The 71,592-nt window shown below is 43.0% G+C and overlaps 4 protein-coding genes across 4 annotated transcripts; 2 read left to right on the forward strand and 2 right to left on the reverse strand.

The window, feature by feature from the left end:
• Window positions 1-2,171: 2,171 nt before the first annotated feature.
• znf217 (zinc finger protein 217) lies at window positions 2,172-7,884 on the reverse strand. Its single transcript, XM_070968890.1, has 6 exons — window positions 7,851-7,884; window positions 4,691-6,043; window positions 4,111-4,218; window positions 2,646-4,034; window positions 2,429-2,553; window positions 2,172-2,327 (listed from the first exon to the last, which is right to left on the reverse strand). The coding sequence occupies exons 2-5, from the start codon at window positions 6,003-6,005 to the stop codon at window positions 2,441-2,443; spliced, it is 2,925 nt and encodes a 974-aa protein (XP_070824991.1). The 5' UTR covers window positions 6,006-6,043; window positions 7,851-7,884; the 3' UTR covers window positions 2,172-2,327; window positions 2,429-2,440.
• Window positions 7,885-13,525: 5,641 nt separating this feature from the next.
• On the reverse strand, window positions 13,526-27,574 carry bcas1 (brain enriched myelin associated protein 1). Its single transcript, XM_070968900.1, has 16 exons — window positions 27,521-27,574; window positions 27,315-27,400; window positions 26,980-27,064; window positions 25,855-26,165; window positions 21,788-21,967; window positions 20,863-20,922; window positions 19,843-19,878; window positions 19,349-19,564; window positions 19,134-19,214; window positions 17,738-17,800; window positions 17,536-17,571; window positions 17,324-17,389; window positions 16,985-17,020; window positions 15,789-15,911; window positions 15,040-15,258; window positions 13,526-14,629 (listed from the first exon to the last, which is right to left on the reverse strand). The coding sequence occupies exons 2-16, from the start codon at window positions 27,351-27,353 to the stop codon at window positions 14,549-14,551; spliced, it is 1,632 nt and encodes a 543-aa protein (XP_070825001.1). The 5' UTR covers window positions 27,354-27,400; window positions 27,521-27,574; the 3' UTR covers window positions 13,526-14,548.
• A 2,264-nt stretch (window positions 27,575-29,838) lies between these two features.
• On the forward strand, window positions 29,839-33,392 carry pfdn4 (prefoldin subunit 4). Its single transcript, XM_070967721.1, has 4 exons — window positions 29,839-29,898; window positions 30,416-30,523; window positions 30,942-31,082; window positions 32,789-33,392. The coding sequence occupies exons 1-4, from the start codon at window positions 29,872-29,874 to the stop codon at window positions 32,918-32,920; spliced, it is 408 nt and encodes a 135-aa protein (XP_070823822.1). The 5' UTR covers window positions 29,839-29,871; the 3' UTR covers window positions 32,921-33,392.
• Window positions 33,393-52,264: 18,872 nt separating this feature from the next.
• LOC139335470 (N-acetyltransferase family 8 member 3) lies at window positions 52,265-53,839 on the forward strand. The gene is made up of 2 exons (XM_070969088.1): window positions 52,265-52,368; window positions 52,897-53,839. The coding sequence occupies exons 1-2, from the start codon at window positions 52,350-52,352 to the stop codon at window positions 53,646-53,648; spliced, it is 771 nt and encodes a 256-aa protein (XP_070825189.1). The 5' UTR covers window positions 52,265-52,349; the 3' UTR covers window positions 53,649-53,839.
• The last annotated feature ends 17,753 nt before the right edge of the window (window positions 53,840-71,592 follow it).

The following is a 71,592-nucleotide window of genomic DNA, read 5'->3' on the forward strand; positions in this document are numbered from 1 at the left end:
GGCTGCACTACGTGGGTCTGCTGTTCAAACTGAGCATGCAGGCTCTGAAAGCAGAATCTGACAAGGCCAGAATCTAGACTTTGTAAATACTGCCATCTAGTGGCCAATCCGAGTCATTGATGGTCAGTAATGTAAATTCATACATTCATTTTTAACAACAGTCCAAAAAACGTATTTTTTTGCGCTAAAGACTTAATTTTATGTTGTAATGGAGGTGTGAGGCTCGTACATTTCCTGTTTGGGGCTGAAGACACTGGAGGAGTATTAGTCCCCATAGTGATCCCATGTTAATACAATAATAAATAACTTTAGAGGAAAAGGTGAATGATGGGTGTGTGAAAACAATACTGAATTCATCTAAATCCACGCTTTTCAGATGTGGAGCCGAACAAGCCGGCACTCCCAAATTAAAGCTGCTATACCAGGCTAACAAGTCTCACTTTGGACCTCCATGTCTCTTGGTCTCCCACAGGATAAGACATGGACATAGCACGGTTTAAAAAATGGGGGACAAGCCAGACCCCTGAAGATGTTATGAGCATGGTTCTTGTTCTACACAGAACTTCCTCAGACTGGAACCTTTTAAACAAACTCCAATACATTTCCATGAAGTTTCCAACAGAGTTGAGCTAATATGGTGAAATGTCAACATCTCTTTTTGGAGTTACGCATGTGTGCATCTTGTTTTTAAAAGTGTCTTTGTCTTCTTTAATGTACTGATCCTGCCTCATCTGTATTTATACGTGCTAACATGAGCAGAACCTAACGGGGATCCTCTCAGCAATAACGTCTGCAGAAGCAAACATCTGTACAATGTGGAGACTCGAAGGCTGTTTCAGGTATTACAGGTATGTGTGATCCATACCTGGCAGATGTCCAAATTAAAGACAGGTTTGTCTTACGAAAAAGTACCAACCGCTGTCTCACTGACTGCATGTAAGGCCCTGAGCTGCAGCTGAATGTGTTCTCTGCTGGGTGGGTGGGAGGCCAGTCACACGTAACTCCAGAGCTTTTCACCTCTTACTTTATTATTGAAATGTGTCACAACTCTCAAACAATATTTTCATCTTTACATAAGTACATGTGCCTTTCAAAGGTGGCAAAAATACTCGCTTCCACAACAGACTGAACAGCTTGTAAATGTGAGTTAACCTGAGACTTTTTGTTCACATTGTGTAATTAATCAAACAATTAATCAACATAGCTGCTTTTGTATTCTTGTTTTCCCAAACTGCACAGCCGTACCACGTGGAAACTGTCGCTTGATGACCAGCTGGGACTGACTGCTGTCACTTCAAACACGGCAACACTTTCAAGGCGAATAAAAACAAACTCTTGAATGGTGACTGAATGCGCAGTCTGTTGAATACACAGAAACTGATGAAACTGGTGAAATGTGGTACATTTTACAGCTTATGGATCTGAGGCACCACTAACGCAGATGATCAAAAGGACCAATAATCCCCCCGAAATCTGTTCTGTGTTTAAAACTGGGCTTGCAAATACAAAGTGTATCAAAGAAATCCACGACCCACATTGTGTTACAGCTAATGCTGCGCCGCAGGTCGGTGTAGCCTCAGCAGCAGTTGTTCTGTCGCAGATGAGTTGGTGTTTTATGTGGCGCCTGATGAGCACATGTCCATCTAGTTCTACTATGACTCAAAACATCCGTCACCCGTCGACAAACGAGCAGGTGTAGAGGCTCAGCTGACATGATCGCTGCAGCAGCTTTACAAAAATAACAGTATTTAGAGCACAAAATGAGGTAGACCACTTCAGCAAACACAGGACTCGTTACTGCGGCCTGTTTGTAAACCACCGGGCCACAAAGTTAGTCCACAGAAAACACCCACCCTTCAGTGCCTTGGAAAAGGAAAAAAACAATAAGATAGTGCTTAATTACTGCCTGGACATCAACAGTTAACCGACCAGAGCAGCAATTTCTCACACAAACCATATTTAAGTTTTTACTTAATACAATTCTTATGTTCTGAAAGCTTACAGATATATTTGTGTTATCCCACATATACATTTTACTGTTATGTCATAGACACTTACAGGTATCTGGATGTTAGTGTGGGTCAAATATGGATTAAGTAACAGTTTTGAGTGGGGAAAAAATATCACACCGGAGGTGATCTGAACTTTTCCACTCAGAAAAAGATAACAAGTGTACACTTAAGGCCTCTGAAATGTCTATGCAACAGAAAAAAAACATTAAATTAGGAGAGCCTAGACACTTTTTGAGCACAAACCATCTCTTATATTACACAAACTTTCCAACAAACAAGGAATTCTCCAAAATAAGGTAGCAGCATAGTTCAAATCTAGAGAGAATGAGAAAAAAAAGGAAAACACCAGAGTTTGAATATCAAAAAAAGAGAAAGATCTAACTCGATGTACTTCAAAGTGTTCTTCAACCTTTTACCTTGGTGCCACTTTAGGTACTTTTGTCAGTGGTCCCATAGCGTTGGTTAGGGAAAAGGCCTGAGGGGTCTCTCCTCTGCAGGGTGGGCAGAGTGGGTAAGTGTTGGTACAGCACAGTTCTGCCCCCTGAGGAAAAACCTTTCATGTTAACTCTACAAACTGCAACAACATGCAGATACTCTACAATGCAGCCTTGTTGGACTGAACCTAAGGCGTACCTGCTCTGGGGTTGGCCAGTCCTCCATAGCCGGCGTTGGCTGGTGTGCTGTGATACAGAGATGCCAGATCGCTGGGTGAGTAGGAGTGCAGGAGGTTCATCATGCTCCACTCAGAGTCCAGACCTCCTCCTATAGCTGCAGATGTGGTCTTCAAAGGACCCAAGTTCTCAGAAGCTGTGGATGGACCCGACCCTTGTGATGTGGTTTTCATGCTTCTCATGGAGGACAGCAGCCTGCCGGATCCCTCCCCCGCCGGCCCTCTGAAGCCAGGCTTCTCGCCGGTGTCGGCTTCCCTGCCTGCGGGTGCCATATACTTCAATCTCTTGCTGGAAGTTTCACCAAAATCCATCTGGGGGAGGCTCCCAAATCGGGTCGACAGGCACAACCTGGCAGCGTCCGAATTCCACATGACACCACCTCTTGCTGGGAAACTCCTCTCAGCAACTCCCACCCTGTCCGGGGGGCCTGGGCGGTCCAAGACATACTTGCGTCCTGTGTTGGATTTCTTCAAGAGCTCCGTATACCTGGAGGACTCCTGACTGGGATGTGTATCAGTGTTAGGTCTGTGACGCTGGGTGTCCTGGACAACGTCACGTAGGGGTGCGTGGATAGGGGACCGTTTTGGACCATTAGGTGGGTGAACAGGGGTCTTTTCTTGTGGTTTTGCTGGTTGGGGTGGTGGAGACTTGGTCCGACGAGGGTGGCGCCGGTCAATCGTCGGAAGCGGGGTGACATCTTTGCCATCGAGCGCAGGGGGGCAACCTGTCAAACGTTTTTGCTTCAAACTGCCTCCGGATCCGTTCTTTCTCGTACTGTCCGACTTGTCTTTGTGGCTCAGCTTTTTGTGCATCATCAGAACCTCTGGGTACTTGGTTTTATATGCACAAAACGAACAGGCGAATGGAATCAGTGCATGTCTGGGTTCTGCACTGGCAGGGATAGAAAGAGACACTTTTAAGGACAGATTTAAGGGGGCCTCAGAGTTCTCGTCTTTTGTCTCCTCCCGCTCCACCTTCAGGTTGACGGGCAGGGGGCACTTCACAGCGTTATCAGTCGGGGAGTATGCAGACTGAACAGTTAACTTCTCATGCTCAGCACTCGTCTGGACAAGCGGTTTGCCAAGTTTGTTACCTATGCTATCAAATCCGTCCTCTGGGGTTCCACTGGTGCAGGATCTTGCTCCAGGAACCCACAGTTTGGATCTACTTGGAGCAGGATTTTCACTGTCATTTCCATGTTTTCCGTCATTAGGAGAGGTCGCTACAGGCACGGGTCTGCTGGGAATGTCCACGTAAGCTCTGTCCTTGTGACGCCGATCCAGGTGATATTTCAGTGAGGTCTTCTGGGCCGCAGCGTAGTCGCAGTAAACACACTTGAACGGCTTCTCCCCTGAAACAAACAAACAGTCAGGTGTAAACACCGTCTTATACGGGTTAATCATTCATGCCGAATGTGTTGAACATACCTGTGTGAGTCCTCAGGTGAACTGTGAGGTAATAGCTTGATCGGAATGATTTTCCACAGTAGCTGCATTCTTTTGATCTGACCTTCGAGCGATCGAAACCATCTTCACCTTTGAAAACAGACAAATGCGTAAATACGCAGAAAGGAAAAAGGACGAAATACAAACAATATTCCAAGAAAAGTTGGGACAGTTTTCTGAAATGTTCCTGGGCTCATTGTAGTGATATCATTTATCCAATCATGTGTTCACACAGTGGCCACAAAAATCAGAATTAGCAGATATTTGCAAAAATCAATGAAGCTGATGAGGTCAAACATTAAATATATTGTCTTTGAGCTGTTTTTGATTGAGTATATGCCAAAAGGGATTAACAAGTGATCATATTCTGTCTTATTTATGTCTATACAGCATCCCAACTCTTCTGGTGTGTGGGTTTTAAAATCATAAAAACCATGTGTAATTACCCCTCCCATCAGCAGAGGGAGCCCTCAGTGACACAGTTCTTTGTGTACTCAATTCCTAAATCACAATACAGACAATATGAGTGAAGCATGCGTGTGTATTGAGCTCCTACGTTTACCTGGAACCAGGTTTTCAGTCAGTGCTGCTTCCTCGAAGCCCTCCTCAGAGCCCTCCTCCGCCTGCTCAACTGAGCCTCCTCTTAACATCCTCCCATCAGCAGAAGTCGGACTCTCCTCACCGCCTCTCTCGCGCTTGTGGACCCTGGAGTGCAGAACTAGCTGGTGGTAGGTCCTGAAGGTTCTCTGACATTCCTCACATTTGGTCGGCCTTTCTTTGTCCTTTTGCATTAGAGACCTCCGCTGGGGTTCAGGGTTTTCTCCTACGCTCTGCTGCCGAGACCAGAGCTCTCTCCCGAGGACCTCTTTCGTGGCTTTGTCTCCTTGTCCCTCGGGCCAAATATTACTTGACTCCTCCTTATCAGAGCTGCATTCTTCATTGTCTGTGCTGGCTTCCTGGCCGATATCTTTACTAGTATTCGGACCAACTGCTATCTTGCCCTTCGTAGCAAGTTGCCAGGCCTGATATGTGTTGAAGGGATCTAGCTGGGGAATCCATTTCGACGACCTCTCGTGTTGCAGACTCTTTCCTGTAGACTGAGGCTGAAGCTGTAGACCGTGGAGAAATGTTTGTTTGGAAACAGATTCAACAGTGCCAGCCATGTTCTCCTTGTCTTTATCTTTGCCAGGCTCCGCCTCTCGATTGTGTACTTTACTATGTTCAACCAAGTTGTCGTGGTCAGGGAAGAAAAACCCACACACCATACACATTTTGTAAACTGTGACTACAGGCTCTGGAACAGGGTCCTGGACAATGCCGTTGACTGTGACTGGGGTCTCCTGGTCTTGCTGGGCCTTGCTCTTTGCTCCTGGCTTGACATGCATCTTCATGTGGTTTTTGAGGAACCACGGCTCTCTAAATCGCCGTCCACACACACTGCAGCAGTAAGTGAAGTAGTCCTTGTGCTTCCTCATGTGGGTCTCCAGCTCACTGGCATCTTGTGAAACCTGACCACACACAATACAGCTGTGAACCTCCTCTTTCTCAACAGCGACGCTGCTCGGTTTAGGCCTCGGCCTGTCTCCTGGGATCCTGAATTCTGCTTCAACTCGAAGCACAGCCGGTTCAAAGAAAGTGGTGGGGTGCTGCGTTAGCACATGGGGTCCCAGCTCATCCTGATGAGTGAAAGTCTGATCGCAGAACATGCAAGATAATGGCACACTTCCTCCAGATTGCAACACAGCCTTTTCTGAGTAGGTGGTGTGTGGTGTCATGCTAGAGCCAGGCCCTGGGATGCTTGCATTGTTACTGACAAGAATATCTTGAGCAAGTCCATCTGGGCTCTCCACACACGGCAGCAAGGAGTGAGTTGGCATTGTTCCCCGCTGTTCACACTGTCCAGATTATTAGGAACCTGTAAACAATGAGGACAGTGTCTTTAGTCAGTGCTGGATCTCAAAACAGAACCAGGTAGTGACTAGCAACCTAAAGATAAAATCAGTTTAAAATACACCACACAGAGAGAATTGCCTTCCTCTATAGTGAAACAGGAAATGCATGTTTTTAGCAACCAACTACACAGACAACTCATTTCCTCTGGCCACCCATAAAATGTATACCTCCACCTTCGTATGTATGTTTAGCTCTGTGAGCGATCAGCTACAGAATTTGGCATATTTCATATCATACTAACTAAATGGGGTTAATATTAATGTATGGGTTCACAGCAATGTCATCCCAGCTCACATACGGATGTATTTTTGTTTAGAAACTTAAGTTAAACAAATTTTTTCCTCACACAAACAGCCTTAACTCCTTGTTTTACATCTGTGTTTCTTGGTCACGCCCAAAATTCGGACTTGAGAAATGTTACATGGACTTAGTTTGATTAGCGCTAAACAGCTGAGGTATAAAAACCTGTTTTTTGTTTACGATCTTTGGCTGCCATGTTGACTCACACAGCGCTGGTTTACAGTGGTACGCTCCAGGTGTGTGCTGTGTTTTCCTTTTGCTTTGTGACCACTGGGAATACCTCCGTGTGGTTTTGTCACAGCTCTTTCAGGGTGTATCATGAACTGCTTACACAAACACAGAAACAGATTAAGAAATTTGAATGGCACTCTTAGTTTGACTGGCACGCGACTTGAACAGCAGGTTGAAATCAGGGCTGCAGTTTACGATTATTTCCACTGTCAGTTCATCTGTTGGTTGTTTTTTTCTGATCAATCCATTAGTAGTTTGGGCTTTTAAACGTCAGGAAATGTGGATCAAAGCCTGAGATGGCCTCCTCAAATGTCTTATTTTGCCCACAATTCAAAGATATTGAGTTTACTCTGACAGAGGAGCAAAGAATGAGAGAATATTCACTGATTAATCAATTATCAAAGACTCATTTAATAACTAATCGATTAAGGTCTAGCTCACAGGTAGAAGTTTTGGTTTTTCCACCTCATCAATTGACATTATATCATCAACTAGTCGACGCAGCTGATTGATAAGGGGGAAACCCCAACTGTAAACTGCTGGTAATCTTCCAATGAATCACCCCTTTTCTCCTCAACAATGTCGCTTTCGTTATCATAACCTACCGAGTTTAGCACGCATTGTTCAGCTTGCTGTGATGGCTTTACCTGGCTGTAACTTTTACCTGAACCCAGGTGAACTCAGGCCACCCGCACGCTTTGTGTGAGGCGGCGTTGACGTTAGCCGCCGTGTTAGTGAAGCTCGTTAAAGCCCTCCGTGTTAGTTCAGTGTGGCTGAGATGCTCCAAAGACGCAGTTTACACCTTAAATCCACTGAACGTCAACTTCACCCAAGCGGCTGTTGACCTGGGAGGCTATTACACCTCTGTGTGTGCATAATAAGCAGAGCACGAGGGATTAACGACATGATCGATCATCAATCGTGTCAACGTTGTTTGTTTTAACTCACCGGGACGCAAGGAGCTGATTTTAGCTAACTCGACCTCAAACACGATAACGTTATTTTCTGGACACCACACAGCCTCGCAGAAAGAAAAACACCATCCCTTGTGTACGTACGTCGCTACTTATCGATTAGTTTAACGCCAGAAACCATGACTGAACAACTTTAACGAGGAGCTAACGTCGCCTGCGTTGCCCTCAAAGCGGGGTCATTCCATTCTAACGACACAAACGTTAGCAAACTTCAGTTGTCTCGACTTCGACTCCGCCGCGGAAAACTCACCAAACAATACCTACCAACTCTGAATTTCCGGTTTATTAATGACACAGATACTACGAGCGACTGAATTCGTTGCTGCTCCCTCATTTCTCAACGCCTGGCCGGTGGGCAGCTCACCTATTCAATTGTCTGAATGTGAATCATATTTGCTCTACTTAGCGAGTCCTCACTGTGTGCAGCTGTTGAGCTCCGGGGCGCGCGCTCCTTCTCTCTCTCTCTCTCTCTCTCTCTCTCTCTCTCTCTCTCTCTCTCTCTCTCTCTCTCTCTCTCTCTCTCTCTCTCTCTCTCTCACTCTCACTCTCTGCCCCCCCTTTGCCACCCGCGCGCCTCAACGACTCTGCGAGGGGAAGATGGAGCGCGTGCACGGCAACCTCAAAAAGCCCGTGGGGCGGTCACGTGGTCGCGAATAACAGAGAGGGATGAGATTAACGCTCGCGCTGTTGACTAATGCGCGTCAATAAACGCGTGCGGCGTGTCGCGTTATCTGGTTAATATGCTTTTAAGACACCTTGCTAAGTCCTCACTAGCCTGCTTAGCAGCTGCTTGGACAGGTATGGTCGTCACTGTCATGTGGGCTTAATTTGCATTTTAAGGCACCCACGTTACAATTCCACGGTTCATATAGTGAAGTCTGATATTAAGTTTTTTTTCCCAGTGCTCACTTCACGGACTTGCAGCTGGCCTGTTGATAGCTAAAGCGTCTTTGATTTAAGTAAGCCGCCGCCGCTCCTGCGCTGATTAGCACCAACAGGCCGCATTAACGGCACCGTTTGATATGCGGACGCCGCGTCGAGCCCACTTGAGGTGCGGCCCTTCTTCCACGCTCTCGCGTCACGCATTGGCCACCATGTGGAGATGGGGGGAGGGGTGCTTCAAACTTTTCACAGTAACGTGAGTTTTTTTTTTTTTTTTGCAGAAGCAGGTCGCTTGACTCATGAGAAAATGCTGCTTCCTCCTACTTCGCGGCACGAAACGTGGCCAGATTTATACCCAATTCGCTTTGCTGTCACCTAAACGTAACGCCACACACTTCACGCAGACGTTTATGTGGACGCCTGATATGAAAGGAACTGTGCAATAAAACTGAATGCTATGCTATAATAATTATTAGGATAATACTACATTATGACAAAAGCAACATAAAGTCACTATTAGGCTGTATAGACACAAAACCCTGCAGGAATAACACACTTATGTTTTTTTTAGATGAACACCATCACCTGGAGTAGCAGCCAGTGGCTGTTGTGAAGTTAAACAACAACCCCTCCTCCACCCTTCAGCTCTTCCAAAGAGACACCAGGCGTTGATGGGAGTTTACAGCCATACATCACACTGTCAATGAAGATATTCAGCAAACTTCAGTGTATATTGTACTCACACACACACACACACACACACACACACACACACACACACACACACACACACACACACACACACACACACACACACACACTCCTCCCAAATGGCAGCAGAGAAAAAAAAAGCAAAGCTTTATCAGTCACCACTCCCAGTACAGTGAACAAAGACTGGAATTTGCCAAAACCATCCCTCACATTAGCTTTCGGCCTTATCCTGCCTCTTGTATGTTCTGTTGGACTGATTCATCTTAAAAGTTGCTGTTGCTACCAAAAAGGTCAGACAAAGGAGGGAATGCACTGCACAGTCTGCAGACTTTATGTCCATCACATGTTAGCCAGAGGAGCCAATGTTGTAAAGACGCTAAAAGCATTTTTAATGTTTATTTTATTAAATCTAGTCAAACTCTGGGTTGAATAGGCAGCATGTTCTCCGAGTGCCCGCAGTGCAAATGAAGACATCCTGTGTGTGTTTTGCATTAGTAAGACTCAATCACTCACATGTGCTGCCCTGGATTAAAACATTTTTGCACCCCCTGCAACAGTCTGATTCACTTTTTGGTATTCTCGCCTCGCCCCGAGATCCTGTTACACAAACAAGTCTAGTATGTTAATCAAAGGCACCACATGTGACACGTCGAGGCCTCCCGCTCATTTCCCATTGTTCTGTGACCACAAAGGCTCCGTGAAAGGCTATCAATCTGGAGGAGCAGTATGATGCCTCAGGATGATGAAACTGCCGAGAGATGTTGTGGCCTGTCATGAAAAACACGCTCGGTGCAGCGATGCAAGTACTCATATCTTTCACTGCAGTAAAAGCAGCGATACTGCTCTGCAAACATACTCTCTTACAAGTAACAACACATAAGTAGTAAAAGCAAAATGCACATAAAGTATTAAAGTAAGAGCACTTGCACATCAGTGAAATATTATTACTGCTGCTTTAACACATGCAGTATCACGTTTTGATGATTAATCAGATGTTGTTTGTAAAATCTTTGTTTATACAGTAACTCCAGCTCCAGTCAGATACATGCAATGGTGTAAAAAGTACCTCAGAATTGTACTCAGTGAGCGCACGAGTAAATGTACTTTCCACTATTGTCTCCGTGGAGGTGGTGTAGTTTGTGTTTAACCAGACAAATATTTATTTTTATCATAGATTCTTTTGCAGTTCTTTCACTCGCCTTCAGGCTCTTTAGTGGTAAAGGCAACAACAAGTGGGCGAACATTGTTTACTCTGGACTGATTTAATTAAATGTGTCCTATTGTTCGACTGTATGTTAAAGTCGTTCTTCTTCCAACATCCTGCAAACTCTCTGGTTCTTTCCAAAACAAGCACGCATGTTTGCATTCAGGAAATTCCGATTAAAGATGAAGTAGCATCTCAGAAAAACCCAACGCTCGACTGAATAATTATGCATTCAGTAGACAGGCGCCCTGATAGGAACTGGATCAGCGAATGGGGAAAGTCTGCGGTGGCTTCTTTTTGTCTCGACGTGTCAGGAGCAGCTGACTGCATTGTTCTCCTGCAGATTCACAGCCGGCTTCTTTCATAATCCCGGTGTCGCTCCTGAAAGACGCTGATAATATATAATCTCCTTTCTCACCCCGAGCCGGTCATGTTTATGCAGTGCAAACAGCTGCTGTGACGGTGATCATCAGAGAAATTTTATCAGTCAGCAGAAGAATTCCTCCTGAGTTCTGCATGTTAGAAATATTTTGCTTTTGTCTGAGCGCAAACTGAGAAAAGGAAGATTTTTCTTTATTCCATAAAACCCAGATGGACGTCGGTACACACAAAACACAAAAGAAATAATGTAATGTAGGCAGCCATTATTATTTAAACACGGTGAATAATCTTCCATGTTTAAGACTGCTTTAATTAAACCTAAAGAGTGATTTAGTCATAACCAGGAGAAACTTAAGTGGTTTTAATGATCCTCCTGATCTTAATCTCCTCTCAGACGTAAACTACACAGTCTCAGAACATAATCACGTAAATATCTGATGTTTGAAATTGGCAGATTAGGAGTACCACGCCCCTGTTTAGACAGATTTGCTCTGTCGACACAGTTGAATATATATATGTATAAAATCAGTCTGTAGTGACAACAACACACAGAGTTATCACAGACTCCATCATGCCAGTCCTAAAGAGTCTGAGGTCGGCCTAAAATTTCATGTATTCTGGATTCATGACCGAGCCATGAATACGATAACCTTAGAAATCCATTTTGACTTATATTTAGCATTTCATGTCACTCTTTTTATGCTTTCCGGCCTTATATCTCCCCATGTGATTTCCTTTGTTTCTCTTTCGTGCAACAAACTTTTTCAGGAAGCAAACCAAGTCCAGAAAAGGAACTGGAAGCATTTCATCTGCTTTAAAGGTTAAAACATCATCACACTGCTGATTTGAATATCAAGTCAATGTTTGGACATCACATAGGGCATTTAAAGGAGGTCTGGCCTTTTGTCCCTCCAGCAGGATGTAACGTTCCCCAGCAAACAGCCCTAAAAACCACTTGAGAGCATCTGCATCAGAAAGCCTCCTTAACACACATGTGGTGCCTGCAGGATCTGCTGATTCACCCCTGATTGAAGTGAGCGCCACAGTCCTGCAGAGGCGAGATCTAATGATTTTTATCAGATCAGAATTAGCGATCTCCTCGTCTTCTCACTGGTCCCTTGAATCGTTTCAGCCTGATATTTCCCTGCAGAGCAGACCTGTTACCGGCGAGCAGTGCTGTGATGCACATTAGTGCTGACAGAAGGCCTCCTGTCAGGCCTCCCTGCCCACTGTTCCCTTGTCCCACCCCCTCTGAGCTCAGTGCATTCACACAGTCACATGCTTTGTCCTGGGATGAACTGCAGCAACACGGTGCTCAAGCAGATCTTGTGCAGTGTACAGTCTTTTTACACTATAACCATTTTTACTTTAACAAGCCGGTCAGTTCATGTTTGCATTTGATTGTGCAGACGGGTTTGACCAGCCCTCATGAAATGTGACTGCTTTCATGATTGTACAGAAGCGCCGTCCCTGTAAAAGCTCCCAATTCTGGCATTTCTGCGTGCAGAGACATGCAGCTGTTATCTTGGCCCACACCGTTTTCTTCCAGGACACCCCGATGCACCAAAGTCAGAGTGAATGTCTTCATAAGGATGGAAGTGGAGACATCAGGAACTGGTGGTGAGGTTCAGTAAAACTTAAAAGTTTTTCATTTTAAGATCAAATGCTTGGTGTTTGGTGATGAACCTGAGCTCCCTGTGCAATGCTGTCGGCACAAACGTCACACTGCATCTTAATTTGAAGCAGTTCTCCTGGGAAAGGACAGACAATGGACCACATGTCTTATACAGTGCTAGAACCACCTCACTTTTCTGCTTCACGGCAATTACTTTGATGCACAATTTAAAATGATCACACCTATTATAGAGGGTAACGCACGAGGAGTGTGTCTCATTGATAACAAAGGAGCGGCGTGAGTTATGCCTTCAGGGGCCGCGACTCATCACTTAATGGTGGGTGAATGGTGGGCCTCAGACATTACTATCTAAAACACATCCCTCCAAAGACTTCACACTCTGCCATCCATCACAGAAATTACATCATAAAAGGTAAAAGAAGATTTGAGGGCTTCCTTTACCTGAAATATGCAATTCCTTAGATCTTGTTCTACATCTTTTATCTCCAAGGTGTCTGACGGACTCTAAAAAATGGATGAATTAGCATTCAATGGCGATGTCCCACAGTCATCTGTCTGTCAGTCACAGTTACAAACGACGGCCCGTCCCGCGGTCGGCTTTCTTCTCTGCAACCATGTCTGTCAGATAACTGTCGCCTGTCTGTCAGCCAGACAAATAAATACAAAGAGGAGTCAGACTTGCAGGATTCGCCTCTACGCCCAACATAGCAAGGTGTGACTCATGTGTCACACCTACATCACAGATACGAGCTCACAAATTTAGCTCTTTAAAGTGTGCACATTAAAATGATTTGGATGTCAGTGGTGGAAGAATGTCATGAATGTCTGCCTCGTGGCTGTTTATTTCTGGATTTAGTGTCTTATAGTGCCATGGCTTGTACTTATACCTGCACTGTATATATTTTACTGTATATGTCTCAGTGGATTCATAACTACCCCTTCTGTATATACTGGTATGCACATCACTCTGCACTTATTATTAGTTAGATGCTAAACTGCATTACACTGTGTCAGTACTTGCACCCTGTGCTATGGCAATTAAATCCATTTATTTTCAGTCAAACTTGTCACCCAGTTATTCTGGATTTCTCAGCACCATTGTAATTTACACTGATGAAGAACAAGCAAATAGTGAACATATTTATTGTCTTCAGATGGCTGAAGTTACACATACATGCATACGTACATATAGGCAAACAAAGGCACGATGTTAATTGCACATACGGCAAACAGAAATGACTAACACCGTAAGACTTCCATTAGATGGCAACACGCAGTGGTGCAACCAAATTAAAAGCTAATCGACTGTGATTTATGACCATTGCAAAACATACCACGAGGACGCGTTTGCACAATGACGCCGTTTTTCCGCCTCAGATGCGTTTGTTATCATGAACACTTACAATCAGCTCCCCACAGAACAGTAAAGATTGTGATTTTCCCATAAGGCCCAATACATGAGTGTTATGTGCTTCAGTCTACATAAAGCTTACATAAAGTTAAAATATCTATAAGTGCAGTTTGTTATATGAACACGCTCCTCTCATCAGCTTCAGGAGCTGTTAATTTTAATCTCATATAAAGTTTTTTTCCAATATCATTTCATATTAACCTGCATTGCCAGAAATGTGTGATTTCTCTGCTACGAACTGTAAAAATAGTGTGTGCTGACGCTTTTAAACGTATTTGACAAATGAGTTGCTAAAAGCGAAGCTTGCTGCTGTCTGTTGCATAAGCCCAGTATGTCAGGCTGCCAGAACAGAGAGAAGTCACATTAAATGTCTGTAGAAAAGGTCTCACACTCACATTGCTAAACTTGTCAAGACATTTATATGACCAAATATATATATATATATATCGTATATATATATCTCAATAACCGCGCCTTTGACCATTTCAAATCACCTCTCATTCATCTTCCTGCCCTGCTGTTCGTCTTTCTCGCCATTGTTCACTTGCTTTTATCCTCCCGCTCACTTTTCCTTCACTAACGCAACTTCTAAACAGTAACAAAACAAAAAAAAAAATGTAGTTTGAGTAATTCAATGAGGGGTTGAAAGGGAGATGAGACAGAGAGAGAGAGAGATAAAGACTGAGTGGGAGAGAGGGAGTCTGTACAGCCGGGAAACTTTAGCGTCGGTTTTGGTTTCATTTGGCCTTCTCGGCTGCTGGAGCGACAGTGACTGGCTCTGTCTGGACTCCAGCGTCTGTAGAGTTACGTTTCTGACCCTGAAATTCAAAGAGAGAAAATCGTAAATGTTTGTTCATTACAGTTTCCGCTCTACTAAAAATCCACGCCATTGTTGTTGAAGCCTTTAGATATTCGTTTGCATTTGATTTAAGCCTCCTGAAAGTTCTTGATGCTGGTTGTGGGGAGCAATTTCTAACTTGAGGTACCTCCAGATTTTCTCACCTGTGTCATTTCGTGGTTGCAACACTGCATGGACTGTGTCCTCTGATTCAAGTGTATTAACTGTGAGTTATTAAAACCAAACCGTGCATAACAATTCACAGCATGTGCAGCATAATGTGCACTGCACTCTGAAATAAGGCCCATACCTTCAGCTGCTTAATGAGCAGCTGCTGCCATCTAGTGGAGATGAAGCTGCACCTGCATCTTACAGCAAAATTCTCCTTACCAGAATTTTAAAGAACATCTGGATGGAGTTCCTCTTCTCCAGTTTCCTGGGCCCACTGGCTGCATCATCGCCAGCCTGGGAGGCCGCTGAGGCTGGTTTGTTGTCCACGGCCGCCTCTGATGACTTGGCTGCTGCTTTAGGTTCCTCCTTGGCTTTAGCTGTCTGTGATGCCTCTGCTGCTGCAGCTGGGGCAGGGGCGGCCTTCTTGGGATCGGCAGCCTGAAAGTGTCACGGTGCATCACGGAAGACTGAATTATTCCCTCAGCCGCCGTGCATCCAGCGTCTTATATAATATCTTAACCGCTGTACTCATTCAGCACAGATGGACTTTGAGATGACGTCAGATGTAAAATTTGAAGTGACATGAAGATGCACTGGTTGTTAGGCTGCAGTGTGTCTTAGTGACTGCAACAGTATGAGAGGTGGTTATAGAAGCACCGTTATGATTTCCAAATGTAATAACAGATGGAGAAAAAGCTTTTTTAAAGCAGGTTTTAATACCAGATGTAATTGATGGAATTAATAATCTATTCTCGAGAGGGCGTTTTTCTGTATTTACCAATCCAGTCGTTCTCCTGAGGAGCCGAACTCCACTTGTGGAGGCTGCCTGGACTTTTGTAGTCATGTGGTCTAACAGTACCTCAAATCCACATTAATCTGTTACTCTCTGTTTAGTGACTCCACCACAGTTCACACTCAGATTTTCAGATATTTTAAACTCATAAAGGTTTATGTGAATAGGCCCTTACTTTAGGCTTGAAGAGAGACAGGAAGGCTGACTTTGAGGCTGTTTTCTTCTCCTCCTGAACAGGAGGTGCTGGCTCTGGCTTTGGAGCAGCCTCCAGGGTTCCAGTTTTTGAGGGATCCACCTTCTTTTAAAAAAAGCAGAGAAGAAAATACACATCATGAGCTATTTACGAATTAAAATGCATGACCATCATTGGAGCTGACAGGGTGTGGGCAGGAGCTGCCACCTGTGAAGTGAAAGAAGAGGTAAAAGGGAGGAAAAAATCCAGGATCAGAGCAGAAAAGGAGGCAGACAAATCTGATAAGAAGCGCTCCCTGTAAGAATAAAGAAGCCCACATCGCCATGCATAGAAGTAGAGAAGGTTATTGGCTGTAAAAGAAAGAAGAAAATAGAAAAAGGAACATTTCTCCACTGAAGATGAAAGTGAGCTCGTTTAGAGGAATAATTTGACACGTTGGGAAATATACTTATTTACTTCCTCGCCAAGAGACGAGAAGATTGGTGCCATTTTCACACCTGTTAAATGTGATGCAGGAGATGTTATCTTAGCATAAAGAATGGATACGGCTAGCCTGGCTCTGCACAAAGGTAATGAAATCTTCCTGAACAAAGACAAAGAGACGAGTAAAAACAAAAAAGTTGTGGTTTTATGGGATATAAAGTGTTGATTACTGAGATTTTAGATGTGCTAGTAGATGGATTTTATTAGAGCCAGGCCAGCTGTTTCCTGTATTCATGCTAAGCTAAGCTAACTGGTTTCTGGCAGGACCAGTATGTGGGATTTACTGGCAACTAGTGGTGAGGTTGCAGAATGCAACCAACTGATTAACCCTAACCTGACCCCTCCCTTTCCAAACATGTAGAAAGAAGAAAGGTGGCTGTCAGGTAAAGTAAAAACATGAAAGGCCCTCTCTAGAGCCAGAGTTTGGTTTGTTCCTACTGGGCGACTGCAGAAAAATGGCGATGCAACATGGCGGTCTCTTTGGAAGGGCTTCACTTACTTTTCAGTTTCAGACTTTACACTAATGGAAACATAATAATGAAGACTATGTTCCATTTCTGCCAATAGTTCCCCTTAAATCCTGCACACTAGTCCTTTAACAGACAGATATGAAAGTGATATCAATTTTCTAATCTACTCTAAATCTGTGCAGGAACTAAATGTATTTTCCAACATGTCAAAGTCCTTTAATTTACCTCAGCTTCTACCACTGGCTGTGCCTGCTCCACCATCTGCAGGGAAGGAAAATTTATTTGTTTTCCCATCAATGCAAATGCTGCATGAAATGCAATAAAATAATAAAATGTGGGACGACTAATTTATCATGTTGGAAGTTTACAACAAACATATATTGGTGATACAAAGTGAATAAATTAATCAAAATTAGAAAAAAATGTTGTTTTTTAAGATGCATATGCCAAATTATGTTGGTTCAGTGTAATAATTGGTACATCTGGTACAACATCGTGTCAGAGGCGCCTGTAGAGCGAAGAAAATCAAGAATTAACATTCCCAGGCACTTCCTGCTGATTTACCTGCTCTGCTACAACTAGCTGTGTCACGTTCTCTGCTGTCTCGTGAGGTTCAACATTATTTTCTCTCTGTGCAAATGCAAATGAATCAGAACATGTGAAATAAAGCTGTGCGATTGAGAATGTGGAGACGTGATACAATCAGAGGATCAGAAGATTATTCCACTCCCTGGAAAAGACAAAACCCCAAGAGTGACAGCGCTCCTGCCATTTACCTGGACGTCTACAACTGGCACCTCCACTGGTGTCTCCTGCAGAGCAAAACTACTTTGTTATTCTGAAGAGATGCACAGTGAGATGGGCGTGAAAATTCTGTAATTAACAGTATAGCATGTCTGTTATGAGCATCCTTAGAATACGTTAAAATAACATCATCCTAAATACACCTGAGAATACTGAGCATACTTTCTAGTTTACCTGCACTTCTACTACTGGTTGTACCTCTACTTCTACTGCTGGCTGTGGTGCCTCCTTGATTGTCTGCAGGACAGTGAAGGAATTGTTGTGTTAGTTAAAAGCCTTCTGATTGTCTGCAAGACAGAAAGGAAACATCCTCAAAAACAGAGGAAACGTCTTATTATGAAATGTGTTAGCATGGCAATGAACGCTGGCTAATATGAGCTGGTTAAAGGGATAGTTTGACATTTTGGGAAACACTTATGTGCTCTCTTGTGGAGAGTAAGATGAGAAGATCAATAGCATGGAGCAAAAGTTGGGAGGTGATTAGCCTAGCTTAGCATAAAGACTGGAAGCAGGGGGAAGGAGCTAGCCTGGCTCTCCCCAAAATTTACAAATAATTATAGCTTTTGAACAGAACCAGCTTTTTTTGCCCTACTTCCGGTCTTTATGCTAAGCTAGGCTAATTGTCTCTGGCTTCAGCTTCATAGAGCGCACGCACAAGACTGGTGTTCTTCTCACGTGACTCTAGGCAAGTAAGGAAAAATGTGTTTTTCCCAGAATAGGGGGACTAGATGTCCCAGATTGGCCTGGTGTTCAGCATTCTCTACCAAATTGTCTTGGTTTTCACCACGATTAACACAATAATTAGAATATCATACGTTCAAATGGTCACATCAGACTGGCTCCATAAGTGAGTCAGTCCCCATAGACCCCCACATTAAAATGCCCAGCTTAACAGCAGACATAAACATGTTTACAGCCTGGTACAAAAACAGTTTTCATCTTATGGCTAATGGCGATTTTTTTTATATAGCTCAATCATTTAAAATATGTTACAGCGTAAAGTTATGTATAATTATGATCATGGCCGCTTTGAGTGACAGCTAGCTGCTGGGTTTCAGCTAACAGGCTTCATTCAGCCCACCTAAGCTCCACCCATGCTCCATCTCATTGGCCATTTTTGCACTTTTGACACTGCCAAGATGGCGACTGCTGCAGCCACTGTCACTGTCACAAATAACTGTCCCCATTCCTGATGAAAATGCATATTGTGTGTGCATAAGCGCATACGTAAACGTGCAGAAAGGGTTAACAGTTTTTAGATTAAATGAATCCCTGAAGCAATAATGTATCATGGAAACATGGACTGTGGTAGAAACAGTGGTGCTTTTCCAGGGAACCCCTTTAAACCAAAGTCGCTGTTATTGCTTGTCTAACTGAGCAGTGCTACAAAAACCTGATTCTCCTGGATGAGACTGGAAACAGCCTGAATAAAATCTTACGCAAACGCTGCAGGTTCTGATGTGGAAACAGCAAATTGTTCAGTTTCTGCCACCTCCAGACAAATCAGCTCTTGTTCAGTTAGTAACAGGATGAGCGACGGTCAGTCTGAGAATACGATAATCTACTGTACCACTGCTGCAGTCTTGGCCGGGGCACTGGCTCCACTCGCTGAAGCGCCCTTGCCTTTGGACGACTTGACACCTAGCAGTACCTCAAATTCACATACAGTACGTTTCACACTACGTCATAATCCGACACACTGTGGAAGATGCACTCACTGCCATGAATCATCATCCCTGAAAGTTATGGTCTCATCTCGCAGTCTCCAGTTTGCGCTCTAGTTACCTTTGGACGGAAGAATTTGCTCAGAGTATCTTTGGCTGATTTTCCCTTCGAGGACTCGGGTGCCTTCGCAGCAGCTTTTGGTTCTTCTTTTGGTGTGGGCTTTGCAGGTTTGGCAGCTGGCTCTCCTTTGATTTCCATTTTCGGCGGCTCTGGAGGAGGTGGTGGTGGGATAGACATTCCTTTGGGTGCTGCAGGCGGCTCACATACTTGTGCAACCTATTCAAAAGAGCTTGTGTTAAAATAATGTTTTTCAATGGAAAACCACAGGAAACAGTCCACACAGTCTCCTTTGAAACATTTTAAAATACACAATGACAATTATAGGTGAGGTTTGATAAGTCAAAGGCATCATAAACTAGTAAAATTTAATTGGTTTGTAAAATTTAACTTCAGTTAACTTCAATGAACACAACTGAGCCCAGTCAATATATATTTTCTAAAGAAGTGCAAGACCTGTTGTACAAATTATAACACTTCAAGGGCAATGTGCTCACAGTAGTGGTTGCCGCTGGTTGGCTCTCCTTCTGGGACTATTTGGCAACAGAAAAAGGAAGCAGTTAGAGAGATGAAATTAAACTGAGCAAACAAGTAACTGCAAAAAGCTTGAGTACAAATACAATAACAGTTTGGTTCTTTAGAAATACAATGCACTTTAACCTCAATTCAAGCAGAGGCAGAAATGAGCAGAATGGATGCCGGTTAGCAACCTGCAAAAACTGCATTTCCCAAACTGGAGCAGTGGTGGAGCAAGTACTCCTTTACTTAAGTGCAGTAAAAGTACTCCTACCACACTGTAATAAGTCTTGCTTTGAAAATGTTACTGTATTAAAAGTTTGCAAGTATATTCAGAAAAATGTACTGAAAGTATTAAAAGGAAAAGTACTTATTAGTCATGCAACAATCAGAATCAGAATCAGAAATACTTTATTGATCCCCGAGGGGTAATTGTTTGACTTCCAAGCAGCATTTCACTGTTTTAGTTGGTTTAGATGGAGCTGATTGTTTTCCTTATGAATCAATCTCCTGATTATTTTCTTAAATAGATTTGATTGATTCTTTGGTTTGTAAAATCTCAGAAATTAGTGACACTTTCACAGTGAAAATCATTAAAAAAGAAATTCCAATTATTAAAATAATTACGAGGAAAAGCAGCAAAGCAAAAAAAAAAAAAAAAAAGTACAATATTTCCCCCTGAAATGTACCCGAGTAGAAGTAGAAAGTAGCATGAACGGAAAAGACTCAAGTTAAGTACAAATACCTCAAATCTGAACTTAGGTACGGTACTTGAGCAGATGTAGTGAGTTACATTCCACCACTGACCCGCTGACCCCTGAGTTTAATATATAATAATCAACCACCAACATCGCTGAGTTCTCTGATGCAGCTTTGTTAACCAGAACGAGCACGATATGAAAACAGATACTGAAAGAAAATCAAACAAGAGCAAGAAAACCATTCGAAATAAACCCACAGTCGTACTGTCACAGTCACATGCTGCATGAACATCTGTTCACCTGATCTTTAGTGGCATCAGGAGTCGCTGCTTCCTTTTTGGCTGTTTTAGTGGAGGTCACCTGTGCAACAAGGGAAGGAAAATTAACGGCCTGCAAGAACTTTTATTCATCAAGAGGAAAAGCAACACGGCCGTCCCTCAAATGTCAGATGCATGCAGTTATTTCACATAGCTGGCGATGACGGGGCAGTGTGAAACGACCAAGAGCTGATGTAACAGGAACAGAAAATTAATTATTTAGATAAAACAGACGCCTTTCATGAATGCAGACATAGGCCTTTATGGTAAGCTAACCGAGGCACAGAGTGCACACTGAGGTCCCTGACAGAGCACATACAGTACATGCGCTGTCATTGTGACAGCCATTGTGCTCCGGCGATGGCGTAGGCCTGCCCTCGCTCTATCTTCACGAATCTCAACTTCCAACTGCACAGGCCTCCCTTGTGAGCTCACACTATGGGTTGAACAATAGGCCACCACATTCCCGCATGTTCAAAGACTTGATTAGCATGGAGCTAGGGCAATGGTAACTCTTTAAAACGGCATGAATCCAAAAGACAGCACGATGAAGAGGAAATACAATGGCTGCTTGTTGTAGGTTTTCCAGCAGGCTCTGCCATAATGGCACATTTGGTTATGGATACTGTCACTGCCAAAAAACTCCCTTTTTACATAGAATACAAGGAATCACACTAATCAGATTTAAGCACAATATCTTGAATTTGTTATCACTGATTTCTGCTTTTTCTAGTAAATTGCTTGGCTTCAGCTAGTAAAAAATGAGAACACATTAACTGGTTTTGCCACTTTTAATTACAGCAATCCCTCAATTAATTTTACCCAAACAGCCTAATTTCACAGGAAAAGCCATCAGAAAGATCAAGTACATCTAAACCACATTTAGTTTTTCAAGCTGCGTCACTTACTAGTGTTTTGAAGAAGTTCATAACTGGATTCTCTTCTGGGTGACTGTCCTCTCGGGTTTCCACAGGTTGACTGTTTCCGTCGTCAGCTTCCGGAGCTTTCTCTCCCTCTGGACTCGGGTCTACAGTCACACTCTCTGGCTCGGTTAATGATTCTGACTCTCGCTTTAGGTTAGCTGTCTCCTATATGGCATGACAAAGAATTAGCCTTTGAGAATTATGTTAGAGCAGCAGAGCCGATATGCAAGCAGCGAGTGTCTTAATCGCAGCATTGAGATGGGAGCACAATTCCAACCATGCCTCTGCCTACTCGGGGCATTGTCAACAATCACCCTTTTATTAATGTGTGTGTCCCACCCCTCACTCATTGATATTCAACAATGTGTGAGAGTTATGCCCTGAGAAATGTCAGGAAACTCAAATACCTTGCTGTGTCTTGATGGTGATTATTTTTAAACTGACCAACCTTGATTTAAAGGTCATTTTATTGAATCTGCTCACTTTGATTTTCCTTCAGTGTGTCCTGATAAAAATTTCATAATCTACTATTGTCATTCTTTTCTAAAATAATGTACAACCCTGCTGTGCAAAACACACAAAAACAGAATGTGATGACTTGCAAAGATTTTTTTTTGACACATACTCAATTGAAAACAGTACAAAGACAAAATATTTGATGTTTCACCTCTTCTGCTTCATTGATTTTTGTAAATATCTGCTTATTCTGAATTTGATGCAGCAACATGTTTCAAACATGTTTATTTGAGTCAGGGTCGTATTATTTGTCACTAAACACTGACCAAAACAAGAATCATGAATGACATTTTCCAAGCCCTTAAATTCAGCATTTTAATTTTATTGGAAAGTGTTTCAAACAAACAGCGTTACTTTGCATTATTATAAAACATGAAGCATATTACAATCCAGTTGCAATTCCTACCGGATACCATTAAACACATGGTATGCTAAAGGGGCAGACCGATATTTGCCAAACAAAAACAATGTTCATACAATTCTTTCAGCGTTTCACTGCTGCTCTTCCTTTGGAGCCACATGAATGGTGACAGTAATACTGTATCCCACTGAACATATCTTTATACCCTCAAACCTAAATGCTGATTCTTCAACCGTTGATGTACACGCTGACCGCAGCCTGACAAGCAAAGCTTCCATGTCTGTACTTGTGACGGAGGTATCTGCAATCATTTCTGTGTTTTCTTCCACAGGCTCTTCAGAACTGGCTTCCCCAGTGGCTTGTCCTCCAGTAGATGGCTCTTGAACAATGGCGTCTTCCTCAACACTTTCTGGCACTGCTTTAAGTTCATTTGCTAAAGCCTCTATAGCCTCTTCATTCATGTCCTTGGCAGCTCTCTCGCTTGGCTCCTCTGGAATGGTAAGGTTCATTTCCCGGTCTCCAGAAAGGGGCACAAAGGTGGTTGCAGAGATGACCTCCTGTTCCAGGGTGATGTCATTATCCATTGTGGCCTCGTGAGGAATGATGGAGCTGAGGTCAAATTCTTGAGAGAGGGCATCAATTGCTGCTTCTGGTATCACCTTAGCATCATCTTTGATAATTACAGGACTTGGTTCTGCTTCCTCAACTGTTTCTGGTCCCACATTAGCTGTCACATCTTCAGTAACCTCAGTGCTCTCATCTGTAGTAATAACTTCAGGAATAGACTCAGACTTTACTTCATCATCAGGAGAATTTAAAGCATCTTCAGGAAGTTCCTCAATGGTGGAAAGAGCCTCCTGGACCCCTTCATGGGCAGATTCCACCTTAAGAGGGACAGAAAGCTCTTCTGCAGACATGCCTTGGTTTGCAAGTATAGGATTTGGCTCCTCACAAACAACCTCTGAGATTGCTTCCATCACTGTTGACACTGGCTCTTCCTCTTGGGAAAGAATGCCATTTGTTTCCTTGGCCTCAGGACTGACAGCATTAGACTTAGATTCAGCGGTTTCAATCAGCTCTACACCAGGAAGGACTTCTTCTACACTTGATATGTCTGCAGCAGCAACGTCAGTGCTTTCACATACAGCAGGAACATCCACCTCAACACAATCTGGCACCACTTTTAGAAGGCTGGCAGAGACCTCCAACGGCACGGTTTCCTCAGGAGTGACAGCATTAGACTCATGTTCAGTGGTTTCAATCAGCTCTTCATCAGCTGACATGTCCGTGGCTCCTTCACCATTGTCTTCAGTAAGGACTTCTTCTACACTGGGCTCAGATGCATTTGTAGCAACAAAGTCAGTGGGTTCAGAAACAGCAGCGAGAACCGCCTCAACACAATCTGCCACCACTTTCGGAAGGCTGGAAGAGATCTCCAATGGCACCTTTTCCTCAACACTGTTTTCCTCTGCAGTTGTTTCCGGTGCCACATCAGCGATCATATCTTCAGCAACCTGAGCACTCGCATCTGAAGTAATAACTTCAGGAGCAGAGTCAAGACTGACTTCATCTTCAGGAGAATTAAAAGTATCTTCAGGAAGTTCCTCAATGGTGGCAAGCTCATTGAAAGGAGCCCCCAGAGAGATAAATTCTACACTTTTTCCTGGTGCATCCGTTACAGCAACAGCATCATCAGCAGTGTCCTCTTCCAGGGCAGGTTCCACCTTAACTAGAATTTCTGTCACAAGAGGCACAGAAAGCTCTTCTGCAGATGTGCCTTGGGTTGCAACTATAGAATCTGGCTCCTCACAAACAACCTCTGAGATTGTTTCCATCACTGTTGACACTGGCTCTTCCTCTTGGGAACAAATGCCATTTGTTTCCTTGGTCTCAGGAGAGACAGCATTAGACTTAGGTTCAGCGGTTTCAATCAGCTCTACACCAGGAAGGACTTCTTCTACACTTGGCTCTGGTATGTCTGCAGCAGCAACATCAGTGCTTTCACAAACAGCAGCAACATCCACCTCAACACAATCTGGCACCACTTTTAGAAGGCTGACAGAGTCCTCCAATGGCATCGTTTCCTCAGGAGTGACAGCATTAGACTCATGTTCAGCGGTTTCAATCAGCTCTTCATCAGCTGACATGTCCATGGCTCCTTCACCTTTGTCTTTAGTAAGGACTTCTTCTACACTTGACTCAGATGTGTTTGTAGCAGCAAAGTCAGTGGGTTCAGAAACAGCAGCGAGAACCGCCTCAACACAATCTGCCACCACTTTCGGAAGGCTGGAAGAGATCTCCAACGGCACCGTTTCCTCAGCATTGTTTTCCTCTTGAGCTACTTGACCTTCAATAATGGCTTTGTTCGTGTTTGACTCTGATTCTGCAGCAACTTCTGGCTCAGTTTCCTTCACACTCTCATCCTCAGGGTCGTCATTTTTGATGGGGTTGATGTCAAAAGTGTCAGAAACTTCCACCTGCTCTGCTCTGAACACCATGTTCTTGTACTCATTGTTCTCAGTGATGGTCACTTCTTTAATGATCATCCCAGGTGTCTGGTTTTCAACGGGCTCCTGATCCTGGTCCTCCTCAGCAATTACAACAGCAGATTCATTCAGTGGGTTTTCTTCAGTTGCTGCTGTCTCCATCCTGATTACCTCTTCCACTGGGCCGTCAGCATTAGTGGTCGCGCCATCGTCATCGCTATCAAAACCAGTTTGCGTTGAAATATCTGCTTCAGTTTTTCTGTCTGTTTGCGTTGATGTCTCGGCTTTTTGGTGTAGATTGTCAGAGTCCACTCCGTGCTCAGCGGCGTTCATGGCGGCAGCTTCGTGTCCGCTCAAGCCCGACTCCTTGATCATGAAAATCAACATTCACGTTTAAATTAAAACAGGTTTCCAGGACACCCATGAGAACAGTGTACTCAAACACACTGTGCCTGACTCAGCATGAAAATAAACATTGCAAAACTCTCTAGTGCACAGTTCTACAGTAAATGCTCAAGTTTTAATAGGCAGTGAGGCTGTTTTGCAAAGGTGCAGACAACTCTGCGGTAGTTTTATATATACACACACACACATATATATACACATAGTACTGCAGTATGTCCTGTATGTACTCTATATTTTTTTTGTCCAGACTTATCCTGTAAAAAATAAATGTAAAGTGCACTCACCGGCTGTGGATCAGTGGCAGGAGGACTTACATCTGTTTGATCTTCGTCTGACGTCTCTTTTTCTTTAACATTGTCGACATCAGCTGGAGGTTCGACTTTCTTTTTGAACATTTTGTCAAAAATATTCACTTTTTCTTCTTTGCTTTTCTTGACTTCTTCCTTCTGCATGGTGGTTTCCAGGATTTCAGAAATAACCGGAGCATCGACCTGTGGGCACTTCGATTCGATGACCACATAGTCGCACTCATTTGATTCTGTGAGCTTTAAAGAGTGGGTCCCACCATTTTGCTGGACGATGGTCTCACCATTAACTGCAAAAACATAAATAAAAAAAGCAGAATGTGTTATCAAAATGTAAACAGTCAGCCCATACATGAGATTTCTGAATATAAGGTTTTCAATTCTACTACCAGGCATTTTTTATTTTATAGCATTTCAAGCTTTTTTTTTTTTCTTTTTACGTTAATTATCTTAATAAGATATTCTAACTTCTTGCTCAGATTTCATTACCGTTTTGAAGTCAGTTACTGCTTGTAACAAACATTTCCAGAATAGGAAAGCTGTTTGATCAGCACTTCTTAAGTCTTAAGTCCAGAGAAGTTCACAGCTGTCACTTCTATTAGATATGAATGTCGACATCTTTTCATGCAGCGTTAAACTGATGCATGACATCTGCTTGTGCAGTTCTCCATGAAGTAAACATGGGCCAGCCAGCGTGTGAAAATCATCTCCAGTGTCAACATTAGCACCAAGACAAACTCAACTAGGAGTCCCACAGCATCATTGTCGCTGCAGAGAAATGAACCATGACAAGTTAAACAGTTGCTTCTTGTGTCTGAGACTACGCCTATAGTTTACACTGGAAGACTGGAGACACAGTCCAGCTGGAAGACACCGTGTTTACAGAGCTTTATAAGAGTCCAAGGACCGATCCAAAACACACATGTAAAGATCAGCTGGTTTTGTCTATCACACACTGATAAACTGTGTTTTCCCATAAAGAAAGATAAAATAAAACAAAATAATCCATCCATAATCCATCACATCTTCTCTCATCCTCAGATTGCCCACATTTAAGTTAACACGATCATGTATTAGTTAACACATGAAATAAATCTCACTCACCTTCAATCTCCAGTCCATTCAATGTGATATTTGCAGAGAGGCCGTTCGCCGATCCATTTTTGTGCTTCTCAGGAATTTTCCCATTCTGTAAAATACAACAGTATTTATCTATGCTGGCCCCACAGTCCATAAGTGGGTTACATTTCAACAGAAACACGAGTTTTGACTGCAAACAGACCCCTGAACAATCCAGCATTTTGAGCTTGGGGGCTCCAGGCAGCAGCTAAAACCAACTTTTCCATGTGCGTCTTACCACTGATTCAGAGGCTGCGGAGTCATATATATTACAGGTGTGGCATTAAAGGTTTTTTGTGTGGAATTTGTCCGATTTTTACCTGGGTTAGCTCGTTGTTCTTGGAATGCTCGTTTCCCATTTTTCCCAGTCGGGACCAACAGACACAGGCTTAAAGCTCAGATTCAACTAAAAGAAAACAGAAACAGAAAAGTTTTCTTAAGTTAAATGACAAACAAGGATGCTCTGCAGATAATAGCTTAAACTTATTTTATAAATCTTAACTTCAGCATCAATCAAACGTCTTACCTTGTCACACTTCTGCAGGCCAAGCGAGTGATATCCTCAATTAAAAACACAGAAAGTGTCACTGTGTCTGAGAGATGAGAGGTGATGCTCCAGCCCAACAGTACAGGCTGTTGTTCACGTGCTATTTTATGTGTGCTTTAAAATGGGTGGGACTGTCTCTGAGCAATCAACTGGATAGGCAGTGAAAAGCCCTCCATGCCCAGCAGAGTGTTGGTGCCCTTTAATAAAGACACATGATTAGCTCAGCGTAATCTCTCTGTGAAATCTGTGATCATACCCCGACGACATCAGAATGAGATGACACTCAGTCACACTGTGATAAGACTTCTGTTGACAGATGTAGCTGGGAAGCAACAGGATGCGTTGAGGATGTTGGTGTGGCAAAACCTCCACACTGTCAAAACAAAAATACATATGTCCGCACTTAAAACCATGTTAACCTGGAATAACATTAAGCATTACATTTATACAGCTCAGGCTTTTATCTGAAGTAACTAGATGTGTTGAAGCTTATTGTCATTATGATTTTTAAAGATTCAGATTCAGAGTTTTGCACCCAGGAAGTACCATTCAGCATGATGGGGGTACCAGTCGAGACATTCGCAGCAGGATAAATAAAGCACATGCAACATTCACAAGACTAAAACAATCTGGAAATCTAACCGGAACAACTCTGAAACCAAAATGTACCAAAGCTGTGTGCGTATGGAGCAGAGTGTTTGAAAACAGCCCAGCAGGACACCCATAAAAGATTTATCTTCCATTTATCACACTTTGATAAAGTCATGCAAACACTTCACATCTTCAACAACATCCTTCTCAGACAAAATGCACACAGCATTTAAAGCTGTATGTGGACCTGGACTGGACACCAGCTCACAATGCTCCCACGGTCGCATTGCACTTGATTTTAGAGAGCAAATGAAAGAGAAGGAGGCTCGAAACAACATGAGTGCAAAGCTCAGGAGCCATGAAGGCAGGAGGGGCGTTATCACTTACTGGGACTGACTGATTGTCAGATTCAGAGTTTATTGATAATAACAAAACTGAAAAAGCAAATGAGACCGACCCCCCCCGTAAAATATGAACTTTTTCGAGTAGCAAAAAGCAAGTATCTGCTTCATCATCACACTTAATCAAGACATACAAAGAGCTGTGTAATGAGATCATCTCTCTTCAAAGACTTTCACAGTCATGTTTAAATGTCTTTGAGTGCCTGAATACAGACAGGCCTATCTGAGAGACATTCAGGGATCAAATCAAACTGACTTTAGTTCATCAGCTTTTATTATTCCCTGTTATTTTTGTCTTTTGTTTGGGGCTTTTGTGAGTAAATGTGCATTTCCCATGTTGACAAAAGCTCATTAACGCTTATTTTCTTTTATTCTTTACCTTCAATTCAAGCATCTTTATGCAAATCAACCAAAGTACGTATCTGAATGTGCTTCAACATGAACAGCTGCAAACTCAAATGGTGTCCAAAAACTTCAAATATGCAGTATTTATTGAATTTATCATAACAAGGCTTGGAATCCATGAACACAATGTCCCAATTGTAGCCTATAGCCTGCACATTGAGGTGGGAGTTGGATTCCCCTGTTTGGATTGTGCACTTTTGACTTCATGTAGGGCCTGCAGCTGAGCGACCTCAAGCAAACTCTTTATGGTGTACCAACGCATGGCAGCCCACCACTTTTACTACAACCCTTACAAACAGGCTGCTGACTTTAAGACTAGCTAGAAGAAAATGCATCAAGAGGTATTGAACTCGAAAACGATTTGATTTCTGAAGACACTGTCCAGCTGTAAATACTGTGTAACAGTGCTTAGCTTCTTCATCTTTGATGTGGTATAGTTTTACATGCATCTATGTATTGTACAGTAAGCCTGCATTGGATTAATAGTGCTTGAGCTTTGCAAATGAATTATGTAAATATTTGAACTTGGGTGTAGTTCTGTTTGCTACAGAAAATGTTTACGGAGCAGCACATCCGGATTTGTATAATAACTTGCTTGACATATTGCAAGCAAGTGTGCACATTTCTAGATAGATTTAATGAATCTGTCTGAATTTTCATAGTGAAATGGATAAAACATGTTATCTTAGTGTGGAAGTGAACAGTTGAGTTAAGAGCCACCTTTGATTCCACATTACATTGCCTGGTTTGCTTTAAAAACAGGTGTGTAGTCGAGGGACAAGCGGAATATGATATTAAAAGGACAGAAGTGATTAAAAATTAACCATTTTACAGTCATCTTGTCTTTCTCTAGCCTCTCCGTCCCGCTAGGTGGCGGTATAGGCATATTGCTGCGTTCAGTCCTGCTGTCTTTCTGCAGTCGAGGAAGCCAAGATGGCAGCCAGCATGAAGGGACCCGTGGTAAGTTTAAATTAAAAGAAAGTCTTTTTGATTTTCGGGGCACTCTCTGGCCGTTTCATCTGGATTTGCAAATGAAAACAGTTGAGACGTTTTTGGAAACAAATCCCCACAGTTACTGGTGTCGTTGGCATTTAAAGTCTTGGTCACGCCCTCGTGTAGCTAGCTAGCTGCTATCATTGACAAGCTAGCTAGCCAAATTACAGCTTACAGTAGGTTAATTTAAGCGTTAACCAACTGACTAATGCAGCTATTGCGAAGCTGTGTTAGCTTACATTTATTTTGCGATTCTGTAACAGAGTTCACCAGCCTAATGGCGATAATAATGACATTTATCTAAACGAGAGCTGAGATCGTTAACAGCGGTGAATGGACATAACTCAAACAGTCGTCTATAGCTAGCTAACAGTTAGCTGATTTGACCGTTCATATCTAGTGAGCTAACAAGGATGCCGCTGTTCAGTTTAGCTTATCTGGCGAACATTAAACATGGATGTAACTGATTTCCTCTTGTTTGCAGGCGGTAGAGGATGTGAATGTCACTTTGGAAGACCAACAGAAGATCAATAAATTCGCCAGGAACACGAGTCGGATGACAGAGCTGAAAAATGAAATTGAAGAGAAAAAAGTAAGCGCGTTGTGAATACAGTCATGTCAAACACTGGGGGCTCACAGTGTGCTCAGCTGGGTTTAGGAAATGTTCTGAACAATCATGGCGTTTGGGAACGATTAACTTGTATTACTTTCATGGGAATTGAAATATTCTGTGTTTATCAAAGTATTTTGAAGAGGTGTTGACTTCATGGTCATTTTTGAGGCTGTAGCTTGTGGTGCGTTTGATTGTCACACCTACATACTCCACACCTGCTGGTTTAACATGGTACAGTTCATCAGAGCTCAGGATGGTCAGCACATACTGATTCCTCTGAAACTCAATTTGCTCAGATGAGACACAGTTAAATGTGAAGGGCTATGTGGCTGCTGAATCACTCAGACTGATTTGTTTACAGCCCCAGCTGTAATTCTCCGTCGATGTCTCTCTGCAGAAATCGCTGCAGAACTTGCAGGATGCCAGCGATGACCTCATGATGATGGACGACGACTCTCTATTGATCCCTTATCAAATTGGCAACATCTTTGTCAGTCACACCCAGGATGAAACACAAGAGATGCTGGAGGCTGCAAAGGTAGGTTTCTTTAATCCCTTCTTGTTCTCTTCAGACTATCAACCATCAGTGAAAGACCCCCATTAAGCCAAAGTCACTAAGTTAAAGGACTGTGGAGAATTTCACATACAATGATAAATACAGAAAAATGACCCTAGAAAAATTACTGCAAAAAAATGACAGTACATAATAGGTTTAGAGATATGTTTGACGGTCCTGCGAGCTTCCTGACAACAAAAATGGGATTTACTGACTCAGACAAGATTCTGAAAGTAAAGGTTTTCACTTGCTTCACGCACCCCTTCGCGCACCATATTAAAGTCAGTGTGTCCTGCTTGGGCTTTGATGGAGAGAGCCGTCATGGTGGTCTAAAATAAATTGGAAATAAAATGGTCAAGATGCACAAAAAACTCTACCTGTCTGAACCCTCACTGAGTGAGTGGTTTGACAAATGTGGCTGTGGTGTGGTTGATTAGTTTTGGTGGCAGGACAGAAACCGCTCAGTGCCCATTCATTGAGACCCGCCGCTGTAAATCACAAAGGCAGCGGGTTGTTGTTGCATTTCCTCCTGCAGGAAAACATGCAACACAGTCTGCAAATGTGCTAGATTTTACAAATTGTGATTGTGATTCATCACAAATGAGAAAATACTTTTACACACATCCAGTGTTTTCATCTTAATGGATTGAATTACATATTTGTGCAGTTCTGTAGCATGTTTACAGGTCAGTACACATTCCTCTATTTCACAAATGCATCTTATTTTAGCATTTCTTTTATGGCCACAGGTAAAAAAATGTTCCTCATCCTGGTGCTCAGTCTAAAAAATCAGTGTAATTTATGGCAAGGATGCAGAACACTGTTGAAATTTCTATTTTATCATGTTAAGAAAAGTTTAGAGCCCAAACTGGCTCTGTGTCAGACACAGATGTAAATTTTTAAGGGGGTGTTCAGCAGCTGGAGGGGCGGTCAGCCAGCCAACAAAATCAGCCCACCAGCACTCCTAAAGCTCACTAATTAACATGTTACATCTTATTTATTTGTTTAATTATCCGACTAAATGTAACAAGGTGCTGTTTGACAGAGGCTTATTTCTCATCCAGATGTAATGACCTCATAGATTCTCCATAGCAGCAAGACTGCTGACGTGAGAGTGATGTCGAAGCATATTTTACAATTGTCGAAGTATTCCTTAAAGCTGATGTGCATCGGCAGTTGGTCCAGAGGAGGAGAGCAGTGAGAAACGCTGCAGAAGCCAGGCTGGTTCAGGCCTCTGTGTCTGAAGGCTTTGCTGATCCACAGAGCGGCGCTTGAGATCCTCCATGGTGCGCCTTTGGGAGAGGAGCTGGGCTTCATAGCAGCTGGATCGTGGAGAGGACAGGCAGCGGGATTAGAGCTCGTCCTCCCGTCCGTCACTTCAGGATCTTCCTGTTTGTCCTTGCGTTTGCTGCTGTTTGATCACACAACAAAGTGTGCTGCACAGGCCTGATTGATGGATGTGGAGCAGCCTGCTGCACAGGCTCACCTCTGCTCATCTGCTCGTTAGGATTTAGTGCACATCCATATATGAGCTGATTTGACGTGTTTTCTGTCCTCCAGCCATCAGAATGTGCCGTTTGTGAGCCAACTAGCGGGAGCAATTGATTAAACCGCTTTAAGGAGATGAGGCTGCTGCTGGGAGATTGTAGAGTTGTCATGTGACTGGAGTTTCCATTTTCTGTAATCAGGAACTGCTGGAGCAGGAGGTCACAGGCCTCGAGGAACGAGTGTCGGCGATACAGCAAGTGCTGAGCGATCTGAAGGTCCAGCTCTATGCCAAGTTCGGTAACAACATCAACCTGGAGGCGGATGAAAGATGAGCGCTGAAATGGACAGCTGACAGCTGCCCAACGTGGACTTTTTCCACGCCGCTCTCGCGTCGGATCCGCACAGCGTTTGCCAAACAAAACATCCAGTCTTCTTGGTTCTGTTCACACCAGATTCATCAGTCTTCAGTTCACTTTTGGCAAACAAATTCACGAGGACAACAAAGTCAAAGGTTTGGAGGTTCAATAAATGCACATCATTTCTAATGTATAATGCTTCTTTTTTTTTACTCTGTTCATCACACTGAAGTGAAAATGAGGAGCGAAACATGTATGTGTAGTATTTTAGTGCTTTAGTGCATTTGTGAGCTCCGTGTGTGTTTGTCCTCAAGGTTGGATGAAATGAACTAAACGTCTTTGACTCACTCGCATACTCTGCTGTCTCTTATAAATGACTGAAATGTGAAAGTCTTGACCTTAACTCAGAGTTTTGTGGCGTTTTCCACATTAAACTTGATTGAATTAGCACCTCCTGTTCCTGATCCACATGGTTTCTGTTCTCACAAACAACTGAAAGGAAAAGCTGAAACATTCTGAGCGTCGATCAGAAGCAGAGCGACAAGCAGCTGAGGAAGACTTTCAGAGGCTCGACAGAGCTCATCATAATCTGCAACCACGATGTTTGTTTAGACGTGGAAGCCGTGAAATCCACTAAATGAGCTGAACTGAAGGCATTATCATCAGGAAAGGTGAAAGAGACACTTTGAAGACAGATTTTAGTCAATGTGTGAAGACAAAGACTTCAAAGCCCTTAAGTAAAAGTATCAATACCATAATATAGAAATACTGCATTACATATAAGAAATTCTACTCTTGTGAAAGTGTTGTCAGAAAAATGTAGCAGAAGTACTTGTGGAGCTACTAATCAAGAAGTATAATAAAAAAAAAAGAGATTATTTATTTAACACCCTGCACAAAGTGCTGCGATAGAACACATTTGTAGTACTGTTAACAGTAATACACATTATCAGTAACATGTTTTTCTACATCTTCTTTATGTCGTTATTTTCTGTAGATCTGTTAATTCCAGCTTCGGTACCGTCGATGCGACCTACTGCATGATTAACACAGATCGTATGGTTTGAAACTCGACCTGGAGGAAGCATCAAAGTGCTTTTTACATTGTTTTAGCCCGGAGGATCCCAACCGCGGGGTCACAAAACAAATCTGAGGGGTCACGAGATGATTAATGAGGCAGGAATCTGCTGCACAAATCTGAGGAGTTTTTAATGTTCAGTCATTTAAATGAAGCTGTGTGAGAAGTTTTCCCACTGCACACGGACCAGAAGCCAAAATACTGCTTTAGTCTTTAATGAGGCGTCATATTTGATAAGACTGTCAAGGTTTTTTTTTTGGTTAGATTATGAAGCTAGGAAGAAAAGGTACCAGATAAGAAGCTTGAAAGTATCATATTAGTAAGTTAGTAAATTATCAGATTAATTTAGTGATTTAAAAATATTTCCCTGTAGTGGGGTGGAAGTATTTGGATGGTACAAATACCTCAAAATTGCAGCACTAGAATAAATGTACTTTCCAGCACTGGATTTTCCTTTGAAAAATCATTCTGGCATTCATTGCATCAGTCAGCAGATGTTTGATTTAACTGGTTATAACACATTTAGCACCTGGAAGTGTTTTTCCTCTAAACCAACAGTTCACTTAGTGAAGGTTTCCTCACACACTTCTGACTGCGGCTGATTATCAGCGAGTTAACAAAACGCTCACAGCGCTCAGAGATGAACTGATGGTCGGATGAGTCTGCGCATCAAAGGTGTCTTTACAGGTGAGCTTTGAACACCTTAAGAGAAAAGGATCGGGGCGAGATCCTTCACAAGGTGCTAATGAGTACTGGTGATTTATTAGCACGAATAAAACACACAGAGACATTAATAAAGAAAAAACTTTAAAAGCAACACATAGTAGACAAGACACAAGTAAAGTTCACAAGTTTGTGATGGAGGAAGACTGGCAAATATCGAATGTGTGAAAAACCTTATCGGTGCCAGATAAATAAAAATATGTATATTTTATTAGTGTAATTACTATTGCAGCAAATCAAACTTGGATCGAAATAAGTGCCCTTAAGGCACACGATGAAAACAACGGATTCAGGTGAAATATTCCCAATAATCCTCCACACATGGCGCACGGTTGGTGGCTCCACACAAACACCAACAATGCACAAACCTCATTAAATTGCGCCCTCGAGTGTGGCCTGCATGAGCTAATAAACTATCTGGAAAAGAGAAATGGAGAGCTGGAAGTTATAGCAGACACCTCTGGAGGATCAAGATCTCAATTAACAAGTTTCTCCTCCCGGTGGGTTTCCGGCAGAACATTCAGAGCCGCGATTAAGAGGAAGTCCACCCACGCTGCTCGTCTCGATGCACGGCTTGTTAAGCCCCGGCTCAGAGGAGCGCACGTGGAAATGACTGGACTTATTTCCCTCATGGCCTTGTTTACTCTCTGCCCCCCTCCCTCCCTCCCTCCCTCTCTCTATCTGTTCATTTCTATCTGTCCTCACGCTCCCTCGCTTCCTCTCTAACGACACAGATGTGGATATTTATCAGCTGTGCAGTTGTGGTGAACATTAAAAACTCTTTGACAGCTTTGAATTAGTGTGATTTCCACTGAAGCAGCCAGTATCGCTAAATTGTCAAATATACTTGAATGCAGTCTGCCAGAATCTGAGGATTTATTTATTTGTGTTTTCCGTCCATTAGCGGCTGCAGAAATGTGACTAATTAGGCTAAAATCTGAGATTGTCAGAAAATAAAGCAGATGTGATGCTCAGACTGACTGCAGCAGGTGCACAAACAGACCAGAGGGTGTCTCTGTCTGCCCAGTAATGTCACACTGAGCTCGCACGAGTGTCAGGACGAGCTCTTTGAGTTTACTGGATATGGCTGCACATTGTAAATATTGGAGAGATACATCAAACATGTCATGGCTGCTGAAGAAGAGTTATGATGGGATGTGGAGGAAATTACAGAAATCTTAATTGGAGGAAGCTGTTTAAATAAAGTGTCATACTTTAAGTCAGAGCTCATGATTTGGGCTGTAGACCGCCGTTTGATCCCGTCCCCCTCCGCCGTCTCAATAAAGTTCAGCAGTCGGCGCAGGATGTGCCGGCAGCCGACGTCTTCCACAAAGAGTCTGTGCACACTTCATCATTTTCTGCACCGGTGCTACAGTGAAGAATTGTGTTTGCTCACTGTCTCCGTATGTTAGCTTAAATGCCAGGAGAGTCAAGCCGGACGATTTGAAAAATCCATTGCAGCTCCAGCCATCCTTCATCACTTCCAGCTGATCTGTCTCAGCCAGCTTGTACTCATTACGAGTGAGGAGCAGTCTCACAGTGCAGGACGCCACCTAGAGGCCACACAGTCCACAGAGTGGCCTCGGATGTTTATATTTGCATCACCATCAGGTTTTTTCTCTACACTTTGGCCTTTAGGGAAGCTACAACTGTTTTCTTGTTATTTTCTATCTTCATTGAACAGTGAATTTCCATCCATCCTTTGTCTATACCCGACTGTCCCTTCTTGGGGTTGTGGGGGGCTGGAGCCTATCCCAGCTGTCAACGGGTGAGAGGCGGGGTACACCCAGAACCGGCCACCAGCCGATCGCAGGGCAACATATACAGACAAACAACCATTCACGCTCACACTCACACCTAAGGACAATTTGGAGTCACCAATGAGCCTGATGAGCATGTTTTTGGTCTGTGGGAGGAAGCCGGAGTGCCCGGAGAGAACCCACGCATGCACGGGAAGAACATGCAAACTTCACACAGAAGGGCCCTGCCCGACCCGGGGATCAAACCGGCGACCTTCTTGCTGTGAGGCACGCGCACTACCTGCTGCCCCACCGTGCCGCTGAACAGTGAATTTAAAACATAAATAACAACATAATGAATCATCTGCAGACAAACTGGGTGAAAGTCTTCCTGAGTCCATCTCCTTCATCCAATCATGTGTTCACAAAGTGGTGCTCCATCCTCGCTTGTGAACGACTGAGTCTTTCCAGGATGGCCCTTTCATACCCAATCATGATCCTCTCACCTGTTACCAACGAGCCTGTTTACCTGTGGAATGATCCAAATAGGTGTTTTTGGAGCGCTCCACATCTTTCCAGTCTTTAGCTGCTCCTGTCCAAACTTCAATGACTGAAGCTGATGAGGTCAAACATTAAATATACTGACTTTGGGCTGTTTTCAGTTGACTTTATGTCAAAAAGGATTAAAAAGTTATCACATTCTTTTTCAAGTTCTGAACTTTTGTGGAATTTGGGGGTTGAGCTGAAGTGATTTAGCAGCTAATTGACCAGCTGGAAACTAATCGGCAACTATTCTGACAGTCATTATCGTTATCATCAGAAATGGAATATGTTGGGCTTTGGGCAGTTGGTTTTCTGACATTTTATAGACCAAACAAACTGCCTGATAGAACAGTTTGGCAGCTGATTGATGGTGATAACGATGGTTAATTGTCCAGTGTGAGACCAGAGGACCACCAGGATGCACTCGTCAACGACTCTTGAGAACTGGAGTGATGGGACGGGATCTGAAGACCTTCGGCCCTGACAGCTGCAGTGCAACAACATTAGAGAGAAAGTCAAGTGAGCTGTATCGTGTGCTTTAAGAAGAGAAGCCTGAAAAGCTCAGAGCAGTCGAAGACCAAGTGAGCACCAAGCAACGACAACGCCGCTCGTGCTGCAGGTGGACCAAAAACCGCAGAGTTCTTTGTGAGACTCTCAAGACTAATGAAAGTGTTGATAATGAATTCGGTTCCCTCACTTCCTGTGGACAGGGGGTTTGGATTTATGAGTGGAGGCTGATCACCATGCCGGGATATCGTCTGTCATTCATTTCATTACTGTCTGTCAAGTTGATCAGCCAAGACAATAAAGGCGCGATTCCACTGCGGCAGCGTATGAATCATCTGAATGATGAAGACGAGTCTTTGTGTGGACCGATCCCTCAGTGAGCATCTGTGTGTGTGTGTGTGGGTGTGTGTGGCGTCAGTGCAGCAATCAGGACTTCTGAGTGCTTTGAAAACAAATCGCTGACCCATCCGGTGGTTTATTTAAAGATTTGTTTATCTTTCATTTATGAATTGCTGAATTGGAAATTAAAACTTTCGCTCGCGTATCGTCGAGTCTCCGTCTAGAATGCCTAAAATCGTGTGGGTCTCCCAGCTTATAAGTTTCCATCAGTTATCTGCTTTAATCAGTGGGCCCTAATATGCAGAGAATATTACTTCAGCAACGCATTTCCATATCCACCATGGAACAATAGGCCAAATAACTTACCATATGAAAGCTCATAGAATGCTTCCAAATATTTCAATGAATATCATTATCAAAGCCTAAATTTATGTCGGTTACATTGCAAAGACCTTGAGGAAGCTGACACATCCAAGCTGTTGGGAGCCGTTTGCATGAATTGCTCTTAAGAAGCGATGGACAGCTGAAATCTTTATGTAGGTTAGGTTTTTTCTACCCTTTACATTTCACACTCTGCTGAGTTTTAACCATTTTAGCCAAACGAGTCGTGTGGTTTGAGGGAAGGTCGGTCCGTCAGTCCACCGCTTTCGTCCAAGCTGTTGGACGAGTTGCCATGTGATCATGCTCCAAAGAGGTTTAAACCCAATGACATTAATGAACCCCAGACTTTTCCTCTAACGCCATAATGAGGTCGACATTTTTATTTTTGACCCAAACAAGCTTCTGATGGACTGCCTGGACATGTGGTGCAGACGTTCTTGAGTCCTTGTGATCCCGACTTTTCCTCTAGCGCCACCATGATGTGGACAGAGATAATCATCTCAACAGCTATTTGATGAATAACCATGATGTTTAGTGCAGACATTAACGCCCCCCTCAGGATATCTGTCATTGCTTTGATAATTTTAACTTTTCATCTAGCAAGAGAAGAAGAGATTTACCAGATTTGCCTACGAGCTAATTTACATCTGCAGTCCTGGAACAAAAACACTTCAATTTATCCAATATTTAGATTTTTGACTACATACATTCGAAACTAAATGCATTCCCATCAGCCCTACTTGTGTTTGCCTTTAATTAGCATGTTAACATGCTAAACTAGCATGCTAATGCTGCTAAAAATCAGCACTCTGATGTTAGAATACAGCTCAAAGCACCTTTGTGCCGCAGTGCAGCCTCACAGACTCTTTGTCTTGTTACAAATAAGTCGCCATAGTCATACTTCATTTGCCCCAGTAAGGGAGAGCTATTTGTAAGCATGCATACCTCAGGGCACCACAGCCTTGGTGGTCCAGTCCAACTGCAGAGGCTGAGCTGATGACCGCTGGGCAGCTTGAGCAGACCGATCCAAAGTTCTGTGTGTTGCAACACATTATGCTCTAATGGCATTTACTGAAGAAGGATGAATGCTTCACATTCACCCCGGCAGGATTTTCCCCAAGTAGAGATTTAAACCATCGATCCCTCAGTCATATTTGTGTTGCACCGACTCAGCTTGTCCTGTCACCCAATTAGCTTCAATTTATGGTCCAGCAACAGCAAATAATAGCAGAAAAGACAGTTGCATATAGTCGTCCTTTGTGGCGACATTTCCTGTGATTTGTGCAATAGCTCTGGCGTTAATGTTCTCCCCTGTTCTTTAAAACATACACATAGCTTAATTAATGAAGGGGTGGGGGTGGGGGGTTGGAAAGAAGGAGGAAAACAGGGATGAATTATGACTCTTTTCCATGCAATTAGCTCTAATTGGTGAATTGCAGACCAAAATTGAAGCGCAAACTAAATCAGCGTCTGCACCGCGGACGAGCTTTAAGAGGTTCATCAAATCGCAGCCCTGCATTCGTCTGCCTTCCTGAATTCCATTAGAAATCCTCATTCATGCGCTTTGTGAGTCGCACTATAGAACCTGACAGTGTGATATCTGTGGGTGTTGTTCACCTTGATTCTGATTTCGTCTATTAACACCTCAGTCGGCGCTGCACTGTGCTTTCACTTCACGTTTGGTTTCAACACATCGGTCGGCTCCAACTGGCAAATGTATCCTTGTCGTGTGCCAGTAAGCAAATGTCATTCTGCCAATAAATTGTCTGTTGAATACTTTGAATTAGGCCACTCGACCAGCTCAGAGGAGAATAGCATCAAAAAGGGTTGCAAGGGGAAAACACGATACTGCAGCACAATCAAGTCTAGCCTGATTGTAAGTGGTTTAATTAGATAAATCTCAATGGCTGAAAACAAAAACAACTCAGATTGTGCCATTTAACCACACACACACACACACACACACACACACACACACACACACACACACACACACACACACACGCACACACACACACACACACACACACCCTGCATGTATCAGCGCTTGTGGCTGAAGAGGTTTCTGGGGATATCATGTAAGCTGCATCATGCATACTGAGTATCAATAATTTGGACCAATGAAAATGATTTAATAATTAATGATGTAAGATTGTCGGCAGGGACTTTGGTCCTGAGATTAACAGGAAGTTGACTGTTATGTTATCATTAATGTCGATTGGCAAAGTAAGAATGAATGTCTTATAGCCCCGAAAACTTTTCAAATCTGAAGTTTTTCTCCAAGAACTAAAATATTTGTGCAGGAAAAGTGTAATGTATTACCAAATAAACACTCAGCATCAACAAAAAAAACAAAACAAAAACCCATTTAAGTATTGCCTAATACCAGTGGTGGAAAATAACTAAATGTATTTACTCAAGTTCTGTACTTACTACTACTACTTATTTACTCAGAGGCAAATACTGTCTTTACACTTGTGACTAAATGCTTGCAATTCAGTATTTCTACTCTGTTATTGCAGCTTTTAGTTAGAAGAGAAGAAGAAGAAGAACTTTATGAATCACAGACATGCACATTCCATGCTTTTGAAGAGCAAACAACACATCATGCACATGCTTCATTTTTCTCCACATTTAACCTTCCTTCCTCCGCAGCAGACCGGGAGCGGTGGGCTGCCAGCTGACAGCCCGGGGGACCCAGTTCCTTTGTCACCATAGGTCAGCTGGTGATCTTCTTGCATGTTTTTAGTGGGGTATTTTTATGGAGGATCACGGGGTGAACACGGGGAGAACATGCAAACTCCACACAGAAAGTGTGAGTTTGCATGCAGGCAGCAGCAGGCACTGAAGGCATGGTGGAGGACACGCCCCGGCGCGGGAATTGAACCCGGGACCTTCTAGTTGTGAGGCGACAGTGTTACCACTGTTCCACTGTGCCACCTAAAGGTTAAGTAAAAGATCTGAGAACTGCTTAATACTGATGGATGCATGGAGGTGCACATCACCTTTTCCCAACTGAACTCCACCCGCTTGTGATCGGAGAGGCAGTTATGTCAGAGCAGTTCGTGACACTTTAAAAATGTGCTTGTTTTTTTAGGACATTTAATAGATTAAAGGCAGGCTTTCACACAGAAATTATTAAACACTACTGAAAAACATGCATAACCATAATATCAAATTGTGGCTGAATGACTTAAAAGCAGGAACAGACAAGAAATCTCGCTGTCGGCTGGGATTAAACGTTAAGCGTGACTTTATTGACTGTGAGTTTAAGATGTGGCTGTTTGCTGTCTGTCAAACTGATCCTATTGACAGGACTTGTACAGTATATCTGCGGCAGGAGGGAATCTTTGCTTCTCTTTCTTTGTTTTTCTTTGCTTGCTTTCTTTGTCACTATGATCAGGTGGCGGCGTGCAGACGAACTCCACAAAGAGCACTGCAACCAAAAAAGAGAGAACATGCGTTCATACAGTGATTCATTCATTCTGTGAGATCGGATGCACATCATGCTTCCTTGGTTGAAGATCTCCTACAGCGTTACAAACTATCTGCTTCTGTGGTTTTAATTTCCAAACCATACCTGCATTATGAAAACTGAGCTCCTGCATTGCACAGACTTTCTTGGCACCCTCCGCAGAGGTGTAAAAATGCATAACATAAGCTATAAGCGCGAGCCTGTTTCTAAATGTAAAAACACAGACTCTAATATTAATCCTGGCTGGAATTGACAACACGAGAGGCCTTTCAGCTGCGGGTTGAGGCTGGAAAACTTAAGTAAAAGCTCTTTTGTAGGCTTAAAAATGAGCCAGTGCAAGATTTAAATATGATCCCGACTTCATTACATGAAATGCGAGCGGTGTAAGGGCTGATCTGCCTGCCAGAAAAGTAAAACTTCTAAAGAATTTTGGAAAGAGGTCAGAATTATGAATCCAGTACTGACGCTGTTGATTTCCCTGCAGGCACGATCGCGAGATTAATGAGGTATCTAAGGCTATAACTGTCATGTATCTCAAAGCCTCATGACCATAACAGTTTTAAGGGATGTGGAACTGATCACTTCACATTAAACTTTGGTTTAAATGTTTTACGTTTTTTTGGTTTAAATGTTTTACTGGGTCTCTAGTTCATGCTGTTCCAGCTGCCTCTCTGCTGCTCTGTTCTTTTGTTTCAGTCATGGGATGAGACAGATTAACCTGTGTATAAATAACTCGTCCAGGCTGTTAAATGCTTGTAAGACAGCTTGTGATTTTGCTGGAAATTAATCAATGAATGAATGCAGATTTGCTTGTAGTAATGATTATTGACTCTTTGCTAAGCACCGCCCTCCTGCGTTACTGATGATTACCAAGCTTTCCTTTCTAGCGCGGTATATTTGCAAGCAAATGGTGGCCGATTTATCACTCTTAGTTTGTAGTAATTAGTACAAACAATGGGTCTTTGATTAGATGCAGCGGTAAACAAAAGCAGGATTATCATGCGTAGCCTGTTGAGTTTGATAGCTGAAATGAGGACTGTGACAAGCAGATTTAATGAGATGTAGTTAGCGCCTCAGCTAATTAACCAATGATAACTCTGTTGGTTAAAAACTTTGCCTGCAATTGATTTTTTAATGTTGATTTAAAGTGGGAACCCTGTAAAAGCGGGCTTAAATATACACGACTGATACCAAGATAAAAGACTGATGCTGTTGCACGTCCAGGCAAACAGTCAGCATCCTCTGATGAAGCCTGGAGCTTTGTTCTTGAGCCTGCTAGCCAATGCAATTGAAATGTTATTCACTGGAAAATAACCCTGTGTGGATACATGTTATGGAAAAACATACTTAGATTTAGCATGCAGTGCTCTTCAGAGAGCCCCGTGGACGTCACTTGAGCATGAAGAGAAGCAGGGCTCGGTCACGGTTGATAAGCCTCCGATTGAAGCACCGCCGTCTGGATGAGGGGTTCAGTGAATGGGCAATTAGATGTGAAAAACGATTGAAATTTTGCATCCCTTGAACTCTGCATGAGTGAAAATGTTCAAAGCGAGCGGTGAGGTCCAATACGTTGGTCATGAATGGCAGAGATGTGCTCAACAATGTCAAAAATCCTGCACTTAGCAACACAGTCACAGTGAATTTCAGTGGAGCCCAACTGATGTTCAGACCTTTCAGACAGACAGACATGCAGCTGCTAACAATGATGAGGATGTTGTTCCACATGGAATCATTTCAGAAGTCATTTATCAACATAAACGGGCCCACAGGTAACAATGATAAGAGCCTCGTGTAATCCCGCGTGTAGATTAAGGTGGACAACAGCATAACTGATGCACTCGTTAATCCGCTGAAAGCTGCACATGTTACAGGAAACTGTGTGTGACGAATCTAACCTCTGCTTCATGGCTGTTTTGAACGTTTTAAATGACATTTAGAGAGTATTATTATTCCATCTGATCAGGAAATCTGTGTTTCAGCCCTTTAAACCATGCGAAGAACAGATCTAAAGATGTTCCTGGCGCTGTGCAGCATTCAAACAGCAGCACAGATGTTTTTACATCTCGTACATTTCACTCATGTCTTTACAACATGAAGCTCAGGAGTTTACCTCACGTCCAAAATGCACTGATGCCAAAAAAAACCTTCAGACGTGTCACAATCAGCTCTTGAAGAACACCAATTAACACCATTTGTCTTCAGAGTGCTAACAAGCAGAAACATGACAGTATGCACCGCTGTTGTCTTTGAAGTAGTTTTATTTTGTTTGTGCATAAACCAAAATTTCATTTTTGGAAAAAGGATGGCACCTCTTTACTGCATGATTACATCACATCATGTATGTATTTTTCATAGAAATGAATCAGAAATGCTGCAATATGCTTCAGTAAACTAAGTTAAGGCGCCTCCATTAATGTTATGCATTCACTGCATCCATGAGGGACATCTGATCATGTGGACACTGGGCAGAAGCTTCCACCTCAGCGAGGACAATATGTCTCCTGTGGGAGTTGAGGATCCCTGTGGAGTCTCTCTGAGTGTGACTGGGTCCATGTTTACTGGGAAAAACTCGATGCAGAGATTTGTCCTTTCACACAAAAGGCATGGCATGAAATTGGAAAGCATGATCACCTGAGTTTAGGGGCTCCACTGACACATTTTTAGGTGAAGATGCAGCAGAATTTAACAAAATGTGACCTAATGTTTGTTAAATTCACGTGCGTAACTTTAAAAAGGTGATACCAACTACAAAACACTGCTAACAGTCTGACCTCATTTGAGCGTTCGGGTTAGAGCGTTTGCTGCTGACAGACGGCAGTACAAAAGAATTGGAAATCATCTCGTCCTGGGAGCTCCAGCCTCCTTCAGTGTGACACACATCTTCATCTTTCAGTCGCGCATTTGTAAACCACATTGTGTGATCTTTTCTGGATCTCCGCGGCTCCGTCTCTGAGGGGCTAATTGGACATTGCATGAAAAGAATTGCTGTGCCATCTAAATCAATTAATATTTGAATAAGTATTTATTGTGTGTGTATTTATTCTCTTGTAATTGTTCTCTCAACATCGCTGGAAATGAGGGCACGGCTTCAGTGATTTCACGAGATTTTAAATAAGAGCTGAATGAATGAGTGGAGTGAGGAGCTTTACATGCTCAGAGAAAAACGAGACAAATTTCAGTTTGCAACCTGAATACCAAAAAAGGAGGGAAGCTCGACATAAAAGCTTCAGCAGCACAAGGCTGAATACAGAGAAATGTGGAATATGTGCCCTGTTTACCTGCTTAAATCACTGTAAGACATGTCTCATCTAAGTCAGACTCACAGAAAATACACCAGTTTAATAAACAGTGAGCCATGAACGAGCTGATTTTACATCATTTGGCCTTTAACTTATACATCAGTACAACAATGTATGGAAATAATGAGGCGACACAAGTGATGGATGCGTTAAACATGAAACAACATGTGTTCATTCGCAGCACAAAGACAATAGATTTAATGTCTGACCTCATCAGCTTCAGTTGTTTTTTGTAAATATCTGCTTATTCTGAATCTGACGCAGCAAAACATTTCAAACACGTCGGGACAGGAGCAGCTAAACACCTGTTTGGATCATTCCACAGGTAAACAGGCTCATTGGTAACAGGTGAGAGGATCATGATTGGGTATGAAAGGGGCGTCCTGGAAAGGCTCAGTCGCTCACAGGCGAGGATGGAGCACCGCTTTGTGAACACATGATTGGATAAAGGAGATTACTACATGAGCTCAGGAACACCTCATTCCCCTCACCTGAGAGTCTCCGCCCATCTGCACACCTGCAGCTCGCTCCCTCGTCAGCCACTTACTTCATACACCTGCCCAGGTGCTTTGTTCCCTCTCAGATCTTTCTGGCATGCGTGCTGTGTTTGAGGCAGCACGTGATTGGATGAAGGACGTTAGCACATGGGCTCAGGAGCACTGGTCATTTAACACTAACTATATTCTGTTTTTATTACATTTTACAAAGAGATCCAACTTTTTAAATCAGGGTTACCAGTTATTCAGTCAGGCGGTGGAGGAAACTGTCGGTCATGGATGTTCATTCACGCTGCACGTGGATATCAAAACACATGTAGCTCTTCAGTCGTGTGCTATCACAGGACAGGTGTGACCGTCCGTCTGATGTGTGTATCCACAGAGTGTGTTTCACTGCTGAGCTGGGGAGTGGCTGTTACCCTCATCTGCTTTCATCGAGCCTGTCTCCGTCTGGCCGTTTCAAAGTGTGATGTTTTCAAAGGCTTTGAAGGAAGAAAACCTCCGTTTTCTTTTCTTTCACTGCAGTTTCTGGAGGAGCAGGTTTGAAGGCGCTGTGAGTGGCAGCCGTACGTTACCGGCAATGTCGAGGAAAAACCGCCCCAAGTTAAGGTTTGCATATGAACGAGGCTGTATTACCAGCCGGGCCCCCAGGGGTCCCCACACTGGGCTCACTTGAGCTTTGGTCATTTGATGAGAGGTTTAGAGTTTGAAGTGCTGGTCGGCATCATTTTGGACTTTTCGAGAGCCGTTCCCCTGCTTCAAATATCTGAGCTAAGCTAAGCTAAGCTAATCAACTTCTGGCTCTTGCTTTATAGTTAATGCACAGATTTCAGAGTGACATCGATCTTCTCATCTGACTCTGGGAAATAAAATGAACGAGAAAAATGAGAAATTATTCAATCTTTGTTTTGTAGAGGGCTCAAAATCTCTTATTTTTCTGCACACTGTGCCCATGTAGTCAATATTTACGTGGCTCTTTCCATTTTCTGCTATTTTACACATCTGCTTCACTCCACTCTGGGGAAATACTGTAATTTTCTTCCACTTCTTTTATCCTGCAGCTCTTTTGCAGATCAATATTTGATCATTTTGAAAAAAATCTTTCCTTTTTATAGATCAGACAAACCAACAGTATATCACATCTGAGTTAAGCATTAAGCATTTCTTCTCAGTCACTGGTTCTGCTGTTTTCAGAGGTGCTACTGAATCAAATACTTTACTGAATATTTAGACGTAGTTTGCCTTGTTGTTATTGTCATTAGCAGTTTTTTGTTGGTGATTCATAGTTTGCTCCTGTTTTGGGTTTGTTGCTAATTTTTTGCATAATTGTTTCATATTGTGACGTAATGTTTCTTTGTGTGGACTCCAGGAAGAGTAGTTAGTACCTCGTTAGGGGCTAAAGAGCTTGAATAAATAAATACATGTGTGCTGCTCACACATTAAAACCTCAGTAAGAGAAACGAATAAATGAATAGGCGTAATCACGCTCTGAAAGGGTGCATTCTGCACAGAGAGTGATATCTTTTATTACATTTTACACCTCCTGCACCTGGAGGACTTTCACCTCTCATGAAGTATTTTTCCATTGTATTCTTAAAGGATCTGAATCTCTTTCCACCGCTGGCCAAATCTAGCCAATGATTTCTGCACAAGCACCAAATGCCACCATGACAGCCAACATCTGGAGAAGGCCAGTTTGCAAATGCTGCTGCAGAATCATCTCTGAGAGCTGTTGTGTAGTTAACTGCAGCATCTGGGGACGAAAGACGCAGGTATTTCCAGGTACCGTCTTAATTGAATTTCTCAGTACGACAGCAAACAGCTGCTGTGATGTGAACCACCTGACGGTGGGATGCTGCACCTGTCTCGCTTATTATAACTCCACTCAAAGGTGGAGTACAGCGTTGGAATGGGGTGGAGGATCTTCACTGTACAGCCCTGATGAGGGAAGATGTCTTATTTAGGTTTTCTCTCTCAGGCAGCGCTGATTAATAATATTCTCCAAAACACAACAAACTGGTCGAGTAAATGGCTTTTTTTTTTTTTTTACTCATCCTTTCAGTCCCATCGCTTTATTTGCATTCTCAAACAGTGCTTTCACCTTGTCAAAAGACAAAAAAGTTGCGCTTTTAAGCACAGTGCATTAAGGGATCTGCATTTGTAATATGTTCTATCAGAGGAAATGATTTGATGCATGGAAACATTTTACGCTCTAATCCTCTCTACATCTAATCCAATTTGAGGATACAGTTTGACGTCGTCCACTCAAAAAAAAAAAAAAAAAAAATCCTCGCAGTCAAACAGGAAGCTGTTTACTTCTAAATGAACTCCGAGCAGCACCAGGTCAGGAAAAACAAACAGCTGAGAGTGCCAATAACAGACTCCACTTTGCTGCCGGTGCGGCTGCATAAAATTAAGACCCAGCCCACATTAAACAGGTCATTCCATCAGATTGTCGTGCATTAACATCAGAACTGGAGGAGAAATGAAAATGACAATATTTAACTTTATGGGTGGAAAGAACGCATGAATAAAACCGGCATTAAAATGGGTGAATAGCCCAAACCTTCACAAACCGAAGTCTCATTCAGGAGCTGAGGCTCCAGCTGAAGTCAGAAAGGTTAGCAGGCTGTCTTTAGACACACAAAGCAGTGCACCGCAGTCAAAACATGAAGCTGAGAGGTCTTTTAAACATCCAAACGTGTGATAGTCACAGCTGCAGTCCTCATGTCTGCGATAAGCGTGCTGCAGCTCATCTACATACATAAATGCATTGTTAATTCCTGCATGCAGAAGCGGATCTTTGTTAATTTCTCGGAGTCTCTCACCAAAAACAGAAAGAAAGGATTAAAGGTTGAAAAGAATTCAAATCGCTCTGCTTTTTACCTTCGCCGCTTTTTCATTTTTAGGATTTTCAACAATTTCTGTAAGTTGAGTCTAAGTTTTACACCAAGGTCATATGCTAATAGTCTAGTCTTAGTGCCTATTTCTGTCATTGTGCCACCACACAGCGACTTCCACTCAGTGAATGAAACATCGTGTCTCTCTACTCATTGTCATCTATTTTTTTGCTGATTGCTGCATCCTTTGTTTTATCAGGGCTTCCTTAAGATGCTACACTTCAAAATGTGCCTTGTCTGAGACAAATCAGTCTTTTAATATAAGCCCACAGCCATGCAGGGACTTATATTCATCAGAGCCATGTCCCCAAGTCAGTAATTAACCTTAAACAATCCCAGCTTCTCCTAATGAAAAACAAGCCGATGTTTATTCACAGCTTTATCTTGCTGCACAATCCCTCTATAATCCGCCAGCATCTCCTGGCAGATTGGTGGCTAGGTGGAGGTGGGCAGTTTTTTAAGTGTGATAGATGGAGTTTAGTTTCAGGCTGCTGCTGCTGCTGCTGCTGCTGCTGCTGCTGCTGCTTCCTTCTCTGACCCAGCCGTCCCCAGAGAGGCCGGGATGAGCCCGAGCCACAGTGCGGTTCTGCTGAAAGCCTTTTGTTGTCGTTCAATCTGCATTCAGCAGAAGAGCGAAGGGACCAACTTTGCTCAGTCATTTTTTTCCTTTTTAAATTGTTTGTTTTGTGGAGTTTATTCAGATTGAATTAACAACAATTTTGCACAGAAAGGGCAGAAATCCAAGTCAGTGATTTATCTCTTAGATACCTTCAGTGTGCATGTTTCTGTGCTGCTCTTGCAAAGTAAAACAACACAAATGGACACCGAAGTAAAATAAATTCAATGCTAAACTTATTTTGTGCTGTGAATCCCCTTTCAGACCAGGTGGAATGATAATTAGAAAAGTTTTAATGTGCGATTCGACAAACAGACCAATCAGAAGACGTGAACGTCCGCATAAATCAGCAGCATCACTTCATTTCAGTAAACTCGCTCCAGCCGATCTGGAGCGCAAACGTGACCAAATGACCACCTTTCTGGAAAAGCGATGCACGTCAAGAAGCTTCTGACACACTGGTTTACACAGAAAGCAAAGGATGCAGGTGTTTTTCAGGTGGGTCACACTCCACCAATGAGCTTGTGTGTAACGGCTGCTAACGTTAGCATTGCTAACTTGCTATCATTTGTCCCCCTGAGATCAGTCTGTTGTGCCCTTGTGGTTTTCCACCTTATTTTGACACATACAAAAGGATCCAAGACCTCAACTTCATGGAGATCTGAAGCTATTACAAACTTTGACTTTAGTTCTGCTATAAAATCCTCAGTGTTGCATTTACAGCCGTGAAACATCTGTGAGCTTCAGAGGGAAACCTGCTGATCACCATCTCTACTACTGACCCCATCGTCCCTCTCATCTGGACAACTTCCTGTTATTATTCAGCTGATTTTAAAACGCTGTAGCATCATAAGAGGGTTTTGTGTCAGTGTGAAATCTTGTTATTCCAGTATGAAAATTAACTGGGATTCTCACTTTGAGGTGAGACAATCACTTTTTTCTGCTTACAGTGAGCGACGAGTCTGAGCAGCAGCACAGGCGGAGGCATGACTTGGGTTGTGATAAAGTGAGATTGTCATAAAATAAGACCTGAAGGACGGTAACCTTGCACTGCTCTTGGGTTTGTCGTGATTTCCTAACTCTCATAATCTAAAACTGTGTCACACAATCACTAAAACTTAATGTGCTCCCTGATTCTCGGCGCCGCTACTACAGCGAAACACAAACAGTAAGAACAGATGATGTAAACTTCTCACTGCTCTCCTCTAATTGTTTTAGCCTAATGCTAAGCTAACTTAGCCACCTGCTGGCTCACACTTAAATACGTCGTCAGTGAATAATTTGCTGATATCAACATTTTTCTACTTGTAAGATCTGTTCTATAGCAACGTGTTGCTAATTAAAGGCAGCGCTACCTTCCTTTCAAAACACCTTTGCTCTTGCAAATCAGTTGTGATGGAAGTGATTCACATTCAGTGCTGGAAGCTTTCTTTAGTGTTTGCCGGAGATGCTGCGTGTCCTGCAGGGCGAGGCGGCGGCAGCACCACAGCTCTCACTGCTCAGGTGAAAATCACAGGTCCGACTCAATATCCATGTTTTACTTTGATAGCGCCGCTTTTAGACATTACCATGACATAAAGACTGAAGTATTTCCCAACATATATTCAATACAAGAGCAAATGCATTACTATAATAATGAAAAATGGCCTGAGCTGAACAGAAATCTCCGGGGAGTGTTTCGGCTCTGCGTGCACGCACTTCTGAGGCTCAGGGTTTCTGGAGAGAAATGAGTGGAAATGAAGTTGTACGAGGTGTGTTCAGATGATGACTAGCCACTGGATTTGGGTGGAAAACAGTAATGTAATGGTTTAATCCCGTCGTGTCTGACAGGCGTACTGAACGGCCTCTTTCTCTTACGATTCTTGTGTGGATAAAAATGCAGTTCACTGGCGCTCCTGTTCCCTTTAGAAGTGAAGCGTGTGGTTTGTCTACAGAGGGCTACTTTAACTTTTTTTACTTGCGACTTTTCGTTTCCGGACAATGTGTCCAAGCAACTTTGATCGTCATAGGACAAAATACCTTTGACACGTGTTCACAAAGTGGTATCACCTCATTATTTCCATACGTTTATCATCTATTGTTGAACTGACTCAAAGCTAAATCACATAAAATCAGCTCATTCAGTGTCTCATAGTTCATTAAACTGATTCATTTTCTGTGAGAAGAAGCGATGACTTAGATGAGACATGTATTACAGTGAGTTTAATCAGGCTATATTTCTCTGCGTGCTGTATTTAACTTGCACTGCTGAAGCTGTTATTTTAATCCGACGGCGTTCAGCTCAGGTTTGCGTCCTGTCATGGACTCGGCCTCGTAAGATTGTGACTTCAGAGTAACAGCGACTCTGAAATGAGACCATGTTAGATTACCATCACATTTATGTAACTGTGATGCTCCTCTGAACGGGGATTTTTTTATCATCCAGCTTGTAAACATAAGAAATATTCTACACTCATCAAGTGTGGCTGCAGCGGTGGTTTTAAATGTGTTTGACTTGCAGGGTGCACGATTCAGAATTCACTGCTGAAATGGTTTGAGGAGGTTCCAGGGTTGCTTGACCTTCGAGTGCTCACGGATTCATGAGGCTCGGCTATTGATTTAAACAGGTGTAAAGGCCCTTCACCTGCCGGGGAAATTTAATCATGTCAGAGGGCCACCGGGTTATTGCACAAGACACTGACGCCATAGGACGCTCTCACGTCAAGGGGATAGACGTTATTAGTTTTACTTTCACCTCAAACTACGGAGGAGAGGAGGTGCGGAGGTCCACAGTGGCTTCCCCAGAGAACAGAAGCAGAGCTGAAGCACCCAAAAGGAGATTAATACGAACATTTTATTCTTCTTTTTCAAGATATCTACGAACGAGCGCCGAATTCACATTCTGCTCAGTGCTCAGACTTAATATGTTCAGGATCGGTGCTCATCCTCCCGGTGAAATCCAGTGATAGAGTTCTTTACTCTGTTGACTGAGCTAATTAAGTTTAGATAAATATGTTTCATAATCAAAGCAACACTGTGACTGGTTTCAATTAAAGTATAAAAGCTCCACAGATCACCGTCATCTCTGATAACTTAAATCATCAATATTTTATACAATCACTGGTAGTTTTAGTTCAAAGTCACTTAAGCTTTCCAAGTTTTTCTTTGTGTGTGTGTGCGTGTGTGTGTGGGCTCATAGGTGAGCATGCTCAGACTAATTTCAATCCCTTTTGTGAATGGCTGCTTATCACAATCTGTAGCTTAAGTTCAGGCGGAGCAGCGGCGTTAAGTCCTTCAGAGTGAGCGAAAGACGAGGGGAGCGAGTCGGCATGGCCCAGAAACAGAACTGTAAGTCGATGCTCTGATTATGTTCACCTTTCCTTCCTTTTTCCAGTGATTACGAACGTGAGCGCTGTAAAGACAGCTAGGGTGTAAATGAATGGCAGCGCTAACATGCCTGGATGACACATAACTCATTTTGGGTGAAACTAAACGCCTTTTGTTTGCTGCCTCAGGAGCCTCGCCTCGCTCTGATTTTCACCGTTTTGAGAGCTAATTGTGTTTCATCTCAGAGTGACTCCTGAAGTTGTAAAGAGGAACAATGGCATAATCATTTTAATTGTGGTTTTCACCTCAGGTTGTCATACCCAAATGCCAGCTTTTTTATTCATGTGGAATTGAGTCGAATTAGAGAAGAAAAGGGTGAAACTCTGTGAGAGCCGCATTGATTTTTTTCTTCTTAACAACAAGTTACGTGAGCGTATTGAGCCCATTGTGAAATCCAGCAGGAATTTCTTGTTGCAACAACAGGCAGATTAGTCTCACTGAGCTCTCATTCTCGCCCCCCTCCCTCTCTTTTTCCTCTCTAACATGCAGGTCAAGTCTCCATCAGGGAGTACAGACCCTCAGATGAACATGTGGTCGTTTCGCTCTTTCGCACCGGGTTACTTGAACATGTATACCCGGCTTTCTTCAAGGCCCTGAGCCATCCAGACCACGTTGGCGTCGCTTTGAGCATTTCCATGGCCGGCTATGTGCTGGGAGGCAGCTCCTACTTCCAAGCTTTACTCTTTGGCAGTGCATGGGCTGGCCTCATTTATTACTGCTGTCACGAGATCTACGAAGGCTACATGATGAGGAGGCTGAGCGCAGACATGGCTGACATTCAAGCCAGCTACCTGGAAAACCCAGATAACGGTTTCTGGGTGGCAGAGGCAGACGTCAACGGCCAGTCCAAGGTGGTGGGCATGGTGGCGGTGATGGGGAAAAGGGAAGGAGAGGAAGGTGAGAGGTTTGACGACTGCAACGGGGGACTGATGGGAGGAGGCTCCGAGATTGCCCAAGACGCCGGAGACGGGAGTTACGGCGAGATGTCCCACGTGATTGTGGCGTTCTCGTGGCGCCGCAAAACCGTGGGCTCGCAGCTGACGAGGAAGGCCCTCGACTTCTGCAAAGAGCGAGGCTACACCCACCTCGTCCTGGACGTCAGCTCGCCGCAGACAGCAGCCGTGTCCCTTTGCCAGAAACTTGGTTTTGTTCAAACGGCGTCCCACAGTAACACACACGCTAATCGCTGGTTCTCCAAGCTGGCCAGAATAGATGTGATGCGAATGGAGAAGTTCATTTAATGGACTGTTAGACCTCTGATACGACCTCAGCTGTACAGAATGCTCCAGTTAACTTATGCTTCTGGTCTCATTTAAGGCAGAAATCTTCCTCCTCACGTGATGTTCGGCCATTCGTGTCTCCAGCTCGCTGTTACAGCAGTAGAAAAAAAAAAAACATTAAATTGCATGTTTTTTCCACAAAGCAGCATTAATGATCTCAGTTTCCTTGTATTTCTTCTTGCCTTGATGTATTATGTACACACATGCACCCCTGACAGTCGATTGCCCACAACCATAGAAAACAGAGACAAGTGGTCAACTTCTCTGGTCGGAGACATTAATTTACAGAATTTGCATACAGAAAAACAATAAACCTCATTGTTTTATTAAATTCCTTACTGCACGTTAAACAGAACAAGCTCTGCTCACATTTAATTATCTACGGTTCAGCTGTCCACTAAGGAATATGAAAATATATGTGAGAAAGGAGAAATGTAGTCATCTGGAGGCAGGAGAACTTTCTTTTAAGCCTCTTTCCAGGGAGGAGTTGAATCCCCCTGCCTCAGAGGAATTAATGCCAGCTGACTTCTAAGACCTCACAACTCTTTGCTTAAAATACCAATGAAAAATGCAATAGTATCAGGACATTGGGAGGTTTAAAATTCTTTGGAGCTAAAAGTGCCGCGTGTGTGTGTGTGTGTGTGTGTGTGTGTGTGTGTGTGTGTGTGTGTGTGTGTGTGTGTGTGTGTGTGTGTGTGTGTGTGTGTGGCATAAAAAGAGGATAAAGAGTTCAGTATACCGCAGCGCATTCAGGTCATCGTACACAAGGCGAAGAGCGAGATTATCGACACTAAACAATAGAGAAAAAGCTCAAGTGTTTCCATTTTTGTGGTCTTGCGTGTGAGGAGGGACTGGACTGAGCAGAGGTGAAAGGGCCATGGGAAAATGATAGCTGAAGCCACGTGAACGAGGAGCTTCCTGTCAATTATGTCGCCCGATGCCAGTGATAAACCTATTGTCAGCCACCAGCATTGTGCAGCATCAGCTACTCGACGTTTCTTAATGTGCATTGCCTCAGAAATACCCCAAAGGCGATCGCAATTGCCAAAATATTATCAGCACCACACAGTATCTGCTTATCTGAAAGAGTGCGTGTCCACAGTGAGCCTATAGGGGACCCCAAACCACCAGTGTGTGCAGCGGCAGGTGTGGCTTAAATGAGTTTCAAGAGGGAGTACTGTATGGATTGAGCAGCTTGGCACCGAGACACGCACGCCATCAGAGGCCGTCGGGCATCAATCATACCTGCCGAGGCTGTCAGGAAAAAATTAGGCTGGTGGCCAGCAGGCAGGTGCTGAACTAGCCAGAGGAAGATGAGCCTTAATGCCGGCCAACCTGTTGTCATCCTCTCACAATTACCAGTACAATTGGCCTCGAGCTAATGACAGCTTGATTGTAATTCCTCTCATACACATGCTTCCCGGATGAATCAGTTGCCATTTTGGGGCGATTTTGGATGAAAAAGCTTTGCAAAAACTCTCAGAAAAGTCAGGTTTGCTGTAGCCACAGTGCCCGTACAGAGGTCGAAAAAGGTGTCATGCTTTCATGTCTAAATTAATTACAAAAACAAAATACAAATGCATGTGTTCACCCCTCAAAGTCAGTATTCAGTCGATGCACCTCTGCTCTGTCAGGCTGCTCGGAGCTTGTGTTTAAACCCAAATGGCTGCACCGGTGATGCTTCAGGTGTGTCTCAGTCAAGAGGCTGAAGTGTGAATTTCAGATTTGTAACTTGTTCATATCTTTTTTCGCTTTGACATTAAAAAGTCCTCTCGAATTGACTCCAATCCAGAGCTGCGAAACAATAAAACATGAAAACTTTCAGGCAGAGCGAACAGTAGTGCGAAATTCCAGTTTTCATGGATGCATGTCTGCGACAGCTGAGGGGTAATTGGATTTATTAGCACGATGACAGACTTAATGAGCGTCTGTAGGTTTGCAGTCCTGTCAAACAAAGAAATATTTCTGCTCTGGTTGTTTATGTCTTTCTTTCTGGGAGGGAAGGTAAACGTGGGTCGCACTTTTCATCCGTCTCTCACTGTTGGACTGGAGGTTTTCCCTATTTGAGATAACGTGCGAGATCAGTGAAACAGGCAGAGCTCAAGAAATTCAATTGGAAAACATCTCTTTGTCCTCGACTTTTGGGGTGTGTGTGTGTGTGTGTGGGCAGGGATTATCCTGCGCACTCCTGCCTTCATGTGTTCTCACCGTGAGGTATTTCTTGTGTTTTATTAATCTGCCTCATCCGGCTCATTGTGGGAAAAGAGTTGATATATTTTAAGGAAAACTTTGATGACACTTTCAAAGTGACAGCAAAACAAGCAGCTCGGGCTCTCTTTCTGTGCTCTTACTGAAGTGGTGGAGATTATGGAGATTAATTGCATCACGATACCAGTCGCCTATGTGCTGCTGTCGAGGGCCGGAGGAAGATTTGTTTGGATCATACATCATCATATGCTGTTCACCAGTGCCTTGCATAATCGCTTTCCATCCTCTCTGTTGCACCGCAGGAAGCAGAACTTTTCGGCCATGCTGCTGAACTTAAGTGAAAAGAAAAACAACAGCAGGGGAATTATTTTAAGTTAGATGTTAAATCACAGGTAACAAAGAGACGTCACGCACTTACACAAGCAGCTAGTTTATCCTGCGCCGCCAATTCACTGCCGACTTTATGCAGAATCTGCACTTATTTTACTGAATAATTGGTCAATTATTCGCTGCATGGGTCAGGAATGATAAATATGTTTTTCTATAAAGGCAGAATATTAGACCACAGTGAGATACTAACTGGTAAAGGATGAGAAACAGGGGAGATGTGTTCACTGGATCCTTAACATCATTGCACTGCTACAGCTGGAACATGCATGGAAGCAGTCTCGCTATCATTAAAGATTGGAAGCAAGATTATGAGGATGAATGTGGGATTAGATGTTGCTAACGAGTCTTAAATATATTTACACCGCAGCGAACCTCTGCGTCGTCTACAAATGTTCCAGACAATTTTAGGCAGCGGCTCGTTTGCTGAGCTCTGGCTGCAGTGCAAGAGGACTGTGGGGACTTGGTCAAGGAAGTAATTGGACACAACAACAACCGAAAAATTGATCACAGCTGTTGTAATTAGGAGAAATATGGGACAATCAGTTTTTTCGTGTTTCAGGCTCGATGCCGAGTTACCCGCAATAACTGCAATCCAATACACAAGATAGTAAAATGTGATAATTATAGAGTGACACTCTTCAGGTACGCTGTGCTTAAAATGATTCTGCAGTATTTCTGGATAATGAACCAAGAGACGCCGACCTCCATCACACTAAGAGTTTTGCAAATTATAGAAGAAGAATGATTGTTCAACTGAAATGCAGGTTTAAATAGAATATAATTAAGGGACCGTGTGAAAATAATTGGAGTGGGAAGGTGGGATTAAGCTTATATTTCACATTTTAAACAAGTAAAACCCCCAGTGTTATTAATATTTTCTTTGGACACTTCCCTTTAAAACTGCAACACAATCCTCTAATATCTCAAAGCAAGAGCCCAAATTTACGGCAAAATAGTGAAAATACTGCAACTCACAACTTACAATACAAAACACAGTAACTATACTCCATTAAAGTTAGAGAAAGAAAGCAGATTACTGAAACATTAAGTGACCATCCAAAGGCTAACGGCTAAAACCAACTGCTAATGTTAGCTACGCTGAAATCCCGTTAGCTAACGTTAACACAAGCTACACATCGCGGAACCTCTTGCTTTTAATTTCAGCATCCACACTAACAGGTCAGAGCAGCTGAACAGCAGCTGTGAAGAGCATAATTAACAAAATCCATTTAAATGCACATAATCGCAATTTGTACAAAACATAATAAATATAACAACACAATGTTCCTTTTCTCTTGTCTTTATTTGCATATTTGGTAATGAGGTAATCCAAAAGTCATGGAAAGTAAACAATAATTAAGAATAATTCACTATTAATATTGTAATACTTGGGTTACCAACTACATTTTTGAACAGGTAATTAATAATTTTATGAGAATGCATTTTTACCTCTCAACCTTGACTGTACCTCTACCTGTTACGATGCATATAAAAAGGTGTGAGCCGCTCTTCTCCATAGTAAAATATTATGCGATCTGCTGTTCAACAATCAGTGTAAATTCAGGGTGATGACAGGATTGTTGTCCTCTACTGCCACACACACCTTTATTACACGGCACACAAAAGAGACATTTTTTAACAGTGCAACTCAGAAGGAAAAGGCTGAAATAACATGTAAATCCCCACCCCCTCCTCCACCCCCTAATAATTTTCAGACACTCCCTAACTAACAAGATTTGACAAGCGTAAGTCCTTATCCAATATATTTAGGATATCATTAATTTCTAATGATGTACAGCATAATTTCATCATCTCTGAGTTTCCAGAGGTTTTGAAGTCAGTGGGGAAATAATCCCCAGAACAAATGTCCAGCAGAAACCATTAAAGACCCAGCGTGGATTGATCTCTATATTAACTAAAATGAAGTTATTTGACGAGGAAGTCGGTCCTTTATGGTGCACGTTCAGTGAGTGGTGGATTAAACTGCTGCAGTGAGGATATCTGTCACGTGTCACAGCACTGAAGTGAAGGAAAGGATCATGTCTCGGGCTGGGGTGATGAGATTTGTGCTCGGAGCAGGAAAATAGACCTGTTATGGACTTGGATTCCTCCTGGAGGAAACGCGGTCGCTTCCCAGTTCTCAAGCGCTTGTTGCCATCTGTTATGTAACTCCATACATGCCAGCTGTCATATCAAGATAGATTATGTGTTTGTTAGCTGTGCTGCTGTTCCTGTTAGCCACCATAACTCCAGACAGCTCAGCACAACCTTTCTGTGTCTTCGAGGCTGCAGCCGAACATCTTCTTCTCATTTTAGCCAATTTAGATGTACGAACAATTCTTGAACTTGGTGGATATTTCAAAAAGGCTATTAAGGTGTCAAATTAAAGTGATTACTGTCTGGGATGGTGGAAATTATGAGCTAGACGAGAGCACGGCGCCTGTTTATAAATCCTAAAAGCTGTCTGTCAGAGAGCTTTGTGTCTTTCTCGGCCGGGGCGTCACCGTCGACTCCCAGCAACAAGACAAAAGGCAGTGTGACTGGAGGATGCACAAGGTGAGATGTGATCTCTAAAGTGAATCAAATGGTTCAGATGCTGGGTATCGACTGCCTTTGGAAGCTTAATAGGAGATTTAATAGAGCCAGACAGAGAAACAACTTACATTTTTCATGAGGCTGTTTCTCAGGGGTATTAATGTTTGGACATGCTGACAAACCCACGATATTTATATGCAGAGTGTTGCGGTCGCCACAATTCAAGTGTCTCTGAGGGTCATTTTTCATTGGATTTTTACCTGTGGAGCAGAGGGTCGAAATGGATTTCTCTCTAAACAAAACAGACATACCTGCCAGCAGAAAATAGGCTCTACACTACAGTACAGTACAGCGCACCTCTACAAATAAATACCCCATGAACAGTTTATTGTCAGTATAATTCAGACGATGTGCAATTAATGCCAGAATCAGTGGAGAGCTTTATTGTCGTTGCACAGAGTATGAGTATGAAATGCAATTTAGCATCTAAACAGAAGTGCAAAAAGCAGTGTTTGCATTGGTTTGCTCTGATCCCTCACACCATTAAAAACACATATGTTGGGTTAATTCTCCTCAGTCAGTCCTGGATCAAGGCGCTGGCTCAGAGCTGGAGATAGACCCCATCCTGCATCCTAATACTTACATACTGCAGAGAATGGATCTCACTGTATGTTGTACTGCGCATGATTGTGTGTATGTGACAGTAAAAACGTGATAAGATTCATTGATGTCGGGGTAATATATAAAGAAAGAGTAGATATGAATAAGATATATGCAACAGTATGATCAGTAGGCAGTGCAGTTATAAGTATGAAATAAGCTAATATTAAGACATGATATACAGAATACACGGCTGGATGTATGCTATGGATACAGTGCATACGCTCTGTGTTGGGCAAGTTACTTTCAAATATAATATATTACATATCATCCACTACTTGCATTTGACAGAATTAACATTACTTTCACCAAAATAACTGCAGATGTATGACCAGCTCATATGAGGGTTTGAGATAGTAACACAGGTGCTGCGATAGCCTCTGCATAACCTGGTCTGCTGCTGTTTGCTGTCTAATGCTGGGATCAGACTGCACCATATGAAAAAAGAAAAAACAGCTGTGGATGTGCTCCTAGGTGGTACAAAGAGGGCAGTATGCACAACAAACCTTTTTTCTGTTTGGTTTTCCCACCTGACAACAGCAACCTCAACATCCCTCCTCCTCCTCCCCTCCTTGCCATGTTTACACCAGGAACACACTGTGGGAGATGCCACACAAGACAATAAAACTCTGACATGCTAGACCTCTCATCTGGGTGTCGTGGGACGCACACGCTGCATGACGGGTCGTTTGGCACGTCAAACTACACGAGTATAAACGCCTGATCCTCGTTCATAATCAGCCATGAAGCTGGTAATTTGGCGTTCATGAAGACATCGTCTCAAAAATGGTCAAGTGTTTTGTTCTATTTTCCTAACATATCCGCTCGTGGCAACTAAAGCATGATTAACCTCTCTAATGGTTATGTTTTAAGCGCTCATTGCACTTCAGGAGGAAATTATGGTCTTGGGTAAATGCTGAAAAAGACAAAAGTGACTTGCAGGATGTGACATGTTTACTTTCCCTCGCTGTAAAAGCCCTGAAAACCATTAGCGTATATTGTCATATTCTGGTTTTCAGGGGCTTTTGCTGCCTAAATCTAACCACACATGACACACTGGAGACTGAGATTTGCATCCTGAGTCCCATTTGTGGTCAGATTACATACAAAGTCAATGCGTGCACATGTATTTGCACCGGGCGATGTGAATGACACAAATTATATGATGTGAATCTGCAAAATTCACATGCTAGCTGAAAATATTCAAACTGTTGTCTGGAGAGGACCAGGCAGAGCTGCTGTTCCCCGACAAACAGCTGCTGTGCCTGGGAGCTCTGGAGGACAGAGCCGGGGGAGGAGCCGGAGCTTCTGGAGGAGTAAACACCCGGAGTCACACCAGATCCTTTGGGGACTTTTGGGATGAAAAAGCGGATTCGTGTTGACCATCACTTCTCAGCCTGTCCGCAGCAGCGAGCCACAGAGGTGCCGACCTCCGCTGTTGGGTTGTTTGCAATTAGTCTGTCTGTCCATGCTGATGCTGACCGGAGGGGAAATGTACTTCGTGAGCGCACAGAGAGGAGAAAAGACGAGTGACTGGAGGGAAACAGACAGAAGCTGAGTCTCTGGTGGATGCTGAGTTCAGTCAGAGGCTGCACACACACACACACACACACACACACACACACACACACACACACACACACACAGTCATGTTTCCATAATGTTTGAGGTTATTACCTACCTAACCTTATACGAACCTTAACCAAAGTCCTCACCCCTAAATTTAAATAATTTTCTTTAGGTTGTGTGTGCGTGTGGGTTGGCACTCACACACACACACGCTTAGACACAATCCTGTCGTTGCTTGCTATCCAATGGCTAATGTACAGGAGTCATGGCTTTTTGGGGTGAATAGAGACGGGCTAATCATTTATGTTTGTTGCATTACTTGTGCGAGTAACACTAATGAACAGAAATTATCCTGCTGTCAGACTTGTGTAATTAATGCAGGGCAAAAATTAGCTTCTCATTTGAGCACAGCGTTACATTTTCAAACAAAAAAGCAACTGGTAAATAAAATTAGTGCTCTATGAACTTAATTTCTACGATATGGGATTGGGTTGGGGAGTCAGTCAGCCTCGCAGTAACTCACAGTGTCGTCTTTGCTAGCTTGGTGACGTTAGCCTGTGGTAGGCTAACACTGCTGTGGGGCTAATGCTAAGCTAGCTGCTGATGGTCAGTAATGAATTCCAAACCAAATGCTGGCTGCTTGTTTAAACATCTCTCATTTTCTATTTTTATCCATATAAAGGCTTATTAGACAGAAGCGGATGAGTCACAGAGGCATACGTAACGTCTAATGTCACTAATCACTTGTTGAGTAATCAGCAAAGAAGACAGATAAACAATGAGATGGAGCATGGCTCCTGAGCTCCCAATGATAGACGGAGATCAACCAGGCTTTTACAAGGTTAGCGTCGCAGAAAATGAAATGCATCCCGCCTGCAGACTCCTCTCTCTCTGGCTGGGCTGGCAGCAGCCTCAGCCATCCGACGCGCTCTCTCTCCTGTGGGAATGGATTTAGTTGGATTTTTAATTATCTGACTCTGATTTCTAAATTAGTTTTTTATGCCAAAACTAATAATAACAATAGACAGAGATGGATCTGGGGAGGCTTGAATATGCTTGTGAGGAGACAGATTGTTCTTTATCCGGGCCGTCAGAGATTACCACCCCCACTTAGAGGTTCATAAGCAAATAAAAACGCTTGTAACACAGTTAAATGACACAATCCTGCCAAGTCCTTAATCATTATTCTTCACAGCATGGGCACATGAGTGACATTCATTCACATGACACTGATACCCGCTTTGCTCAACAGTTAGGATACTTTCACATTTTAAAGCGCTCAGCTTTATGTTTCCTGCTGCTCTCTAATTGTTAACGACAATCAGAAAACACAATGTTCTGACGTGATACAGCAAAATTAATGTGACAGTCTAGTGAAAGTGAAGCAATCCCGGATGCTGGAGACATTGTCTTCAAATCACAGCAATAAGTCTTCCTCTCCAACTAGGTGAAAGCCCACCCATCCGTCCACCCACACACAGACTCACTGTCACTCACACACACACACACACACACACACACACACACACACACACACTTCTGGACCAGCCTTCATCCTTCATTTGCTGGCACCATCGCTGTCTGTGTCCCACTGTACAGCTGAGCCGCCACACCAATATCACTAAATTTGACAGGGCCGTACCTCAAGGCTGCCTCCACCGGAGCTTTGAGGTGAAAACACACGATTATTACCCAAAAGCAAACTTACTGCATCCCAACAGCTCGGACACCAGCTACAGAGGGTAGACAGATGGATTTTTACTAATTCTGTGTGCTGCACGGAGGCTGAGCAGCCTGCGATGGATCTTCTGGTGTGTACCATCTCCGGGTTTGGCAGCGGAGTCCATGCCGAGACCCTCTGAATAAGCACATCCTCCTGCTCCTTCCTCAGGAGACTTAATTGTTGCTGGACATTGTTTGTGATACCTGCCAAGTTGTCAGAAAATTTCCCTCTCTTGCAGCTTTTTGTAACCTCCACACAGCGGGGTCCCTGTGCTGTTATTCTCATCCCATCATCAGATTCATGACTATGGAAAAAGCTGATGAGACCATCTGAGGGGCATCATCAGTCACTTTAGCTTTAGGGTCAAACCACAATGTTCTGACCAGGCTTGCGTCTTAAATTTGGTCAGATTTTCTGCTCATCTGATGTTTTATGCAGCTCATACACTTCAAAACTTTGCTGAACTATGTAATGAAATGTATTACATTTCATATCTCGCTGTTCTTCAGGGTTTTATTGAGGATTAGAAAATAATCAGGCTGTTTTGCCAAGATGAAAAAATATCCTCAATATTAATTTCAGATAAAAAAAGCAAAGCCTCTGATGATTTAGTAAGAACAGTATAAGACGCATGTATTTCTAATATAATCTCAAAGGTTCATCGTGTCGCTGAAGCATTCCTGTGAAGATGCCTCAAATATCCATCAGGTGAACAGAAATTTAAGACTCGCAGTTTGCAGCCATGCTAGCAACTCTACATCCACACAAAGATGTTTTCAGGTTAAAACGCATCACTTTTGCTATGTTTTCACCTTGCGTCCACACTACTCCAGCATTTTAGAAGCCCTTGGAAACGTTGCTGACCAGGTTTTAATTCAAAAACTCTGGATGGTGGACACTGACACTCACCCTCACTTCCTGATTGGCTCTTGTCTGTCCCTGATTCATCACGTCCTCATCATGTGACTCTTTTCTGTTAGAAATCAAATGACCTCAGTCTGTATATATCCATGAGCCTCGATGACCAGCAGTTAAAGGACCAGCGTGTTGGATTTAGTGACATCTGGCAGTGAGGTTGCAAACTGCACCCAACACGAAAGGTGCTTTCTAGAGTCAGTGTTTGGTTTGTCCTTACTGGGCTACTGTAGAAACATGGCGGTGCAACATGGCGGACATGCTCCCTCTGTAGATATAGACTCGGTGATTATACACCAGTGAAAACACATTATTATATTCCATTTCTGCCAATAGATCCTCCTAAATGCTGCTCACAGGACCTTTAATTCAACATGGATGATGACTCACAGCTGTTGCTGACCTTGTTGTCAATGCCAGTGGCTGTTGTGAAGCTGAATTCTGTATTTTGTCAGGCTGCTGCTGCCGACATGCACAGGAAGCAAACAAACACACACTGGCGCAAGCATACCTGAATGGTCATGTATGGAGATTATTTCTGATGCAGTGATCAAACACTTGTCTGGACAGAGATTGTTGAAGTGAAGAGGTATTTGTGTGGACGCAGCCTAAATGAGGCTGTACTGAGCTGCAATGATGTTAGCGAGGACTCCATATGAGCAGAACAAAGAACGCGAAACAACAAAAAGGTCATCGGTGGTGAAGATGAAAATGAAAATGTAAGACTGACGGGAAGATAACAATCACAACAGTGCTTTCAACGTTCTTCTGCCTATTGATTAAAGGTCAGCGGAGTGGTTCTCGCATGAGCAGATATACACAGCTTTGTTATCGGAACTGGAAATGAGAAAAAGGTTTTGCGGACGTCTAGTCAGTAATGACCGTTTTCCACTTGGCCCATTTATATGAAGAAGCCGCATACCGCTCGTGGATGGCATCCAAGAGGGCTTCTGCCTGCAGCACAGAGGGCAGTGTCGCCAGGCACTTAGGATATGTGATGTGAAAGGTGTAATAACACACCATGAGACGCATCACACATTCATAGATGTACAGTTGGTTTCACAGAGAAGCACAACAGGAATGAAGAGTGCTCTCGCCTGAAGAAAGGTGTCAGGGTCGTCTGCAGACTGACACAAACACAGAGAGACAAACAAACGTCATCTCGATTCACCGTCTTTATATCTCACAGTCAAATCACATGAGAAAGTTCTCTTTCATGTACAGATTTCTTACCTCAAGGATGCGAAGCGTAGCCTCACTTGCATGTCCGACCATTACAAACTCATTCGGTGGGATAACAGAACTAAAGCGAAGCTCCTGAAAGCATTTCAGCCGTTTGAATTGATCTTGATCAGTGTTCCAGTTATTAAACCAGAATGGAAAAACATGAAGAATCATTGTGGGACAGAGTGAAACCGACACACACTTTTATCTGGCCTCATAAATATCTCTGCGGAGAGACACAGGGAAATGAACTGTCAACAGTCCAGTAAATAACAGAGTTCAGCATCATCGCAGGCCTGCGTGCACACTGCTCGGCTCTAAACAGCAAGCCAGACCTTGAGGAGTCTCTAATGTCAACTTCCGACCTATTTATATTGTAATGTTTCACTATCTTTTCTTTTATTATGTTAAAGCAGCTGCGAGGAGTTTTTAACAGGTTCTGAAAGAGTCTCAATTTAGTGCTGAAGTGTTCCTTTTGAGGAAATACCAGTCATTAATCATTTATATGGCGTAAATCAGAGCTATTGAGCAGAGTCGCTTTAATTATTCGTCCAGCGACTGTTTTCTTGGTTACTGGGCAAGAAAAAAGGAATCGGCATACGTAGAGAAGACAAGGCCACCTCCTGTTACCGCACAACTAACAATGGATGAATAAATGCAACAAATACAGTGATGACAGTAAGTGACTGGATGAGGACCAGTGTGAGATAATGCAATGGAAGATGGTGCTGAACAACACTGAAGACGAAGCAGAGGAAGCCCATGAAAGGCACCATTCAGCAGCTGAGAGGCGTGGGAAGCCGAAAGGAAACTCTCTGAAGTCAATACGCTAACTACGTTGGTGGGAATTCTTTTTCTTGATCTCTCGCTTCCTAAAGCACCGTTATTAATCTACAGCATCGGCCTCCAGCCCCCATCACAGGAAAAGCAGAGTTCACCTGATGGCTCCCGAAGAAAAGTTGCTTTGAAAAGAGGAGGAGGTGCAGCGTCGATTCTCCTGTAAGCTTCACTGGAGCTGCAGCATCGTCGAGCCTTCTCGGCCATGTTCGCCCCCCCTTGCTGGAGGGGGGCAGCCCGTCATCACAGGTGACAACCTGAATATTATTATCCCAGCAACTATTACCCAGCAAATGAATCTGTTAGCTGTGGGCTTACATGAAACATAGGTGCATGAATGGTACGAAAACAAAGTTTTCACCGTTGCCATTTTAAAGTTATTAAGCTTACGCAGCCACAAATAAATATGTTACCTCATTGCTGTGCATCCTGCAAACAGCTGTTTAAAAAAGATAAGTTACGTCTTATCCTTCACTCAGTTCCAAAACAAACTCGCGCTCGAGCCAAATCAGGACAAACGCAGTACTGTTGCCTTCGTTCCAGGGAACAGTACTGCGTTTGTCCACAGGAGGAGCCAAAATCACCACAAAATAAAAGTTCCTCGAGGCTTTAAGCATTTGCGAACATGATTATTGAATATCAGTTGCACAGAATGATGAGTTAAGCTTGTAAAATAAGGTTATAGTCCCAAACATCCAGACCTGAGAGCTTCTTTTCTTGGATATTGTGATGTCACAGCAAAACACTGCAGCTCTGTCGGTGAAAGCCGAGCTGCTAACCTTCACAATGAAGCGATCCACACTATGTTTTGTATTGTATGAGTCAAATCCCACTTGGGATGCTGATTATAATAATAATGATCTGACAATGTATTATTGGTCCCAAAAGGGTGGTTCTCTTTCTGTTTGCCTATTCTGCAGGAAGGTAGTAGTCTAGGATGCAGTGTGCTGCTGAAGGACACTTCAGGCCAGATGATAGCTTAAATGGAATCTGATCCCAGATCCTCAAGACGATAGAGCCCCCTTCTCGCTATAACCTGCTGATCGTGATGTGGTATGTAGATAGAGGATACTGTTTTCTGCACTGTGAGAGATAAGGTGAAGCAGCCCATTTAGTCTATTTCTCGATTAAATGCAGAATTTTTTTTACTCGCTCTTTTAATTCAGTGCAAAGCTCGCCAACAGCAAGGTTACTCTCACCCAAAGCAGGTGAGGGAGAGACACAGCAAACTCCTTTACCAAATTACAAATGGATATTAACCTATTTTAAGAGTCACTCGGGTGATGCCTCAGACAGTCATTCCAAGGGTGTTTTAGACTGAGATGCTGTCATGAATGGAGGGAGATATTCAGGTGGGAGAGCTGCAGGCCTGATGAATAAACCCAGTGAAGGCTTTGACATGTCTGCTGAACATTTCAATGAATGGGTTGCAGAAACAGCTAAGAAAAGGTAATGGAGTGGTTTTATCAGAAAACTGATCATTGAACTAAGTTGAATACACTTAAAAAGGGAATAAGGGAATATGTGTGCAAAGAAGTCTGAATTTTTTAAGGTTAAAACATTTAATTCCTGTGATAAAAGGGTTAAAGTGTTTTAAAAAAAAAGGTTAACATGGTTAAAAACTGTAAAAATATAATGATACTTGTTCTCAAAAAAGCTGCCAGAGAGGACGCTCCCGTTTTCAGGTTCGAAATGAGTATTTATGCTCTCAAACTTTGGATTATGTTCCCAAAGGTTGTTATGTGTGTGTTTTGTTGAGTTGCCGCCTAAATATCGAGTGTTTTCGGACATTTTGTTTTGACGTTTAGCTTCTTAATTGGTTTACTGTTAAGCAGCTAGCTAAACTCCAGCAGCCGACACGGAGCAGCACCAGGCTAGCATAGATGCAGTACACACTGTGTGTATTTTAAGTAGGTAAGATACACAGAGTATGAAGTAACTAATGTACCTGTGTGGTTAACTTTTCTATGTGTGATTAATGCAAATGCATTTGTGTGTTTGTTGCTAAAATAATTGTGTGTGATAAGAAGTACTATAAATGGACACGTGGCTATGAATGTTTTACATGTTTTTGTTTATTTCCAATATATTTTGAGTTTGTTTACTGATTAAATACTAACCTGTTTACTTACCTGTAAAGAGGAAAAGTAGATTGAAGTTGACCTTGACATGGAGAGAAAATGCATGTTTGCGTTGAACTGTTGTATACTGAGAGACGTTTTGTACCCGTGTAAACAATCCTGGAAATAATAGATTGTCAATGAAGTTGCAGGGAAGAAGGATTGTCTCCGAACATCTTTACTGATATTTCTACTCCTCAGGGTGTAACAAAAGCAGGATGTTGGTGCAGATAATTATTCACATCGTCATTAATCGTCATGTCAAACACTCAAAACCACGATTTCTCAGAAACTAAGATGAAATTACTCAAACTGATGGCCACAACATAAGCCCATCATTTTGATAAATTATCAAAGAGATTGTGTCTTTAAGTTGGAATATGGTGGATATGCTGGTCTCCCAGCAGACTCCCTTATTTGGGCAGAAAAAAGCATCCAGTTTTGCAGCAGGGTAACATTAAGGTTGTCTGTTCTCAGGGCGTCATGGCTTCACTTTCACTCTGCATGAATACGCTGCCACTTGCCACTAATTTGGCACTAAGACGTGCCCCCCTTAGATACTTTGCGTGCCTTCACTGCTGTACAGAAGTGTAAGTATAATATTATGTTCCCTGTGTTCGAGGCTGATTTTTAGCCCCAATCACACGAGAGCTGAACACCACAGGAAGCAATGGGAGCAAACGTTAGTGGCTGATTGTCAGCGAATGCTGATGGGAACGTGTGTGTGGTGGTGAAGTGTTTCTTTAATTACCATTGAAGTTAATGGCCCCCCAGTCCAAAAGCTGATTGAGCTCCAATTCATTCAGCTTCACTGGAGACCATTCTGATCATAATCATATTAGTTTAAATGTGGATTTTTTTTTTAATAGTTTGAATAATAGCCCAATTAAATCTGAAGCAGTCTATAAAATTGCATTTCTTGTAACTCACCTTTCCAGGCAGAGCCAGCCTGAAAAAGTTTCTTATTTGTGAGGGAGATTGTTATAAGAGATGTAGCAGCAAAGCTAATAGTACAGACTGATCCTGAATTGAAGCATAAAAAACGAATTTTAAAAAAACAGCTGAGAAAGAACTTTTCTCTTTGAGAAGATCTAAGATACGAACATGATGTCGCTCTGAAGGGTCAAACTGAAATTAAAATTCATTTCTCCTTATCAGTTTATATGTCCTCTGCGTTTGGACTTGTGAAGGCCCACTGATGTGGTCAAAATTTTAATTACCAAAAACACAAGATCGTTTGGCACTGACTGACAGATAGGTAGTACTGCAGTATCTGTGTGGGCAAGTAGTAAAAATAGATAATTTCGTCACTTCAGTTCCAATGGCTGCAGAGGTGGCGTTGTTGGCCATTGCTTAGTCACATCCAGAAGAGTCACTCATTAAATTCTGCCACTCTGCAGCCTCCGGGCACTTGCTACCTGCCTTGGCACGAATACTGCGAGAAGGGGGGACACTAGAGGGCAGCAAACAAACAAGTGGTTGTCATTGACTTATCATAATAACTGTTGAACATGTGTGGACATTGTTGCAGAATAATGTTGTGCAGATAAAAAACATAACCTACACACAAACAAGAATTTAATTACAGTTCAAAGATGTGCACAAATGTCCAATTTGGGCACTCCATACATTTTCTCCAAAGCGTAACTTGAGCACATGTCATCACCTGACTTCCTCCTTTGCTCCCGTCATAATTACTACGACTGGTTCAAAACTAGTTCATGTTTTTAAAAACGTGCAATAGCTGCAGTGTCTTTGTGTTTCCTTACACAAAAATAGCAAATGTAAGTTCATCTTAGTGTCTAGGTTTAGATGTAAAAAGGTGGTCAGAAAATAGACTGATGAGGCGAGAGAATACCTGTGCGACGCTGGACCGTTGAAATAAAGCAGTGAGAAGCAGAGCTGTTCGGACGGGACGCCCGCTCGGTGTCTTTCAGACTGAACAAGGTTCTTCTTAATGAGGCACTGAGAATGAGTGACTAAGTCAAAATCAAAGCTGTTTACCAAATACGTGGCTTCCATTCAAAGCAGATACGAATTCACATTATGAATCAGATGAGAAGGTTTGACAACAAAAGCGCTGTTCTGGTGCTAAACTCCCAAACAGATCAAACGACTGGAGCTCTGCTTCGGTTCTCTTCCTTCACTGAGTTTCTTTTGGCGAGAAATGATTAATTGCTGGATTTGAGACATATTTCAGCAATCCACATGTGACTGCTTTTGAACTTTTTTCGATTGATTTCCAGAGTGATTACGAGGCACTTTGAGCTCTGCAAGAACACAAGTGTGAAATAATTTCAAAGTGCATCAGGCTGATTAATCTGTTATTCAAATCCAAAGAATACTTTCCTTTGGATTAGACCATCTTTTGCACATTAAAGCGAAGGATTCAGATGTTTCCGTCGACTGTTTACTCAGTTTATTGCCCTTTCGGAAAATCTGTCAGACAAATACAACCACAAAAGGAAAGACATTACAATAAAACACAACATCACCACATGCAGCTTCACACACTCACCTGGACGTGTTTAACAGAGCTGCACTAAAATATTCCAAAGCGAAGCCACTGACATGCTGCAGACCGGTTTGATCCTCACGTGAGTGCTGTGCTCTGTGCAATGCAACAAAAATAAGGCAAATCCTTTTCGCTGCAGTAACATGCAAATACAGCAGAGGTGTACTTGAAGAGCCCTCAGTGTGGAGTGATCCCTTTTCACGAAGGCAAAGGTGTTTATTCTGCCTGTAAAGGAATTTGTGAATTTGATATGGATGACTTTGATGTCGGTCACGTTCCATAGCAACATCACCTGAATATATGAGTCACAGCTAGAAGTCTAGGTGATGCGCTTTCCGGGCGTATAATATTGAAATATGACATTTAAGTATGTTAACATCAGTAAATTGGTGTCCAATTATCCTAAATGAGAGAAAATATCACCACAGCCTCTGCAGCTGCTACACTGCATCAGTACCTCCAGCTGGGTGAGATTTTACCTGCAGGTTTCTTTACAGCACAAAAGCAGAGGGCTTATGGGAAAGGCTGATTTCACTCTGAGACACACAAACCACCACGCATCAGCTGTGTGAATTACATTTTTACACCACTGCTCTGTTTTGCCAATCTCACGAAGCATAACTCCTGCCTGGATTATGTTCATCGGCAATGCTTTGTCAAGTGGAGGACGAGCTCCAATACTCTACCAGATAGAGGGTGCAGGGAGGTGATGGTGGTTGTACAAAGTGCGAGACTTCAACACAAGTGCTCCCATCCTGAGTCCTGTTTGGTTTAAGCAGCAAAAGCTCTGGTTCAGTAAAGGATAAAGGAATATTGTGATTTTGGTGAAGTGCAATCAAAGGGAATTTGTCTCGTGTCTCAACTCGCTATTGAATTTTTCAGTATTTAACCGAGACCTTGATCTTTTTCAGCCCTGACCCAAAGCGCTGTGAGCACCCAAACTCTGAGTCAAAAGCAGCGTTCCTTATAATTCTGTGTTCCTTCAAATAAAGCCATCGCAGGCGAACACAATGACAAATATCTGAAGCTGTTACAGCACAAGATCTGCTTGAAATCATGCAGTTAAGAGTTGATCAGTGCAATCAGCTGAAGTTGAACAAGCGGCCCAAGTGCCGTCAACGAGCTGAACGTGTTCGAGCACTCGAAGCTCATCAAGTCAAGGACCTCCTGCACACACAAGTCAACGCGCTGCATGTTGAAACGTGCAAT

The sequence above is a fragment of the Chaetodon trifascialis genome, chromosome 8 (genome assembly GCF_039877785.1).
Source record: "Chaetodon trifascialis isolate fChaTrf1 chromosome 8, fChaTrf1.hap1, whole genome shotgun sequence".
Lineage (NCBI taxonomy): Eukaryota > Metazoa > Chordata > Actinopteri > Chaetodontiformes > Chaetodontidae > Chaetodon > Chaetodon trifascialis.

Excerpts from the sequence above, each read along its gene's own strand:
- znf217 (XM_070968890.1), bottom strand. The coding sequence starts at position 6,005 with ATGCCAACTCACTCCTTGCTGCCGTGTGTGGAGAGCCCAGATGGACTT. Across the intron at positions 4,219-4,690 it reads GACTGAAAACCTGGTTCCAG|GTGAAGATGGTTTCGATCGC; the intron begins GTAAACGTAGGA and ends CTGTTTTCAAAG. Across the intron at positions 2,554-2,645 it reads ACTGGCCAACCCCAGAGCAG|GGGGCAGAACTGTGCTGTAC; the intron begins GTACGCCTTAGG and ends GTTTTTCCTCAG.
- bcas1 (XM_070968900.1), bottom strand. The coding sequence starts at position 27,353 with ATGGGAAACGAGCATTCCAAGAACAACGAGCTAACCCAG. Across the intron at positions 20,923-21,787 it reads TGAACTTCTTCAAAACACTA|GTGACCTCCACTAAAACAGC; the intron begins GTAAGTGACGCA and ends CTTGTTGCACAG. Across the intron at positions 14,630-15,039 it reads AGATGTTCTTTAAAATTCTG|GGTCAGAAACGTAACTCTAC; the intron begins GTAAGGAGAATT and ends TTTGAATTTCAG.
- pfdn4 (XM_070967721.1), top strand. The coding sequence starts at position 29,872 with ATGGCAGCCAGCATGAAGGGACCCGTG. Across the intron at positions 30,524-30,941 it reads ATGAAATTGAAGAGAAAAAA|AAATCGCTGCAGAACTTGCA; the intron begins GTAAGCGCGTTG and ends GTCTCTCTGCAG. Across the intron at positions 31,083-32,788 it reads AGATGCTGGAGGCTGCAAAG|GAACTGCTGGAGCAGGAGGT; the intron begins GTAGGTTTCTTT and ends TTCTGTAATCAG.